We start from the raw sequence: 72,089 nt of genomic DNA on the forward strand, positions 1-72,089 counted from the left end.
TATAATGGCAAGACTTTTGGATGGCATCTCCTTGGGGATTTTTGAGCTTCATGTGTCCAAAAGCCAATATCTTTCCCAAGACTTGAGAAGTTTTCAGCCATTCTTTTGTTAAATATGTTTTCTGTGTCTTTCTCCACCTCTTCTCCCTCAGGAACTCCCACAATGTGATTATTATGCATTATATTTGTTCACTTAATGATGTCCCATAGGTCTTGCACATTTTCTTCTCCCCTTCCTCTTTGTTTATCTCTCCCCTCCTCCCACCCACCTCTTTTTGATGTTGGGTCTGGCTTAGGGGCATGCAGATGCTACAAGCTGGCTGGCTATGCAGTGGGCTCACTGGGGAACGGAGCAGAGCCATCACCAGGCTGGGCTGGGGTCATGTGGGTGCTGCAGCACAGCCAGTTGTATTTTGGCTTCCCTTTGAGAAAGCCTAATTTTTACTTGTAAGCTAGGCCACTAAGATGTTTGGAAACAAGGGTTTTGGCCTTTCTTCTGGGCGTATACTCTGAGCATTCAGAGTAGCGCTTTTTTAACAACCCATGTGAGCATGGTGGAATGAATGCGGAGTCCCAAGAACAGAGATAAATTGTGGCTACCAGATCCCAGGGCAATTACTGCAGGACTCTAGCTGTGGTTCCAGTTTCAAGATGGTATTAGCCACAGCAGCTTAGATCGGGGCGGGTGGGTGGTGTATATGGGCTCCCACTCTGGGGTGGTATAATCACATGAACTCCAGGCAACTCTTCAAACTGTTGATAGGTATTTTAGCCCTCAAGTGAGGGCTGCAAGAGTCTCCTCTCAGGTCAACTACAGTAACAATGTGGACCATTGGGGGTCTCTACCTTACCCTTTCCCTGTGGGGAGAATTCTATCTTGCCTTTGAACTTATTCAGGAGGGGGAGACTATATGAGAGAGGCAAGAAGACTCACTTCTTCTTTATGGTGCTTTGTTGGGTTTTCATGCTCCAAAGGAATCTTACCACTTTCCTGCTACTCTCCAGTGTACTTCCTCTGTCACTCCAGTTGAAATATTTTTTTAAATCATTGTTGTGGTCCCTTTTTGTAAGGGAGATAAGTGACAGACAATTCTCTTTAGCCATCTTGCTAATGTCGCTTCCCCACCTCTAAAAACCACCAAAGTGGGGATTACGTTTCAACATGAATTTTGGTAGGAACACATCTTTATTACATTTTACACATTTCTTTGTTCATTTTATACACACACACACACACACACATACACACACACATATATATATACATAGGTGTGTACATATTGTTGTACATATCAAGCCTCAAATAATATGCTTCATAGATGCTATAACAGTTTTTCAGAATAATTCTCACTCACTGCTGTATGTGTTCATGTAAGAAACTAAGTGGCCCTTGAGAAGTCTCTCCTTAGTGTAGCCGTCACCATAATATCACATCTCACTGTTTTCTAGGTCTCTTTTATGCTTCAATTTCAAAGAATATATACCTCTAGAAATGGAGAACTCTCCTGGCCTCCTTTTATACTTTCCTCATTCCTGCCTTTCACTGGAGTCTTAAGAATCATAAAATTGGGCATAAACACTTGGAGTAACATAAACCTAGAACTGTTTGGGAGCAATGTGCCCTCCCTTTCTGATTTGCACCCTGCTTCTCCTACCTTTGGTTTGGGGCACTGATGGATGTATCCTGATCACTTCTGTGAGAGGCCAAACTGTCCTTTCAGGAGCAAATAAGTCAAAGTGCTTAATATGACTGTGGAATCCACCATGTACATTAATTTGGTAGACCTCCATTCACTTCAGAAATGACTTCAGTTCTGGCTTTGCAGGCTCAGGATTGTGAACCACAATGCATAAACAGAATTGCACAAACATTTCTGCTCATCAAGAAAGCTCAAGTTTAACCCAAGTGCAAGTGCATGCCTAGCCTAGCCTATTCTGCCTTTTAAATATAATTCTTTAATTCTCACTTAGTGTACAACACTTCGGACTTAGAAAAAGCATATTTGAAGTTGATTTGGCTCTGAGTCTACTCATTGGTTTCTTCATTTTTCTTTCAAGTTTTTCACATTGATTTCAAAGTACCCTGTACAATATTCTTCACCTGGTGCACAAGATTAGGTTCATTTTATTTGTGATTAATGTACTTGATTATAAAAAGTAGGTCTTTGGGGACTATCGTATTTTTAGAATTTCTTTAACACCTCATAAACATAGTCAGTAATTCCAAAATACCATTTTAATTCCAGGAATATCATATCAAAATATTTAAAAGGTGAGAGATCAATGATTAAAAATCATTAACAAAAGATCTTCAAAAAAATAGATCTTCTATCATGGGCTTCAGTTAGCCAATTCCTGGACACAGAAAAAAAAATCCTCTATTTAATAAATTAAGGATTTAATAAAATCAATTGATGTACAAAGTAATGGTAAGGCTCTAAGAACAAAGTAAACCTTGGAATTCTACTTGCAGAATAAGCAAGACATAGAGTAGAAGAAATTATGTATTTAGCCACATAATTCATTTGTTTTTCTTCCAGCCATATGTTTTCCAAAAATTGAACGTTGATTTTAAAAAGCCATTTCAGAAAAAGTGAAAGCAGAGGGAATAAGGGAAAAGAAAACACAGAGAAAGAACAAGGAAGTATTTCTGTTTCTCTTCTAAGTTAGAAGAGAGCAAAGAGGAAAGCTGTGAAATTAGATAGGTGGAATTTCTAATGAGCACACAAGGTCACTGGAACTGGGCTCAAGGTCAAGCCACTGGGGGCAGTCAGCCTAGCTTTCCAGGAACCTCCCAACCCTGGCATTTTTTTTTCTTTATTTATTTTTGCTATTTCATCAACTCATCTTACTTCACTGGTTTTTCAAGTATTTTCAATAAGTGTCAGTGTTTTCTTTTCTTAAAACTATGAGTATCTTTTTAAAAGTCGATTACATTGTTTTATGTGGTATATTTGATTTCTGTGAACTCATTTCTTTGACAAATGAGTTTTTCAGTATCTTTTCTAGGAAAAAAAATACCCCTTAGTTTATTGGATGCTCTTTAATCTTCTTTTAAACCTATGTAAACATCTTTGCCTAGACACCTGGTATCCTGATATCTCTCCAAACATTAACTTTATATTTTCTTTTATGGAACATATGGTAATATTAAGGTAATAAGCTCAACATAATGCAGAATCACATCAAGAGCAGAGTCCTAAAATCTTGATTTGGAATCTTTTATTTCATGGAACTCTAACTTATGTTTTAGCAAAAGCAATTTTATTCTTGTAAATTCACAATATCAATATCAAAGTGCAAAACTGCTGTTATTAAATGCTGCTAATTAGATATGAATCTAGTTTAAATCATTGTTTAAAATTTAGGCTAAGGCTATTTTTTAAGCTTTTCTGTGTGGTTCTTGCATGAAGCAATAGCAATCTGAGGTAAGATGTGAAATTCTTGGTGGATGTATCAGCTCTAAAGAGAAATGCCATTAAGTCTCAGGGAAACCCACTCTAATGGCTAATGGAGATTTCCTATCAGTGAACATGATTCTTCCTCTTCAAGAGTCACTAGAAAAATGAACTACTTCTAATTGAAACTTCAGTCCTGGGGTTCATCTATGAATGTGACAACCATTGTTTCCATCACTTCTTTCTCTTTCTCATTTCAGCCCCTTGAAGAAGAGTCAATGGAAGTCAAAAAGAGCAGCAGCCCTTTCTGGAAAATGTTGCAGTACTTTGATCCTTCAAATACCTCATACTGTGTACAAGGCTGAAATTAGCCATTTTACTTCTCCAAATCATCGACAGTAATCTTGAGGCACCATAATTGATAGTATTCTTTTAATTTTTTTAATTGTTGATGGACCTTTATTTTATGTATTTGTATGTGGTGCTGAGGATCAAACCCAGTGCCTCACGCATGCTAGGCAAGTGCACTACCACTGAGCCACAACCCCAACCCCCATAACTGATATTATAATTGTGACAGATATTTGTTTTGGCTGGGCTAGATTATTCTCACACACATCTGACAGTCCATAAAACTTAATCTTTGCTATTTCCAAGAATTCATATCTTAAATAAACTTTAAACAATATGAAAAGAAATCAAATAGACAAGTAGTCAGCCTAAGAGAAACACTACACCCTTATTAGTTTTTTCTTTTTCTTTGCTGTTTTCTACCTTATTGGTAAAAGACATTTTTACTATGCTGTGCCTTTCCACTGGTTACCCTATGTTATCCTTGCAAATTCACAATATCAATATTAAAGTGCAAAACTGCTGTTACTGAATCCTACTAACTAGACACATATCTAGTTCATGTTCTCCCTGGGAACCTGGTTTCTTTATTTTGTGGGCTACTACACATATGTTCACTATTGACCAATGTTTGGATTTGATTTGACGTGGCAAAAATAATTGAAAGAATCACAGATAGCAAACAAAGATTATGGTCAGTGCATATCTGATATTAGATTAAAATTTTCTGTAGTCCTGAAGAAATTTCCTAAATCTATGTAATAGAATGGTAAAATTTTCCTTCTCAGTTTCCACCTTCTCACTCACTTGATAACTATCTCAGACACTCAAAAATCCAATCATGTAAAGCACTTTTTTGTAATATGAAAATTTAAAAATAAACATCTCTTAAGAACAAGCAAGCAAATATGGAAAACAAAGCAAAAATGTGTTTTTTCATCTAGTCTTCTCATTGACTTCTATGATCAATGTGAATGTTAAGAAATCAGTAAGCTATCTAGAGTTACAGTAGCAGAGACCAAGAATGCATAGTTGCACTGATAACATTTGGAATTTATATTATTTTATGGCTTTCTGCTATAGAACTTTCCTTATTAATTGAAATCTAAGGTGTAGGAGTATTCCGAAAAAAGTCATAAATTACAGCCAACAGAATTAAACTCTGTTCTGCTTCTTATCATCAACAGTGTTTCACAAAATGCTGTTAAGGAATTCTAGTGGAGTATGTCAAGCAAAAAGCATTTATCCTAGCTAATATATCTTTCAAGACATTAAACAGTTCTATTTTTTAATCCTGTTGTAGGTTTTGACATGCCCTCAAATAGATTTTGAATGAGTTTCTCAAATGTATTCGACCAAGGAAAACTTCATGTAAACAGTATCAGTTAACAGTTATTCATCAAAGAAAACTTTGTTTAAACAGTATCAATTAACAGTTATCCTTTTCTGTATTACAGTTTCAAGGAAGTCAGCATATGAATACAGGAATCCTGAAAGCACAAAATACTAAAATCAAAGAGAATATAATGCTGCCCCATAGACCTTCCAAGTGCACAAAAAAGTTTCCAAAGATTTAGAACTGAGAGATTCCTGTAAATTAATCTTCTCCTTCCTTCCCCAAGTGCCAAACTAATCAATTCTTTATGATTTATCTCTAGATAAGAAAGTAGTGCAGTTTGTAAAACTGAATTTGCAAACTTTTAGCATCATTTGTATGACACAGTCCACTAATTCCCAAAGTCATTCAACATTCCTAGGACACAAATGAAGTTCAGATGTCACCGGAGAGACTTGGCTGCCTTAGATTCTCTTGTCTTGCCTACTAACAATTTATCAGTGCAATTGACCTAAACATTTTTGTTTATTTTGTTTTGCTCTGGGTTTGTTTGCTTTTGCTTTGGACATTTTTTTTGGTTTGATTTTGTTAGGCTAACCTAATTTTCTACCACATTACTATTCAATAGTAAATTTATGAGGTGATGTATGCACAAAGTCTTTTAGAAACCTACAAGATATTTTTCTGTACCTCAGTTTTATTGTAAAACAGTGCTATTAGTAATAGTCTCAGGATCTTCTTTGGAAAATTAGAAATTTGCACCAATAAATAGAGTATACTCAAGAAATAAATTCCCACCCTCTCCCTTTACACACATATTCTCCTTTCCCAGCTACCCTCTTAGAGTTGGTATAAATGTACACAAGCATCAATTTAATGCCAAATGACATTATTGCTCAAAACCTTCTTGAAGCCAATTATCAAGTGAAAATGAATATTTTTAAATGTACATGTTATGGTTTAGATATTAGGAACACTCAAAAGCTCATGTGTGAGAAAACACAAGATGTTTTAAAGGTGAATGAGAGCCTTAACCTAATCAGTGTGTAATTCACTGATTAGCATTAACTGTGTGGTGACTATTGTCAGGCAGGTTATGACTGGAGGAGGTAGGTCATTGGGGCCTCTCTCTCTCTGTCTCTCTCTCTCTCTCTCTCTCTCTCTCTCTCTCTCTCTCTCTCTCTCTCTCTCCTGGTGCCAAGTACTCAGCTGCTTTTGTCCTCCACACATTTCCATCAAGATGTTCTGCCTCACCTCAGGCCTGGAACAATGGAGTTGACTGTCTATGGACTGAGACTTCTGAAACCATGAGGCAAAATAAACTTTTCTCCTCTAAAATTGTTCTTGTCAGGTCTTTTAGTCAAAAATGTCAAAAAAACTGAATAAAACAGTACATTCATTCTTATTGTTCATTTATTAAACATACTTATAATGCCAATTAAAGGTTGATAAGCATATTTCTGAAAAAAAAAAAACAAAAAATTGGCAGAGTATTTTGGAGATATATATTATATATAATAACATATATAATAATATATATAACATATATATAATATAGAATCCTTAATCACTTTTAAGTAACATCAGACAAATAGAATTTTTAATAATAATTCCAACATTCAACTCCATTAGGAAATTAGGGAATTCAAAAGGCACTTTATTTACTGTATTTAATTTTTCTCCAGGAGAGCAATATAGCTTGAGTTCTAGAAGGCTGGTCTTTTAATCTTCTCCCTGTGCATTTAAGCAAATAGCTTCTCCAACTATAGATTTTTTTTTCTATTTGAAAAGACATGGTAATACAATGGAATTGTCATACCACAGTAGAGATCAAATTAGACAACTGATAAGCTTCATCACAAATTGATGACAACGCATGTGGTCAATTCCATTTAGTCTCAGGGTACAAGAATAGCTATTGGTAAACACCTCTGATGATAAAAGGGGACTCAGGAATATCAGAGCACGGAATACAGTTTATAGGCTACCTAGAATCTCCAGAAAGGATCTACAAGAGACACGATAAAAAAAAATTAAAATAAAAAGAGTTTTGCTCATCATGCTAAGTAGTTTGGACCTGATCTTGGAGGCAGCATAATAAATATGATTTGAAATCAAGAAATTAAAATAGCCATAATTTCCACAAAGAAAATTTCAAATAATGTATAGGGTCAAAGTGGTACCCTTTGGAGAACAAAGCGGTAGGAAAAAAGCCCACAAAGGCTACTTGAGCTACAGTGGCTAATGTAATGAGGAGCAAACTTTAGAAGCTTAGATGTTGGGGCTCAACAACCATCTTCCACCTCTTAAACATCAGAATAAAAACTGATTTCTGTCTTTTTTTTTTTTTTGGATCATTAGGCAGTGGAGTTCTAATCACAGACTATATCTCAGATGGTGTCAATATTTTAAAAGTTAATGTCATTCTTACCTACTTGCAAAATTTTACTCATAATGCAAACAGGAATGTTGAATTTCAGGAGATGGTAATCGTCTATCATAAAGAATTACTGGTAGTGCTTATGAGAGATAAGTGATCTCCAAAAGCAATGTAATGTGATGACAGATTATCTTCCATTCTGAAAATTGGAGAAACTTTTTTTCTGTGACTACCGTCATTAAAATCCTCTCCCTGCTCTGCTCTGCTTCCCCTACCTCCACAATTCAGGAACCTGAAAAGATTCTAAAATACACGTAAAAGTGAATGATAGCAACATTAGACCTAATAGACTAAGCGGTTGGTGTGGCTTCACTGGTCAGAATGAACCACTCTCTTAATTCTGAATTGAATCACAACCCATCATGAATTCTTTTTGTAAAAGCAAGCTGGTCCACAATATATTTATATTTTAGTTGTACACAAGCCACACTGGGCTTAAATCAGTAAAAGACTAAACCACTCATCTCCACAGGAACAGAGAAGGGGCTGGCAGCAGTTCAGAAGACACGGGGACCAAAGCCATTTGATTCTACAGTTGGACTATATATTATTGCACAAAAGTACAGCCACCACACAAATTCTTGCCTCAGGACTCTGGTAAAAAGGGGTCTTCTTGGAAAACTCTTCCTGATCATTATGTTTCTAATTAGTGGATTAATAAGAGATTCTCATCTCTTATTAATCCACTAATTAATAAGATTAATAACATCTCCCATGTATGCCACGAGTCAGAAAGATTCAGAATCCATAGCTAGATCTTCTGGAGAATTCTACATCAAGAGAAATGTAATTATTTCATAAGTCTTCACCAAAAACATTACTAAAGGACAATTTTAATATCTACCTAAACTAAATTAAGAAAGCAAATAGATAAAAATTACTTCTAACTTTAGTTTCTATAATTCTCTGGATAATTTTGAGCTTTCTATTTTGCACACTATCCTGAATATCTGTGAGAAAATCACTAATTTATAAAATCAAACTCAAAATGGTGACAAATGTCTCAATTTTTAGAAAACTGTTTGATAGTTTCAATTCTTCTAATAGTTCAAGTTTTACAAATGAGTATATTGATGCTGAGATTTCAGAAAAATACATTTGAAGAAATGACTACATAGAACATTTTATCTGTGTTTGCATTTGGTGTCCTGTGTAAGACTCATGGTGACCAATGACATATTCTCTAGAAGACAGAAACATTCCTGGTGGGACTGTGCCTTGCAAAAGCACAACTTGGACTTGAGTTTCTATAGCTTTTATTCTCTTTCTTTTTCCTTTTAACTTTCTTTTCTTTTATCTTACTTTATAAATACCATTCATTTGGACTTGTATAAAAGACCTTGATTTTTAGTGCCTTTAGAATAGGATTTTGTGTCCAAGTATTTTAATTTTATTTTGGTCCATTTATTTTCAACTGTCATTTTAATTATTTCTACTAAAACCCATTAAAATAATTTACTTGTCCCAGAAGAAAAGAATGAACATTGTATTTTATTGGGAGAAGAAATACTCAGTACCCCTCTGAGAAGCCAGACTGATTAAAGATTCATTTTACTAGAGTAGGAAATTACTGTATCACCAACTGGAATCAGACAAGAGAGGAAAATAGCAGGATCAAAGAAAATTATTACCATTGGAAGTGTAGGGAGAAAAATGTAAAATTGATCCAAATAGGCCTTCAATTCTTTCTTGAAAAAAAAAAGAAAAGTTTGGTTAGAGTGACAAAATGTAAGTAATATTCCCAGAGATTGGTATGGTGATTTTGCCTGAATACATTTTGAGAAAAATCCTTTTGAAACTAGTAAGAGATTTGAGACCAACTAAATCTTGGTTCATTTATGTTGACTTTGTTTCTCCATAAGTTTAATTGTCCATACATATCACCCCATGTTCTTCTAACCCCTCTTTGCATACATTTTTCCACATCTAAATTATTTGAAGTCGGGGGAAAAATTAGGGTAGGAATGAAATGTCTAGTACTAAAATAATGGTCCTATTTTGAATTATTAAAATGCTTCATGGCTCTTTGTTTCATGTCATAACAAGTAACTGGTTAGCCTCGTTGATTAGACCTGTGGTTCCCAGAGTGTGTTCCTTAGACTAGCATTGCTTGGGACCTTTAGGGACTCTATTGCAAATGAAGATTCTCTAGTCACATCCCAGACCTACTGAATCAGTCACTGAAGTGAGGCTCAACACTTTGATGAAATAAATACTACATGTGAATGGGATGCATGCTCATGTTTGAGAACTAAGTTAATAGGATTGATAGATGTGTGGGCCAGTTGTTATAGATTTATCTCGACATCATTGTCTATACTTGTTACAGACTAAATTATGTCCCTCCAAAATTCATATCTTAAAGTCAAAATCTTCAGTTCCTCAGTATTTGTCTACTGACAAATTTGTCTTACTGAGTCTTTGCAGAAGTAGGAAAGGTTAAATAAGTTCACTAGAATGATCCCTAGTCCCATGTGACTGCTGCCTCATGAGAGCTGATGGAAGCGTAGACACACATGGAGGAAAGAGCATATGAAAACAAAGAAGAAAATGGCCATCTACAAGACAAGGAGACAGGCCTCAGAAGAAATCACCCCTAGCCCCAGATTTCTAGCCTCTGTAATTGTAAAAAAAAAAATTGTTTTAAATCACAGAGTCTGAGGCACTTAGTTATGGCATCGCTATCAATAAATTTTTAACTAACCCACTTAACTATCTACAGACTCTATGCTGTTGGTCACAACAGACATCTGGTAAGAAGAGAAACTAGTGTTACAGAAAATTATCTTCTTTACTAGAAAAACTTGTGATAGGTCTTTAGTGTCATTGTAAAATTACTAAAACAAGGGTTATTTTATTATTTTATGGTCTAAACTAGTGTTTCCCAATCTAAGTTAATAATAGAGGCCATGAAAGTCAATATATCAAAAAACCTGATGGAAATCCACCCCAGAAAAGACTTCAAGAATATAACTAAAACTGGGGAGGCAGTTATTGGCTACACATTTGGTGGGATGGGGGCTTAGACCTCGAGCTTACCTGACACAAAAACATAAATTCCATTAAAATTAGAAAATCTAAGGATAAAAAATAAAAAGGAGAGTATGTTTATAATCTTTGAGGCGGGAAATATTTCCAAATAAGAAATAAATCAATAATCCATAAAAGATCACTAAGTCTATTATGGTGAAAGACACCCTCAATGAAAAATAAAATAGCAACCTAGGAGAGAAGTATTTGTAACATATGTGAAAAGGGTTAATATTCTTAACATACAGAGTCAAATAAATAAGAAAAATATTAACAGATTAGTATGGACAAAGGTCAGGAACAGGAAATTCATAGAAAAGCAATGACTTAACAAATGTAAGAATATGTTTAACTTCATTATTGCAAAGGGAAATGAAAGTAACATAAAATATGGTTTGAATATTATTTCTTTTTGCTGATTAGATTTGTGAATGTAAAAGGCTGCCTTAATACATACTAGTAATCTCAGAAATTAAGCATTTTTTAAAAAAAGAGTATGGTGATTCACATTGCCCGTTTTAGCAGTGTGTATTCATAATGCAAACGAGTCTGTCTTAATCCAGTAAGTTCACAAACCACAATAATAGGATATAAAGAAATACACATTGAAATAGCATTAGATAAAAGGGAAATAAATGGAAATAAAAACAAGTCTCCATCAATAAGAAAAATCATTAGTTAACTTGTGGCACATTCATATTACATAATACTATCTAGATATTAAAAAGAATTTTCTGTATGTACATGGACTATCAAAACAAAAACATTGCCAAAAAAAACAGTACATATAGTATAATCTCACTTTTTAAGAAGTTAAATTATGTTAAGTGTCTACTGGTGTAGAACTGCTTTATTTAAAATGGAAAAGTTAACACTTCAACAGTAGGATGAATTTCAGTTTGGGGTTTTATAAGTCAAACACTGAGAATAATTCAAGTGAAATTAAACATGAAACACTAAGGGTTTTTCAAAGTGCAAATTTAAAATACACCTCGAATCCAAGATATAATTTCTTTAGATTTCAAGAATTTTGCCTCTGCTCTATTATAAATAGATCACTAACCAAAAGTGAAATTTTCATTATATTTTAAAACCTATCTAGATTGTTAACTGAAGATATCTGCCTGCAAATTTGAGACTTTTAATAAAAACATAATGACCTCCAAATTACTTTCTCATAATTACAAATCACATCTTTATCTTATCATGTTCAGTTAATACTTCTTCAGGGCAGAAATATAGCTCTGCCAGAAATTTTGTGCAATAAATCCCTGTAAGTAGCTTAGAACAAAACATTTGTTATATATGAACTTACATCTCAAGATTGCTAAGATTTAATTTTAGCCAAGTTTCTTATTTACTTCATGTACTGCTAGGTTTGAGTTCAAAATGAAGGGATTCTTCCCTTTGGAGAAAAAAAAAAAAAGGAGAAATGTACTTTGATCTTGTTTCAGTGCTATTACACTACTTTGAATATTCTGAAAGTTTTACAGAGTTCAGTTTCCTGAGTTATGTCAAGACAAACATATTCTATCAGGGAGAAATTAAAAGTGCAAAAGGCAAAATTACATTTACTTCATTCTCACTTATTAGAAAAGCAATCATTTCAGACATAGCTGCAACTGGGCAGTGTTTGTCTTGTTGTCTGCATTATTTTAAAAAGTGAGTTTTTCCCTTACTATTCTGTGTATCTGAAATAAAAAAATTATTCATTGTAAGTAGCACATATTCAACCCTATCTTTATAGATTACAACAGCATACTTCTCAGTATTTATAAAGAGTGAACACTAAATGTTTTATTACATTATGTTCCTAAATAAAAAAGTAATTTAAAAAAATATGGTTCGTGTTTAAATATCATAGGAAGGCAAGAACTAAAACATTATTTTTATTGAATGTTTAAATAATTACTGCTGTCTATCAACTATTTTCAGTCTTCCTCCTGGTGTATCAACCCAGCTGAAGTCTTGTTTTGGCCAGAAACATGTGAGTAAATGTGTATTTCTTTCGGGTGGATGCTTTAACAGACTGTGTATGATTCATCATGTTCTGTTGTTTCCCCTCTAGCATAAACAGCAACATATCATGGTGGATATTCAGTCACTTGAGTTCTTTGAAGTGATTATAGTGAACCCCCTTTCGAGTGGACAGGAAGCACAGATAACCTACAAACATTTCTGAGTTTGCATCACTAAGATTTGGGGGTCGCTTGCTATCCTAGACCTATGTAGGCTTATCCTAGACCTATATATACCTAGGCCACCAGATTTTAGAAACAATCCCATCTAAATTATGAAACTATGGTAAGACTCAGGTGAAAGAAACTTAGATGTTGCAGAGGAGTGGACAGAGAAGGAATAACAGACAGTAACACTGGAAACCAAGTCAAAACTCTTCCCATCTAATAGCAGGTAAAAATGGGCATTCAGGCTCAAAAGTTGAAAGTTGTATACGACCATCTTCAAAATAACCACTCTGGATATAGGTTCTCCACATTTATTATAAAGTCATTTAAGTTTCAAGCCAGTCAAAGCACTAAAATTACATGGGTTATATACCAATGCAAGCAACAACACATACACATCACGATTTAATCTCTTGTGCAAACCAGCAAATATGAAGAGCACAAAATACACTTATTCACATAACAAAGAAAAACACATTTCATCTACTATTAAAACATGTCAGTAATGAGTGGAAGTTCAACATTGTTTACTGGGTGGCAAAGTCTTCTGATACCCAGATGAGGGAGCAAGAAAATATACATGCCCAACCTTGATATTCTGACCCTAGACAGTTAATTAATTGGAGCAATGATGGTGCACAGGAAAAGCTAAAGCAGTTTTCACAAAGGGCTCACTCTGTATTTAATAAATGTTCTTATTAGGGTTGTAAATTCAAATTACGCATAAAACTAAAGTGAATTTGTCTTTTCCTAAGTCTTAAAATGAGCATACGATACTATTATATACCACAGATTTATCCCCCCCATATATATAGGTATGTCTGTGTGTGTGTGTGTGTGTGTGTGTGTGTGTGTGTGTGTGTACATTTAGGAATTTTCCACTTTAGTTATACAAATCATTATAAGCAACTTTCCATCTCTAGGAAAAAAAATTTTCAAAGGGCATGTTTTTATCACTTAATTGAAACCTTCAGTAAAACATTTGATGTTTTGGATACCAGGAGTCAGCATTCTCTTAGTATTTATAATCATAAAAACCCATATGCATTTTTTTTGGCTTAAACCACAAAAATTTATTTCTTACAGTTCCAGAGGCGGTCGTCCAATATTAGGATATGGCTGGGTTCTCTTGAGAGCTCTCCTTGTGGTTGAGGGAAATCTCTCTCATGACTCTTTCTATAAGGGCACTAATTTAAACAAATTCACAAAGACTCTAAAAAAGTCTGACAAGTTTAGCTTTTGCCTAGAATAATACAATTTTTCAGAAATCATAAGCTCAAACAGTATGTGAAGTTGCATGATTACTACTTTACCTAATGCAAAGGGAAATTATTTCAGTTACCCTGAAGGTCTCCTTACAAACTTTAAAACAGAGCTTACAACATTCAAATTAATGAACCTGTTGAAACTATTTGTACTATTTATTTCTGGAAATCAGAACAAATATACTTTCACTTGGAATATGAATGAAAGTTATTGGTGAATGCTACCCTCTATTATTTGTTATACAGCAAATTGCCAAACTATGTGCAAAATATATATCAAAAGAAACAAATTCTGAAATCAGCTCTGCCCACTCTTGTGTTTGTTTGCTTTCTTTAATTATGCTTTCCTTGGAAGAAAAGCCTAAATCATGCAAACACATATTCTTTTACTTATTTTTTTTCCAGTTTTGATGTCTGTATCATGTGTTTAACATCATCTCAAAATCAATTATATTGCCCTAAAACGATGCTCACATGATACAAGTAATCTTTCCAGATATGCAGAGTGACTCCATTGTCACTCCCCAAAGCACTGCATCCCACATGGTCATATCACAGATCTCAGTTCAGATGCATATGGCTAGGACCACATTGTGGCAATACAGCAACAATTTTTCCATTACATTTTAAAGACTCTGGGAGAAGAGGCCTGGAGATTCTGAACGTGTTTCTTCTCAGTGCCTTATCCCAGTTGAAATACATGCAAATATTTGCTGCAGGTTTTTTATCCAAGATGACAAGGGAAGGTAGGTAGAGATCTGGTCCCTTGTGCCTCAGTTCACAGGACACCAATATTCTTAAGTAGTTATAGAAAATAAATATCTGCTTTGAAAGTTTGTCTTGGCTTAAAGTGCTCTTGAAACACATTTATGCAATGTAATAGCAATCACAAATAGCTTCTTTTTAAACATGTGTTGTATATACAAACATACACACACACATATATAATGTATATATACATATACCATAATGACCAATATGTAACTGTCATTTTAAACTAAAATGTGCAAAAACTTTGCAATTCCATGTCCAATTTGCATTAAGAAATTTTTGTCTGTAATTCAACTTGACAAGTATTAATCTAGCATATATTATGTGCTCTACATATGAGAATAAATTTGCAAGATTAATCATTTACTGGTCTTAAAATAAGAATACCATGTGCCAGCGTGTTGTGATCTGCTTTAGATTTGCAGAAAAAAATATTGCCTTCAAATCTTCAATGAGGATACTTTCTTAATTTCTTTTAATTTACCCAGGACAATTTGCCAAAATCCACAAAGTTAACAATGACTTCCAATGGAAATTAACAATGAAAACCAGAAATTTATGAACATAATCATTTAAGTCTAGCTGAATTAAAAGAATTACCTAGAGTCTGAAAAGAGTTTCACAGAGAAAATTCATTTTTAAATGGACCCAATTTAATGAAAGAAAGAAGTTTTTTTTTTAGAAATACATTTCCCTACTATAAAGAAAAACTACTCCCTATTCTCTGATGGACCTAAGACATTCTGAATGGGTACTAAATTCTTTGGAATGAATTACAAAAACAAGGGGAAAAAGTTCTGATTTATTACTGGAAATTTTGGGGAGATTATTACCTTTGATTTCTGGTTAGCTATTAAAATGATGCCAAAATGCTTGGCTGATTTCCAATCTTCCCCTTCAACACTGTAGCACAGGCTTCAGAAGATGCTATCTTACACATTCAATGAACCTATTGTCAAAAGAGGATTTTCCATTGTTTGTGGTGAGTATTTTTGTGTACATACATGCATGTAAGGCAGAAAAACACTAGATGTAGATAATCTTTGAATATTATATGTTGACTGTGTTTCTTTTATTCTCTGAAACACAGCAAAGCACCTTTTTGCCCATGTTCTTTGCTCACATCATTGGGGTATAGGTTGTTTGCATTATTCATGGTAGAGCTTTTTAGGAACTGCTATCATGCAAGTTGCCTATATCTGTGCTAAGTTAAAGCCTCTGTATCTCTAAATATGAACATGTATCAACGTACTAAATTTTTCAAAGGAAACGATTATTTAAAAATTTTAAATCTATACTTGCCAAAAATCCTTCAAACAATTGACCTTCATAATAATAGATGAAAGTAATCATATTTGTCAAATATGATATGAATGGGCCCATTATAAATAAGCTCACGAGATCAGACAACCTATGAGCCAGAACTGACCTATACAGTAGGTTTTTGTTATAAGCCACAGTTGAATCCCAGGTGCCATGGTCATGCATATATTGATTGAGGCTACATAATGACTACTAAAACAGACCAGACAAAAATACAGGGGCCTTGTAGTTCAATGAGCTTTGTCTATGAAGAATAGCTACAAACAGTGATCCTAAAATAGCCAATCCACCGTGCAGGTAGTGTTAAGGTGTTCCCTAGTAAATAGGCCAAGTAAAAATACATTAGGCCTCAACACATTCATTTATTATAAAAGCATCAATCACACAGATAAGCTCAATTTTTTTTCTATTTGACTCCCATAAGCATTATTTCATTCTAACTCCAGTTGACAAAAACAAGTGAAAATATGCAATCATATACTACTTTGACAAATTTCAAAAGCTGAATCCAAAGAAAGTTATCACCAACTACCTGCTGAGGTCTGAACTTTCCAGTTAGGCTATGTATATTTATCTAATTAACTGATATATTGCCAAAAATTTTCTTAATCGCGTTCTAGTCCTACACTGACTTACTGTCCTACTAAACTCGGTGCTTGCTGATTTTTTTCTGCAACTGGTGACTCAGAAATAGCAGCAACCTTTAAGGAATTTTTAATAGAGCTAAGCTCCCAAATATGTAAGCTGATGACATGCACTCCACAGCAGCGTCTGGCAAGCTTGAAGAGATTCTTAAGGACAGCCTTCCGGAGAAGAATATATACCCAGGGATCTAAGATTTGATTCCATGTTGCCATTCGGAGAGCAAAGAGCGTTGTTTCACAGGTCTCCTGAGAATTATTTCCATTTATGCCAATGTTGGCCATTGTTACCTAGAATACAAGAAAAACAGAGAAATCGATTGATTGCAGGCATTTTTTTTCAGTCCTGTTATTTTTAACTTAACTAGCTGTGCTACATGACCTTCATTCCACTTCCATAAAGTGATGTTATGCTGCAAAATACGGACAAAAATAAATGATAGAATCACTGATACAGACATTTGAATCCTTTGAATTCAAATTGAATTCAAATTGACATCAGAACTACAAAACAGTAACTTCTAAAGTAAGTCAGATGTGCATGACTAGAATGACTCAGGGAGAACAGATGTTGACATCAGAAACCACCCTTCTTAGACTTCTGCAGATAATAATATCAAAGCCAGCACACATTTTGCATTTCAATAAAAACTAAATTATATTTAAGTACATAAATCATAGATAAGCTAACAGATTTTTTAAAAATGCACGCAGAACATTTGATATTAGTTTGTATATTAGTTTGATATTAGTTTGTACATAGTATATAATATTATTCTGTAATGCTACTTTTAGAGTTTTCAGCTTGGTAACTACAACGATAATAGCATCTTCTCTTTTCTGAATCTCTCATCCCTACCATAACTAGGCTAAAACATTCTCAAAAGTAAACAATGGAATTTTCTAAGGACTTTGTAGAAATGAGCTTATCTCTATACTACTATCTTGTGACTTAATCATAACAATTCATATTTTGGTCTCCTATGTCCATTTCCTGATTACTGTGATTATAAAGAGAGCATTTTGTAGAAACGGTTCTATAAATGGTCCCAGCTACTATTAGAATGAAGCAAATCACTGAGTCCAGCTTTGACAGCCAAACAGTTGCAGAACAAACAAATAAGAGGACTTCAAAAAAAACTCAGCTATAAAAAATAATAAAAAAATAAACAGGAGATAAAACTGAAATTAAATGATACTGGGTCATCATGCCACAAAGACTCAAACATGATATCAAAAAAACCTAAAAATCCCAAATGAAAAGAAAATCAAGACCAATGTCAAAAAGAAGCATCTTTATTTGTAAGGCTGAGATCAATGCTTAAAGAATAAATATCACTTATCAAAACTTCCATGGCCTGTATGACATAGTGCAAACTCTTCAGCTGACGCTGTGATGGTAAATCTGTAAGTTTACCTCTATAATCTTATCTCCCCTGCAAATATCCTATGTTCCAACCACTGGCCAATATCTCGCTTTCAGAGATGCACCATGTTCTTTGAGCAATGGCTTATGTAACACCCTTTATTTTGAACTCCTATCCCCCTTTCTCTGCCAAACTTTCTCTGACAAACTCCTGTCTCTAAACCCCATATAAAATTCATGCATTTTTCCCAATCTTCACCAAGATGAATGAGCAGTTGCTCCCTCCTCTGTACTCCCACTGCAATTTGTCCAGTTATACACTTTAAAACAATGCATAATAATTATGCATTTACCTGTATGTCTATGATCATCTTTTGTTTTTCTTCATATTTCTAATATTCAGTACAAGGATGATACCTAAAATGTACCCAGTAAATATTGGTCAAATTTACTAATGTTATTTTTTATTCTTTGCATTTATTTTTGAAGCATAATGACTCATCATCAGAGAAACCTCTGACCATCTGTCACAAGGGTCTAATATTTTGAAGCATTAAGTGTTTCTAAAAGTTTTAATGTATTACTGAAGGATTCTAGTGTGGTTTGTTGGCACTTAAAAGAAGCAAGATATTGCTGTCCATGCAGATCACTTGGGCAATAGTCTTTTCCCAGGAAATAATGCATCAAAATGCAGACCTAAATATTCAGTAGCTAAATAAAATTAAAAGAGTATTTTCTGCACAACAGTACCTGGATCAAATATAGACTCTCCTATCATTGTTGTATCATTGTTCCCTTAAATTATGCCTTGGGATTTTAAAAGTATACCTACCTATATGGGATCAATTACTCTAAGAATAAAATAACACCAAGACTTGACTGGCATTTGGACTCAAATATTTTCACTTTATATTGTTTTGTTCACTCAACAAATACTTATTGATTATCTGCTATGTGCCAGACAGTGTGCAAGGAATTGAAGATAAAAATGGTAAACAAAGCAGAAACTGTAGAATTTATAATCTGTTTGCTAAAATTGGGTGGGGAGAGTATAAGGATGAATGAATAAATATTTCTCTTGACTCACAAGTATTAAATGTATGCATTTTATATTAATGAATAGGTATGTTCCTGGGTATCTACTCTGTGTATATGGGAGCAAATATACTCAGAACAATTGTGTGGAACAGTTGCTTTAGAGATGCGCAAATTTAAAGCATCTCAGTTATATGGCATGCACTTCTCTGATTTTTCCTTTCTTCTCTGAAAATACTCCTATGTTCACCAACTATGAAAAGACACTGAATTTCTGAAGGAAACCAGAGCCTAGTCTTTTTTCCAGAATACCAGCACAGTGCCCAAGCACTCATAATCACTCTGTCCCTCCTTGACTACCAGCCCCAGTCATGAAGAAGGGTTGCCCCAAAGCCTTGGGAGAAGGAATTATTGTTTAGCTACCCACAAAGCTGTAGGTGAAATATTTCTGTAAAATAGATGTCATTAGTATTTTATTTATAATAGTATCATTGGTAATTCTGGATAACCTAAGTCTGAAAAAAACAGATAAACTATGATAATTTTACATTATGAAAATTTATGTAGGTACTTCTGTTTGTGATTCAGTTTTAACTTTTAAAATATTTTTAATATTTTATTTTAATTTAGTTGGACACAATATCTTTATTTTATTTTTATGTGGTGCTGAGGATCAAACCCAGAACCCCACACATGCTAGGCGAGTGCTCTACTGCTGAGCCACAACCCCAGCCCCTCAGCTTTAACTTTTTTAAAAAGAAAATCACCCAGTTGCATTAATTGTGTAATCTCAATTTTGAAAAAAACAACTGTTGTTTTTTGCATGGGAAATAGATTGGAGTATATACATTAATGTTTTCATTGGTTAACCCTAGGCAGTAGAAACACAGAGGATTTTTATTTTCTCCTTTGGTTTGTGTTTAGTTTAATATTTTGGATAGACCATACATTGTTTTTACAAGTTATGCTTTTTCCCCCAAGTAATTTGTGGAAATACACTATTTTACCAGAAATTTTATGGATTATATATGCATATTCATGCACATATGAGTGATGTGGTACTGAAGGCGCCAAAGAATCGCCTGGAAAACGTAACTCTGGTAAAACTGGCAGGAGAGATGTGAGAGGTGAGGTCAGGCTGAGGAATGTCTGCACGCTGGGCCAACATAGTCATTTTCCCTGGACCTGGATGACAGTTACTTCACATGCCTGGGAAGCATTCTTCTCTGACTGGCCCACCCAATCTTGCATTCCAGACAGTGTATCCAGACTCTCATCAGTACTTAGCCTTTCATCTAGTTCCCAAGAGAACCAGAGGACATAGAACTAGAGGAATATATATTATTTTTTAAAATATCTTCTATGGATTTTGGAAAGTTACAATTATTCATCTTTATCAATGATTACAATTCTGAGAAAATGGATAGGGCCAAGTGTTTGCATAGTCTATAAGAAAACAATTAATTCATCTGATACCTCTAACACACTCAATACTAAGACAAGAGAGAAACAATGAAGTGAAAAATGTATAGGAAGGAGAGTTTAGGTGCATTGTCAAATTTCAAGGAATAAAACATAATAAAATCAAATATCTATCTACTTGGGCCACATAATACAATTATATCATCTGTTAAGTTCAAAATTAATCAATCGGACAGACCACTTTACTCAGATAACAGAGCCCATGTAAACTAAAATTTTACTCTGGAAGCTATTTCACATCTGGGTCTGTGGACTAGATTCAGGAAAGCAATGGTGAATTCAATAATGGTGCTTCTGTTCCTTTGAGTATTCATAAAAGTATATCAATCTAGAAGCAGGTAGTTTTTGAGTGTCTGCTATGTCCAGATCTTTTGCAAGATGCTAGTGATGTAGAGACTAATACTTACATAAGTTCTACCTAATAAATTATATATTTTTTAGTTATATAGTTTTTATTTGTTTTACCTAACACTAAAATATAATCTTGTTAAAAGCATGCCTTTTAGACTGACCAACTCTTTGCTGATTCCTAGCATCTGTCATACAGTAGGGCAGTCAATATCTACTAAATGAATTGAATGAATGAAGTCTCTGAGAAGACACCAATAAGAAAGCAGCAGCTACAAAAGCCTTCAAAAACAACAACAAAATAAACAAACAAAAAACCCACTACTCTTATGAGTTCCATATACCAACTTTAACCATGCCTAAATTACATGAATTTCTACATTGCTGATTATAGAAGTGTTTTAGCTTTTTGAGTGCTTTGACTTAAAGACCCAACCAGCACACTTGTAGAGGAGGAATAGTTTTTTTGAGGGCTCACAATTTCAGAGGTCTTAATTCATAGGAGGCTGGCTCCATTCCTTGAGGATTGAGGTGAAGCTGAACCTCATGTCAGGACAGTATGCAGAAGGAAGCAGCTCACATCAGGAAGCAGAGAGAGAGTGAGACTCCAGCTCCAGATACAAAATATTTACCCCATAGCCAAGCCCCAAATTAACCACTTCCTCCAGTCACACCCCACCTGCCTCTAGTTACCACTCAGTTAATCCAATCGGGATTAATTCACTGATTGGGCCAAGACTCTCATAATCCAATCATCTTTCCTATGGAACTTCTTGCATTGTCTCACATGTGAGCTTTTGGGGGACACTTCATATCCAAACCATAACAAGAAGATATAATATTTTAGTCCTTTCCCACTTATTGAATATCCATTATATTAAGACAATAGTTTGCAAATGGTGAATGATTCAGAAATAAATCAGAGAGAAATATTTCAAGAGGAAAAAAAGGACAAAGTTATATAATATTTCTTGTGTCAAAAATCTAGAATAGCTGTGAAATTTTGTCCATCCCCAAAGTACACATCAGTACTGAAAAATTCACACATTTATAAAAATTCATTTTTTCTGCTTAACTTATAGAGAATTAAATGATGGTTCAAATAATAGTGCATTTCCATCTAAAGCCTTTAAGAGTTGCTAAGAAATGGGAAAACAGGACACATTGTAGTGAAACTACTCCCCTTGCAATGAGATAATCCAAAATCATAGCACTTTATGATACCTTCCCTCCTTCACATCAGTTGAGGAAATTATGTGTAGACTGAACAGCAGGAAAAATTTTACCCAAGTGCATCTTCAAGGAAGAGGAAAAAGTGAAGAAAAGTTCATATAAGTACTTTATATATTTTAACCCATTTCATCCTCACAAAATCCCCAGGGTTTGTTACTATTTCTCTGATATGGTCCATAAAAAACAAATTGCAGAGCTGGAAATTTGAACAAATTTACACTGCTGGAAAATGGCAGAGGTAAAATTCAAACCCAAGTCCGTCTGGCTTCAAAGCCTCTTATCTTCTGCTACATCATTCCCATTAATGAGACCAGTGGTAACATGTTATATTTAATGAACAAGAAATGATTAAAAAAAAATAACAACTAACATTAACTGACCCATGTTGCATAGTGCTTACTATATTTAGATGTATTCCCTCATTTAATCCTGCTACTAACTATGAAAGAAGTAATATCCCTACTTGAAGCTATTTCAGCCAATACATGAAGAGGTTAACTCATGAAGGTCATCCGACTGAAATGTGGTAGAGTCAGGATTTGAATAGTGGAAGTGGGTGGATATAGATTCATGTATTGGCCTCCTTGGCACTAGTAAATCTCATTTTGAACTCTACATTTCTATTTCTTTCTATGTCCAGTTGTATTTCTAGCTGATTCTATCATTATCTTACTCAGTGTTTCCATTAATACACATTCACTAGTATCTTTTTTAATCAAGAATCAATTCTAATAAATATTTTGTTCCAGATCTCTTGTTGCCATAACAACAGACATAATTGACAAGTAAATCAGATGAGTTGAGTACCATATAACTGAGGTGTCAGTCAGAAGTATAGATGCCCAAACGATGAAAGGGCAGACAAGAGCTAGCTGTCCTAAAATGAAAAGGTAATTTTTAAAAATATGAACTAACAGGTTTAAATTGATAAAATACAACAACATTCTGCATCTTTTTTTTCTTCTTCTTCATATTTACTCCATGATGAATGGCATGATTTTCACTTTAGTAGTCTCCTGCCTTTCATCCTTTAGACTGGTCTTTAGATGTCTATTTCGATCTAAATAGATTGTTTTTTTAATTATTTTTAATCCAAATTTATGCAGTATTCTAATTTATCCTTATTTCATCATTTCTCTTCTTTAGTAATGATGAATTTTTTTAAATCAATAAGAAAAAGTTTAAGTCCACAAGAAGAAAACATGTACATGAAAATATTTATGTTTATAGGTATAACCTGACTTGTTAAAAAAGGGATTTGAGGCATTTTATTTTATGATTTTAATAATGCTATAAATTCTGTCTCTTTTCAGCTATGATTGTCTTAATTAAACCTACAGTTATAATAAAACAATATTGTTTATATTCTAAATATTGGCAATGATAGATGCCTTCCTTTTAATCAAGAAATGTTTGTCTAAAATATCAAAACCAAAATAATTATTAGCATCTCAACTGTGAATTGAAGAGAAAACAATTAATTGGAAGTCATAGTATCGAAAGTGCATGGTTTCAGGAGCAAAAGACTACTTTATGTGACTATTTGCAACATTCTCTTTATAGTAAAAGTAGATTAAACCAGTAAGCATTTCAGTAAGCCTTCTATCCTGAAACACATGTTTTTCCAAAGAGAAATTTCCAACTGGCCCAGTTGGTTTATTATTACAACAGTTTGGAAAGATTTCCCAAAGCATTTTCTAAGCTCTACTACAATAATTCATTATTTAATGGGAACTTTTAATGAAATGGGTGTTCCTTTAAAAATAAAAGATATCCATAAATTTTAGAGAAAATCATCCTTTTAAAAAAAGCCAACCTAAACCTGCTCAGTGGCACAGCAGATGGAATCCAAGCACTGGGGAGGCAAGGCAGGAGGATCACCTGAGCTCAGGAATTCAAGACTAGTCTGGGTATTACAGTAAGCCTCTACCTCAGGGGAAAAAAAAGGAGAAAGAAAGAAAGAAAACAGGTAACCTAAGGCTACAGACCAAATGCAAAGGATTCCAGAAACTTCATGGCTGAGTCATAGTATCTTTCTAGATGAATAAGATAACAGAATGTGGCGCTAGGAAGGGCTGGGCCAGGATTATATCCAATGCCTATTTAAAGGATGATACAGGTATTGTTCAAAGTGAAAATAACATGAATTTCTGGTCAATTAAAAAAATAGCCCATACTAATTATTTAGGCAATTAATTCAAATAATTCCATTTTATCATGGTACTTAAGTCAATCTGTTTGGTCACAAGATAAAACAATCTGAGTTTTGTTTTCATTTGTAAGTTTTTATTTTTGCATTTGTTTTTTATTTTTCAGATTAATTTTTTCTGGAGCTATAAGTAACATTTTAAACTTTTACTCAGGCTACCTAAGTAGCAAACTGAAATTCATCTTCCTTAGTTATAAATTAATATATATCCTACTTCTCTCTAGAATAACAACCTACATACTTAAATCCTTGATCAGATTGTCCCTCTCCCATATAATTTTCAGCATTTTGAAGACACATCCTATCTCATGGCCAACTCCAAATCCACTTCCTATTTGAAACAATTTATTGCAATAACTAAAGACCACATGATTCTCCTCTCATTGCCTTATTATTATTCATTCTTCAGCTGTTTGAGATTCATATCCTATGGTTGCATTATATCATTAACTCCATCAAGAAAAAAGATTTTGTCTTGTGGATACTGGAAACAAAGTGCACATACTCTATATTTGATTTATAATTGGCACTGTATAAATACCAAAGAAAAAGAAAGAAAAAAATGCCAAAGGAACAATGAATGAATGGGAAGACATTTTAGGTCTATGGAAGCCACAAATCATGACTCTTTTCTTGTTTTGTTTTGTTTTGTTTTGTTCTTGGCCAAATCACTTATTTATTTTTTTTGTTTTGTTTCATTTTTCCAAATCACTTTAATTTACAACTTTTAATGTATTCTATGAAGTTCATAATTTCTTAAAATTCTCACCTTGCTCTTTAAAGAGTTGAGTCTACACTTTCAGTCTTCATTATCAGGAGGGATACCTAATTCCTCATCTGTCCACTGGTAAGGATCTGGACATATAAAATGACCTGGTGCAGTCCACTGCCTCCACCTGCCCATGCACAGCAGCAGTGTCAGAGCCATGCTCCTTGCGTCCTGACAGCTCTTCCAGCCACCCGTCCTGCTTGCATCCCCATCCATGACTTTTGACACTGTTCTGGGCATGTAGTGGGTATCTAGACATTATTTGGCATAAACCTCTGAAACACACAAAACTGTTCCACCTTGATTCAATGGTTCATCATTATTACAAAAAAAATAGTAACCAACATTCACCAAGTTCCTGATGTTATCAGTTAAAATACAAGAAGAGATAAATCTAAGGAATTATAGGATTTTTTTTCCAAAGGGGTCTTTTGTCCCTTTTTTTTTAATAACAGGCTATGTTATAGAAATGGTAAGTTGGCACCTTAAAAACTTAGCATAAGCATGTCACTTTTTAGTATGATTTTATGGATACAATCACAGTGACATTTTTATATCTCAATAATCATTACTTCACTGAGAACTCAGGAAGGCTGTCACTTACTAATGTATTTGCATAATGATGATAATAAAAAATTACAGTAAATCTTTTTATTAGCTGACGTTATAGTCAAGACAAAGAAGTCATCAATCATTGTCTAAAAAAAATCAATTTTACTACTATGTGGAAACTTGCTGTATTAATGCCATGTAAGCTTTTAAATGAAGCTCCCATGACTTTTTAAAAATTACGAGTCCAGGGCTGGGGATGTGGCTCAAGTGGTAGCACGCTTGCCTGGCGTGCGTGTGGCCCGGGTTCGATCCTCAGCACCACATACCAACAAAGATGTTGTATCCGCCGAGAACTAAAAAATAAATATTAAAAAATATCTCTCTCTCTCTCTCTCTCTCTCTCTCTCTCTCTCTCTCTCTCTCCTCTCTCACTCTCTCTTTAAAAAAAAATTACGAGTCCAATTTTTAAATAAATAGGAATTTCACAAAACACTATACAGTTATTAGATTGGTGTTCTCTCTAGATAATAAATATTGTATGCCAAATTTCTGTCTAACCATCTTTTATGAAGCATTTTGTCTTACCTAAAATTTCATAGTTCCTAACATGGATTAGATCTCCTGCTGCCTTGCCTAAAGTCTGTGGTTTGTGGAAAAGTATTGTTAGTCCAAAGGTATCATACATGTTTTTTACATTCTCCTTTCCCCAAAAAACCTCAGTCTCCAACTTAGATTTTTTATTTCTGACCACTTTCCCAGGAAATTTGAATTAGACCATTTCTTCTCATTGTTTCATTGTCTTCAGATGCTGACTACCTGGGACTCATTCTCTGAAGATATTTCTCTATAATTTATAAAAAGTGTTTTAAGAAATAAGTAACATTTCCAGGGGAAAGGGAAGAGGATGTGCAAATTAATTTAATCTTTCTGTAAGTTTAACAAAATACATCACAAGGTTTAAAGGTTAATTCCCCTTGAGCTATCAATTCCATGTCCATGAGTTTATTTACAGATTAAATAGTGTGCAAAACTTCAAAGGATGTTTATTTTAGTGTTGTTTACAAAATGAGAAATAGAAGCAACTTCCAACAATCAGAAATTTGTAAAAACAGTGATGCATGCCAATGATCCCAGCAGCTTGGGAGGGTGAGGCAGAAGGATCATGAGTTCAAAGTCAGCCTCTGCAAATACAAGGTGATAAGCAACCCAGTGAGCCCCTGTCTCTAAATAAAATACAAAATAGGGCTGGGGATGTGGCTTAATGGTCTAGTGCTCCTGAGTTCAATCCCGGTACTCCCCTCCAAAAATACAGTATACCTACCTACATAATAGAATAATACGTAGCCATTAGCATATCAAGATGATTAAGATAAAAATTTTACAATGGAGTTAAGACAATAAAGATTACAAGACAAAGATATTTCAGTAATTATTATAATAGCTAAAATGTACTGCATAATTACTACCTATTTTCTGCAGCTAAGTATCACTAATATTCCCATTTCAATGATAAGGAAAAAGAGACAAAAGGAAGATAATTAACTTGCCCAAGGTCAATAAGTTAGCAACGATAATCTGGCTCCCAATGTCAGATACAGTCCTTCTAATAAATGTCTATGTGTGTGTGTTAACTTTCAATCATTGTGACAATATACCTGAAATAGTCAAGTTATAAGAAAGAAAGGTTTATTTGGGCTCGTGGTTGCAGAGATTTCAGTCCAGGGTCATTGGCCCCATAGCTCTTGGACCTCTGATGGCACTGAACATAATGGAAGTGCACAGAAGGGGAAACTGCTCACCTAGTGACAGCCAGGAAGCAAAGAGAGAAAGGAGGGGCTGGGGTCCCCACATCCCCTTCCAGCTTCCTGACCTAGCTTCCTTTCCACTAAGTCCACCTGTCAAAGGTACCAGCACCTCCCAATAGCACCACACCCTGGTGACCAAGCCTGCAACACATGGGCCTTTAGGGGGCATTAAGATTCTGACCATAGCATATACTTTGAGAAAAGTGTAATAGAATATAGAGAAAAAACAAACAGTACTTAACAGAGGTTGGGAATGCAGTTGTAGTAGAGAGAATTTCCAAAATATCCCAACCTAATCCTCTGAACCTGTGAATAGGATAAGACTCCCATGATTGTTACGCTACCTGGCACTGTAGAGAGTGACATTATCAAGGTGGGCTAAGTCTAATCATGTGAGCACAATTAAAAGCAGAGAACTTTCTCCAGCTGGTCACACAAGACCAGAGAGATTCCTGGTATGACAAGGATTCAGTGCATACTTTCTGGTTGATCCACAGGGGAGCCACATGGGAAGGAATGCAGACTGCCCGGGGAGCAGACTGTAGCCCCCAGCTGACCGCAAGTCAGGAAATGGGGACCTCAGACTCACAGCCACAAGATAAGGCACTGGGTTTTGCCAAAGGCCTGAATGAGCTTTCAAAAGAATCCCCCCCCCCCCAAGACCTTAATGTAAGATCCCAATTCAGCTCTTACCTTAATTGTGAGGCCCTTGTCAATCCAGACAGCTGGCCTACAGAACTGTGAGAGAACAAAATGGGTGCTGCTTCATGCTGCTGAATTTGTGGAAATTTGTTGCAAAGCAATTAAGTATCAATATAGTACTTATGAGGGGCTTAAAATGAGGGAACTTAGTGAAATTTATATATCAAAAATCTACAACAGTCGTTGCACTTAATAGATGAATTTTAAAACCTGGAACATGACAAGTATGCCACAACTACTACGACTACTTAACATAGTGCTATAATTTCCTGCCAATGCTATAGAGGAAAAAAGATGAGACATAAAAATTAGGGAAAAAAAGAACTTGAGTTACTTAGAAAAATGATGAGTCATTAAATATTTACAATCAGTGAAAGTTTGGCAAGTTGCTGAATAGTCTGACTATAATAGTCAGCTTTATGTCACTACGATAAAATACCTGAGGAAGCGACTTTATTAAAAGGAAAGGTTTATATAGTTCACAGATTTGAAGAGTGAAAATCCAAACAGCATAGTGCAGACTTAGCAGCCACCCCTTCTCTCATTACCTCAGACACATGGTAGCTGGCAATAGCAACTGCACATGTGGGAGCAAACAAGTGATTACATCTCCAACCAGAAGCACAGAGAGAGGGTGGGGCCAAAACCAGACTTTTATAATAATCCTCTTAAGGAAGCCAAGGAGTCCTAAGAGAACTACCTTCCAAGGGGTTACCCCCAATGACCTAAGACTCCTATTAACTTCCCATCAAAAGGTCCCATCACCTCCCAACAGCACCATCCTGAAAATCCAGCTTCCAAAGGATTAGAGGGCACTCAACATCAAAACCACGATTTCCAATTTAAAGAATCAAAAACACTTCTCTATGCCCAAAATGCCAACAATATACCACTTTATAGAGATATTTATATTCCTCTATAGGAATATTTGTATATCTATAGGATATATATCTATAGGATCTATATATATATATATATATATATATATATATATATGTATATATAAGATATTTAATTTTCCTCTGTAGCATAAAGAATATACAATTATACATAGACATTTATCTATGTATATTGTCACCTATATAACAATAGAATATAAAAATACCATTCAAAATATCATACACAAGTGGCTGGGGTTTTGGTTCAACGGTAGAGCACTCATCTTGCACATGCAAGGCCCTGGGTTCAATCCTCAACACCACATAAAAGTAAATAAATAAAAAAGCATGATGCTAGCCTGAGGCTTTTCTAGAAGTTTATTTAATCAAGAAATTAACATAATACTTAAAATTTTTAAATAAATTAGATTTTAAATTATGTATTTTTCAAATTTTACATAGTGGACATATATTAAAATAATATATCATATCCATGGTCATATTTAAATAATTTGGAACATTGGCACCAATCAATCAGAATGGCACAGGCAGGCCATCAGTTTGGTCAAACAGAGATATACAAGAGGCTTGAATCTCATAGTTGTAAGTTGATTATTATGTTTCTCTCCTTGAAATAGCTCAGAAGGACAAACATTAGCCTTCCATTTTCTCCATGGATGGTTTCTCTCAATGAATTATTTCTCCTACACTCAGGGAAGAGAAGAGCACAGTTAAATCATGAAGGTATGACGACTCACTTAAGAGATTGCAGACAGAAAAGATAGTTGGCATAGAAGGGAGACGACGGTGCCTACAAAGCTGGAGAATGGAAATAAAGAGAGGGCGACTAGACAACATGGACAGAACCTGAACAGTAGGACGCCCATCCTACCCTGCCTGCCTGAGGGCACAGGGTAAAAAGTGTACCTCAGATTGCTTCTACCTGTATAAACTCAGATTTGACCAAAGAAAGTGAATGCTGGAAGATCTTGTCACTGCCTGCCTTCAAAGTATGGAAAGACAGGGCTAAAAATCCCTCATGGAACTTGATTCTCACACCCCAAGAATTAAGGAAAAGATAACAATGACAGCACATCAGAGTGGTACATAATTAAACATGAGCAAAGCTTAACACAACACATCTTTTTATTTTATGAACACATTCAAGATAGGCAATGTAGATACATCCAATGTAGATACATCTGTACATCCTTTATGATCAATTAATTCCAAATTGAAGGCAATCATCACCAAATTTCACTAACCATTCACTAATATCATTAGGAAAGGTCTAAGTAATCCTTGCAATAGGTCTGAAATGACCACCAAAAACTGTCTTACTGTCCTCAGGAGCTTGTCAGCAAATGCCCCAAAATTTCTTGCTTGCATGATTGCAAAACTACAGCTACAATTCCAATACTTTCCAGTATATTAATTCTGTTATTTTTTCCATAAAACTATCAAGTTTTATGGTATTATTTGCAATACCAGAAAGCCAAGCCCTTCCTCTGTAGTTACATGGAAGAATTGCATTCTTGAGAGGTCTTGAATAATACCACAAAAATGATCTCACCTAAAAGAATAGGATTTCCCAGAAATAACAAGAGAAGTGAGGTTTTACATTCAGGTAAATTATTTAATAAGAAAGGGTTGAACTAACTTTTAAGTTTCTCTGGTTGGGTTAACCAGTGACAGCTATGAGATTCAAAACCCCTCTAACCATGAACTGAAAAAATTCAGAATCGCAAAAGGTAATGATAGTGTCTGTTTGGCTTCTTAGAGAAGAACTGACCTTATTAAACACAGTCATATTAAGAAGCACATCATGAAAAGAAAGGAGGTGGCATAAACCTGTTCTGGTATTTACTACAAGTTTATGGAAAAGAAATAAGTGTGAGGAAAAGATGAGGTAATTGAACACAAGGAAGAAAAGAAAAAAAGCTTATAAGTCAATAATTGAATCAAAAGACAAGAATTGCATTTCTGAAGAGAATCCAGTGTCATAATTGGTAGGTAAGAACTCACTCCACTAAACTCAAAGACCACCAGAGACCACAATGAACCCAGATTCACAGCTTTGGTCAAGAACTTGGCATAGACCACATAAGATGAAGTTTCACAGCAAAGATGCCCCTTTGGAAGATCATGGGCACTTATCCACAGATTCTTTTGTAACAGAGCTAGTTCTGTCCATACCTCCCCAGATAAATTACAAATTCCATTGAGGCTAGGACCCATTTTAGTCATATTAATATATCTAAGTATCATATATGCAAATTCCCATCACAGCTATTCAATGCATATTTTTAAGTTAAAACTGAGTTTTATTAGAGGGACGAATGGAATCATGGTAAGAACAATAATAATCATCTACAGCACCTTCTATTGGATCTTTCCACATCTTTTGTGAAAACTCATGTTACCTGATTATATGTTATATGTTAATGTCATCATCAGTTATTACATATATTTTACAGAAGTTAAGAGTAAAGTTCACATAGATCTTTAATAATTTGCCCAAAGACATGTGGCTTGTATGTTCAGGCTCAGGTGGTGAGAAATTTTTGCATAATACAATAGAAACTCACCTAATTAGAAGCAGTGGTTAAAGTATAGACTAAAGACATTGGCCTTCTACTCTCATAGAGATGGTTTTAGTATAGTCATCTTGTGGAATCACCACTGATGAAGATGTTCAGCGACATGAACAACATAAATCAGACATCTTTGTATACACTAGGTGCTGCATAAATATTTGGTAGGTAAATGAAAAACCAAAGATTTCCAAGTCAAGGAAGGAATACTGATTCTTTCTTCCTAGTAACAGAAGCTAGAGAATAGTTAAGTACCTTGCTCAGAAAGCACAACTTCCTCTCAAATAAGAATTTTCTGAGGTTAATTGTGGTGGAACCATCTTTCTTTATCTCGGTGGAAAGATTCACTTCTGCCTGGGACTTAAATTGTAAAATATTTGAAGGAAGGCCTTGTAGAAAAATTCTGCAAAATAAATAATGTGTCTTATTCGTGGTTTACACAGTATAAGTGGCAGAACTGTGGCATTAAAATCTAAAGTGAAAACCCAGAGGGCTTTGTTTGTTTGTTGTTGTTATTGTTTCTGGTGCCAGGGATCCAACCAGGGCCTCACACATGCTAGACAAGGGCTCTACCACTGAGTTGTATATGACCCCCTGACCCTGACACACACAATGTTTTTCATTCCACAGTCCAGCTTTGACCAAATCCCATACAAGGGTTATCTAACCTCCCAGTTCATGGTCCATCTAAAGCTGATTTCTCTAAGGTCAAAAAACAGAGTACTGTCCAGAACTAAAACATAGAGTTACCTAATTTTTTGTGTACTGAGGCTATACAAAATCAAAATAACAATAATAAAGAGTAATAGAGCCAAATCGCTTCTTCTCAAACAAAAGAAAAATACAAATCAATAACTACATACTCTCAAGTGAATGTTCATAAACATGATCTTTTCTAACCAAAAGAGAAGCTACGCTGAGATTATGAACTAAGTAAAATAATATGTTTCCTTTCATATTTTGCCACAAAGTCTAATTGTATTTTAAGCCTTAAGGGAAATTATTTTGAAAATGTTCCTTTTTTATTCACAAGCTAATCTTTATTTAATAGTGATGTGTTACTTGCCTTACTTCCCAATAGAAGTGCTAGAAAAGTAATTTCTTTATTACTCATGCATTAAATGAAATTTCCAGCAAAACCTTTCTGCCCTATCCGCTTTGTTATAATTCACTCTCTACTCAATAAAGTGATATTTTAAAATCATGAGTCAGATCATATCCATCCTCATTAAGAAACTCTCCAAAGGCTTCCAACAAAATTTTAATCCAAATTCACCATCGCTTGCAAGGTCCTATACAGCGTGACCCCTACCTTCCTCTGTATCTTCAAATCCTCCCACCTTCACCTGTGCTCTTCCTGCTCCAGTTCATGAGCTTTGCTTTGTCCCTTGTTACAAAAAGTTCACTCCTCCCCTTGGGTTTTTGTGCTGGCTCTTCCCTCTGCCCAACCACCTTGCTCCAATATTGTCCCATGGCTGCCCTTTTTTTTGGACAATGCAGAGGTAAGCTCACCATGAGACTGTCCCTGAACATCCAGTCTGAAAGAGCCCCATCCCCACCCTCAATAGCAACACTTACAGCTCTTCAAAATCCTGTTATTATATTCAGTTACTTATTATCTATCCTCTCCAAACTGCCCCTAGCCCTCTACAACTCCCATCTGCAGAAGAATGGAACCCCTATGAGAGACAGGATATTGCCTTCTTGTGAAGCACCACAATCCCAGCACCTAGAACACTGTCTGACACATGGAATGCACTAAGAAAATTTGTATTGAACAAATAAATGGCTTTTTCTAAACATGTTACCTTTATGTGTGTGTTTTAGTTATTTTCTAAATTCAGTTCTCACTATGGTCTTATCTTTGGCTCAAGGACTTTGATATCTTCCAGCCACAAATATGCCTGGGTACAATTGCAAACTGTAGTGTTCTGATAGCAAGAACATCAGATTTTGCAAGACACTTGGGATAATAAAAAAGCTGCTCAGTAAGAAAAGTCTGCTGTAATCCAAATTTTGAAACTGACTACTCTTGGCACCCTCTGGTTTTAATCAACGCCTGACTGATCCCCTCAAAACCCTTAGCAATGGGGCTGGGGATGTGGCTCAAGTGGTAGCGTGCTCACCTAGCATTCATGAGGCACTGGGTTATTTCTCAGCACCACGTAAAAATAAAAATAAAATTAAAAATTAAAAAATAAAGATACAAAAAAAAAGCCAACTTAGCAATGATTTCTCTCCTCTATATGGGGTTTTAACCTGTCAGTGACAGAAAAGAAAAGTAAAAACTCTTCTTCTCAAAGGATTTTTTTAAGAAAGTGGAGAAAAGGGTACACTCATACATTCTTGGCAGGACTGCAAATTGGTGCAACCATTCTGGAAAGGAGTATTGAGATTCCTCAAAAAAAAAAAAAAAAAAAAGAAAGAAAGAAAGAAAAAAAGAAATCCACTGAAGGGCACTGGGGTCTGTGGGAAATAATTAGGAGCCTTCTTTGTGGACTTTAGGCCTGGAGATGAACCTATATGAAGAGCAGATTAACATGGGGTCACAACTTGAAGTACAGGTGATTGATTGCATATTACTAACTAGTGCCTTTATAGTTAAAATCAGAGCACTCATATGCAAAAGTTAGGTTACTAAACACTTTTTTCATCCAAAATTAGTTAAAGAAAATCCAGTCTTTCATAAATAAAATGCCATAATTGGATGGCTTAACATGAAGTGTGGTCAAACATAAATGTGGCTGATGGCTAAAAATTACCTCTTCAGGATGAATATGTCCTGTAGCACATCCTACTGGTAAATCTATATTTTTCAATTAGAGGAATTACGATTCTGAAATTATTAATCTGTCTTTATTTAAATTTGTAATACTGTCCATGAAACCTGCTCTAATTATTTTATCTTGCATTTTTCTGTCCTTCTGTGGATGGAATATAGCATCTAATTCTATTCGTGGAGTTTGTGTTGTTTGTTTTGTGACTGTCTCATCTTGCGAGTGAATAGGGAGCTCCTCAGTGACAGAGCCAGTGTCATGTGTTTCTACTCTGTTTCTTGTGGGGCCTGGTACGCTGCTTGGAAAGGCCCAAGGAAAATGCAGCTCATCCTTTAGAGTCCTTTAGTCACAAATGAAATTAGTGAACAAAACAGCAAGTCTTATGGCTGTGATTATTCAATGCTCATGTCACAAAGGGATTTTATTCTTAAAATTTTATTGTCTGATTTAAAAAGGTATAAAAATTTTTAAATATAAACATAAAACTGTAATCATGATGATCATTTTAAATTTAAGGTTCTTCCTTAGTTTTGTGTTGTAGTCTTAGAAATAATAATTAATTAATTATTTAATAATTAGATTAATTAACTTAATTAATTAGAAATAATAGTTAATTTAAGAAACCCACCTATATGTCTACCACTGAGTGGCAAACAGGAGGACTCAGTGTGCTGTACAGATTCTAATCCAGTGCATCTGCATGATGTTTTTCCTTGTGTATGCCCTCAGACATGGAAACCATTTCTGACTATGTGTGTTCAGAAGGTTCACCCAAAGGACATAGTCATGTAACACTTGTTTGCATTTAGTATCTAATCAGCTACTCAGCATTATTAGCCATATATTACATCTGAGCTTTTAGATAAAGTTAAAATGTCCTCATATGTAAGCCAAGTTTCTTCAGACATGCAGAAACTGCAAAAATATCAAGTTGACTGTGATTTGTGAAGATAATAAATAGTATTATTTTTGTACTCTCTTGTGATGCTGATAGAGGAAGGAGAAAACTTCACCCTTTTGGCTGAAACATAGGGAGAGTTTTTTGACCTTCAGGTGGGGGTTAGAGGATAACAAAGAAATTCCTCAGGACTGCTTGGGTTCTGTGGCCTTGTCGGGATCTGAAAGCACAGAACACCATTCAGAAATCACCATGAAGCATGATTTATAATGGACTGCTGCTTGTCTCTTTATACTGTTGAGCAGATAAATAATCTCTCAGTTGGAACTGATTGATTTGAACTTGAGTTTTGGCAAGCAAGTAAAACAAACCAAGAAGTCAAGAGAAAGGTGGTATATTTAACTAACACTAAGGTATGTTTATATATGAATGTCAATTCATATCCAAGAGAGGCATTTGACACAAGGGTGTTGATATAGGTAAAACAAGTTATTCAGTATCTTTACAGCCACACATTCAGTGGCTTCTTAAATTGACCATGTGGAAATCCACATCAGTCTAAAACTACCTAAATAATCAGACTGGCTTTTGTATTATGATCATGTGACTTATGCAGACAAATTTGAAGTTGGCAATCAGGAGAAGGTCAATGGCACACAGTAGAAATTATTCTGAGACAGACTGCTGTCACTTACACCATCCAGGGATATTTTGAGCAAGCTGGCCTCGACATCCTTCATCCATACATCAGTCTGATATGAGTTCAGAGAGAAGCAAGAAAAGGCAGAGATTTCCTCTAAATGCCATGCAGTTAGAACTGTTCAGTATTTTTTTTCTTGACTGGCAGCAGCAATCCTTTATATTTTCATGAAATAAGAAAGAGTCTGCCTTAGCTGTCTTTGGACTTTCATTGGAGGAAAGAAGCACCACATGTTCTTTAATAGCTTCAAAACCTGGAAGACTGCAGACAATTTAAAATTATTTGGGATGTCATCTACTGTTCTGATTCAGATATAGCATAAGGGAAAAATATGGAAATTATCAGTCATGACATAATCATTATAGAATTATATAAAGATTGAAATGTACTCGAATCTAATTCTGTTCACTGCAAATGAATCCAAGCATGATGGAGATGTCATTTGTTGTCTTATGCTACAGATTGGAAATAAGCTTGACAGTAGGAAATGAGGAGTAACAAGACATTCACATTGTTCATTCTTTCTATGTGTAATTCTAAATCAGCTTTTCCAAAAAAGTCCATTTCTAATTTAAGCAGACCCAGAAGATATGCTAGATTGGAGGGAAATTCTCAGACATTTCTTCCTAGTGCTCGGATCTTGAGCAACTCCAAACCAAAACTAGGGTAGGATTGGAAGAGGGACAAACCAGTAATAGGGGTTGGGACCACTGTGGGTCAACATCCAATTCCTGGGACTAGGCAGAATCAACCTGCTTTCTAAAGTGGAAATTCATCCATGGTCTTTCAGCCACTGACCCTCTTTATTCAACTTCACACTTTCTAAATAGTAAACTTAAGCAACTGTCAGGATACAGACAACAGAACGCAAATAGAAAAATTACACTACACATCAAGTGTTTTTTCTTTCTTTCTTTTTTGTCAGAATTCTGGAGGAAACCAAGAGGTACTGAGAGTCTAAGAGAAAAGGAAAGAAAATCTCTATTGGTTCTGTTCTGATCTGATGATTGTTTAATTCATTTAGGAAGAATGGAATTAATCTTTACTGAAAATACCAAAACATCTTACCAGTACAAATGTGAAAGTCAACTCAATAAAAAGAATTGATGATATCATTCATTCCAGTATCTTACAGGCTGAAATGAAAATGATTAAATACTAAATTAATTTTAAAGTCAATTTTTATAGTTTGGATTGAATATTATCAGAGAGATGTTTTAAAGTAACAATGACCTTTTGGTTTAAGAAGATGATTGAACTTCACATTGTGCTATGGGTTCCTGCCCAAATTCCCATTGCAATGACCAAATAAGAAGCACCATATATGTTGCCAATTTTGTCAAAGAAAGGAAAGAGTTATGAAGGGATCAAAAATAGAGAATAGGGGAATATGTGAACCCATAAAGTTCTCTGAAATGTAGAGTGGAAGTTGGCATACTCTGTGGGGGACAGTGACTCATTTCCATGCTGCACTTGGCGCAATAAAAGGAAACATAGCTACTCCCCACCAGAGCGAGGGCCATGATGAATCAGAGGGAGGGCAATGCACCAGGTAACTCTGAACTGCAGTAACACTTACAGCAAAACCATGAACTTTCCATCCACACACAAGAGGAAAACAACTCTCACTCAATTGCAAAATGCAAAAATTGCAATAAAAACAATACCAGATTTCTCTAGATAAATGTTGTAGAACTTTTGTAGAAAAGAATAAAAAAGACAGATGTGATGCATGGAAAGATAAGTCTTATGAATAACAAATCAAGGAACTCTGATATTCCTGTAAAAAGCATTTCATAAGAAAATAATAAAGTAGGCAGAAGCACAAACAGAAAAAAATGAAGAAAGAAAATTGCTCTGAGGTTAAAAATCAAAATTGAGTCAGTTTAAAAGAGTACCCTGAGTATAAGCAAAAAGTTTCAAGAATATTCCCACAGTAAAATAAATTTCAAGAATAATCCTACCAGCAACTTTTAAGAAAGGAAAAGAATTAGAATGATTTCAAGCTTCATTATAGAGCTACATGAGCTAAACAAAGTAGAATAATGTTGACAGTCTTTAATAAAAAACTATTTGATGTAACAATTCAATAATCAGCAAAACTATTAACCAAGGGAAATACATTTTCAAACATAATTTTTAAAGCCAGTCTTATTCTTCACATTAAAAGTCTCTCTTTATATCCAGCAGATCTAGAAATCAACCAAAATCATAAACATTAGAATGGGGGAAATAAAATCAAAAGGAAATTACAGAAATAACAAAGCCAGTAGAACAAAATGTCAATCAAATTCCACAGAATGGTTCAATGTTTATAGCATGGTTAAGAAACCATCCAATGTTTAACAAATTTTATTAAATTCTTATTACGTGACAGAAACTACTCTGCATATGCAAAAATTAGCAAGAAGAACACAGCTATATCATCATGGAACTTCTGAAAATGCTGGAAATATGTGTAGAAAATAGAAAAAAATAACAATATGAATCTAAATACAAGTAGGATGTTCCATTATAGTATTGCCAAAAAAGTTCCTCTGGAACCAACCTCCATTCAAATAACAACTGTAAGTTCTGGGAATGAAAAGAAAAACGCCATCACTCCATGAAGACATTGGAGAGCAACAAAAAAACAGTCAAGTTCTGGAAGAGATATGATATATAGGAAAAAGATAAGTTTCCCATTCTACAGCTTCTAGCACACCCCTGTCTGTGCCATGCAAAGTAACTAAAAATCCTGATACAAAACCCACAGTATTTGCAGCCTGAAGAACCAGATGACAGAGTTCTGGAAATAAGAGAAGAACAAAGGGAAAACCCCAATGTTATATATAAAATATCACCAAATCTTGGGCTGACCCTTGAACCACACATGTAAAGGGCAGACTCCCATGCAACATATGTAAAAATGAAAGAATTTAACTGAAACTTGAGCTGCTGTCCAAATAAAGTTTACAATTTAAGATTGGTCAAATTAATTTCCTGTTAAACAGAAAATACTCTTCAGAGAAATATAACAGAATACAGTCATTCTTACAATGTCTGAGATATAATTCAATAATATTCAACAAAGAAATAGGAAAACAGGAGTTACTCTCAAAAGAAAATAGAATCAACAGAGATTGACTAAAAAATAACAAAGAATTACCAAGAAATGTAAAAGAAGCTATTATACTTTACTATAATACAATCATATTTTTTCAGACGTATAAATTAAGTGGTAAATTTTTGTTTTGAGAATTTACCTATAATTAAAAGATTTTTTATAAATAAAATTTAAAACTTAAATGAAAAAATAGCCAGACTAAAAATAAACCTAAAACTCTTATCAAGAAAAACATGCTGAAGTGATGGCAAATCATCATATATCAGCTATGTTTACATTACTTAAATTTTTCTAGTACATAAAAAAGAATAATTTTCTGAGGAATCTCCATACTGCTTAGAAAGCTTTAAATGGAACCACCATTTGACCCAGCCAACCCACTCCTCAGTCTATACTCAAAGGATTTAAAATCAGCATACTATGGTAACGCAGACACATCAATGTTCATAGTAGCTCAATTCACAATAGCTAAACTGTGGAAGCAACCTAGATGCCCTTCAATAAATGAATGGATAAGGAAACTGTGGTAAACATACACAATGGCATATTACTCAGCATTATAAGAGAATAAAATCATGGCATTTACAGGTAAATGGATGGAGTTGGAGAATATCACGTTAAGCGAAGTAAGCCAATCTCCCAAAAAACAAAGCCTGAATGTTCTCTCTGATAAGTGGATGCTGATCAATAATGGGGAGAGGGGAAGCATGGGAAATATGGAGGAACTTTGATTGGGCAAAGGAAAGAGAGGGAAGGGAGGGTTCATGTGGGTAGGAAGGATGGTGGAATGAGATGGACATCATTACCGTAGGTACATGTATGACTGCACATATGGTGCAATGCTACATCATGTACAACCAGAGAAATGAAAAGTTGTGCTGCAATTGTGTACAATGAATCAAAATTCATTATGCTGTCATATATACCTAATTAAAATAAATTAATTGTTTTAAAACAGAATAGTTTTTCCTTTAACTTTTAAAATGGGTATAAATGTAGTGTTGAAAGTAGAAGATTAAATTTAAAAAAGAAAATTAGAAATGAATAATACTTTTAAACACAAAAATGACTCTCAAAAAACCACAAATGTGTGTGTGTGGGGATATATGTATGTATGTATGTATGTATATGTGTATGTGTGTATATATATATATATATATATATATATATATATATATATGGAGCTGGGATTGTGGCTCAGTGGTAGAGCACTCACCTGGCACATGTGAGGTACTGGGTTCAATCCTCAGCACCACATAAAATTTTTTTTAAATGATAAAAATGGTATTGTGTCCATCTACAAATATATATATATATATATATATATATATATATATATGGCTAACAACTGCATGAAAAGATACTCAACATCATTAGTAAGGATATGTAAATCAAAGCTACAAGTAGTTACTATATGACATCCACTAGAACAGTTATTAAAAAAATAAATGAAAATAACAAGTGTTGGCAAAAATCTGGAGTAATCAGGACTCTCATTCATTCCTGCCAGAAATGTAATACGGTGTTGCCCCTGTGGAAAACAGTTTAGAAGTTCCTTTAAAAAGTAATAAACATAGAATTATTACATGACCCAGAAATTCTACTCCTAGCTACATACCCAAAAGAACTGAAAAGTGGTGCTCAAACAAAACTTTGTACTCAATAGTCAAAGGGTGGAAACAACCTAAATGTCCATGAACTAACAAATGGTTTTTTAAAATGTGATAAATTAATATCATTTAATCACAAAAAGGAATGACGTACTGATACATGATACAACATAAACTTTGAAAATATTAAGCTAAGTGAAGAAGCCAGACATGAAAGATTCCAACTATATGAAATATCCAGAATAGGCAAATCGAGATAGAGACGAGGTTAGTAGTTTCAAGGAATTTCAAGGAGTGAAGAATGAGAAATGATTGTTCCATAGATACAGGGTTCCTTTTTGGTAAGAGAAACGTTCTGTACCAGATAGTAGTGATGGTTGCATAGCATTGTGAGTGTCCTAAACGTTACTGAATTGTACCTAAATATAGCAAAATTTATGCTATGTGAATTTTGTCACAATAAAAAATGTAATAAGATTAGTGTTTTCTTACTTTTATAATATATAAAAACAATAAGATTTTATATACAATAAAATCAAAACTTTAAAACTGAAGAAATTTACCAATTTTTATTCAACCCATGACTTTGATGGTAAGATAGAACATGATTGATAAAAGGAATAATAAATTTAGCACAAGTCTTAATAAAATGTGAAGAGGATGAGAATTGTACAAAAAGATATATAAATAAAAAGATATAAAGATATAAAAATAGGATGGGACAAAGAGTCCATAAAGATCTAAGCAGGTATAAGAATTCCATATGTAATAAGCATTGGAGTTTAAAACAGTTGCAGGAAGATCCTTTAATAAATAATTTGAGTGCAACTGGCTAACTATTCAAAATGATAAATAGATTAGATACTTGCAAATTAAACCATGACCAATAAACCATAAATAAAAATGAAGGCAAAGTACCAGAGGAACAAAAGAAATGAATACTGATACATAATCTTATTCTGGAAAAAAAAGAAAACACATTTCTTAAACCTTAGACAAAAGGCAGTACCCACAAAATAAATTATTGGATGATTTCCTACTTATAAACAAAAGCACTAAAGTGAAAGGCAATTGCTTTTACAAGTGATTTTATAATTATTTTACTACATCAGAAAGATCTGTTCTTTGCTGTCTAGTGTTCTTGTAAATCACGTAGGAAAATATAAATTCCCACACATTCACAAAAGAAAGGAGACAATGCTCAATTAACATAAAAGAAAATGTTTAATCACTTTTTATCAAAGAATTAAAATAATACATTTTCCTTATTAGAATGGTAATAGTGGTCCAGATAGTGGGGTTTGGAGGATTTGTTTTTATTTAATTGGCAGTTTGCTATGTATTTTACAATTCAACTTTTTATAAGTATTGTTGCTTAAGGCCATAAATATTATGAACAGCTAACTCACAGTGATTGTTATTCTAGTATCTAGAAGAGTGCCTGATGCACAGTAGGTGCCCAATGTGTGTCAGTTCAGTTAATAATTACTTGTGAATGACCAATTTAGAAGTGACAGCTTCCTTCTGTAACACTCATTATTCATTCACTTGTAATTTTAAAACTGGAAAAATTATTAACTGGCAGTGTTATCATTTAATAGTAAGAGAAACAATAATGATGATAGTGTAATAACTGAAGAATGTGGTGCTTAGTATAAGTCAGACACTATTTTAATATACTAATCTATTTAATCCTTACACCAAATGTATACAGTAGATGCTATTACCGTACCTATTTTTCATATGAGGAAGTATAAGCACATTGTAGTGCCATTCATATGTCCATGAAGTGAAAGAAACAGGAATGGAGCCTGGACTCCCAGCCACTACACTCTGTTGTCTCTCAAGAGCTAATTCTTCAGCTTTTATTTCACATAGTTATGAGCTCTTTGAAAACAGAGCTTTATCTTTCACTGTGTGGTACCACTCACAACTCCATGTATAGTGCTTTAACACTAATGGTCTCAACAATTTTTGCTAATTTTGGTTTGATTCTAATCACTTGAAAATTAAGACCTTATAAGTTATAGAATTACAATTATAAATCAATTAAATGTTTTAATAGAACAAGATTCAAAAGATTAGCAGCCCACATCTTTACTGCTGATGAGATAATGAAATCAGGAGTAATGATCAAGTGGAAGGGTCCAAGAAAGTTGTCTGAAACTATGAGCTTCTTCCCTTTCTTCCTAACTACAACCAGCCCTTCTTAACGGAGGAGAAAATAGAAAACAAATGAACTAAAAGCAAATGATTATTTTTAATCAAGATGGTAGGCAGCAATAATAGAATTGGATTGAGTGTTTTTAGATTTTGTTGTGCATTTACTATGTGCCAATCATTTTGTAAAGAGATTTTAGGGGGATCAAACCATTTAATACGATAGTACCCTGAGTAAGTAACTATCATTAGACTCAGTTCACAGATGTCCAAAATTAGCTTAAAGTAATCCCAGGGTCACCGCTAAGATGCAATAAAGCTGTGAGATTCAAGTTCTCAGCCTGTACTCAGCTAACATTATTCTCAAGGGAAGGCTTGATTTGGGACAGTGCACAAAAAGCTAAAATAATTGCTTTTATATAAACCAATTGTCTCTGTCTCCTTCACCATCCCACCACAACCACACTCTGGGTCAGCATTCCACAGTCTGAATTTTATTTGGGGATTCAAGAGCTGAGGAGTGAGGAAAACCACATCCCTGTCTGCATAAACCACAACTGTATCCATTCCTCTGTGGCGTTAACACCCTTACACCCAGGAGTGGGAGACAGAATGACAAGTTTACACAAACTTTGAAAGGTATATTTACAAAGACCAAAGACAAATTTCTCCTATTGGATGAAGTCCTCCCTCAATACACATAAATATCATTGATGTATCAGGTCAAATTGATTGGTGTGGCTATAAGAACCTCTCCCAACATATATAAATTGAATAAATTTTATATACTTCCTATAAGTATCAGTCTGAACAAATATTATTAAGACTGGCAACCCTCAGAGATTTGGAAAGCATCAACATCTTAAAATTGTTTTTTAAATGTGCTGGGTCTTACTATAAAGCCCCATTCACATTACTCTAGAAGATTTTATACCCATGAGGGTATAAACCGAATCCACATGTTTCTGATTTGCTTACTCTTAAATCATTCAACTAATGTTTTGTAAGTGCCATCTCCATCTTCATGACATCTTTGGGTATTTTTATTAGTCTTTCTCCTTAAAAACAGGAAGTCATGTTTTGCCAAGAATAAATGACCTTAAAATAACAAAGCATCTCAGACCACCATGCTCATTTTAAGCAACAGATTTTCATGTCATTTCTCAACCTGGCCGCATCTTTTTCCAATTGATTGACCTTCAATGGGTCAATTTTACACCACATATTTCCATGGAGGAAGATGATATTCTCTTCAAATGAGTTCAGTTTCAATATGCATAGCTCAATATATTTATCTAATCAAACCTCAAGCCTATGTGTAATATACCTTATACCTAGATAAGGCATGGACAAATGAACTTCTAAATCATTGTCCTAAGGTGGACTCTTCAGGAAATAGACCGAGATAGAGCTCAGCATGCAGGAATCTTTCTGGAGGGTGGGAGACAGTGAGGGTAGTAGAATTGAACAGAAGCAGAGGTGCCCAGCAGGTGCAAGAAACCCTCCGCAGATGCCCCAGCAAGCTCTGAGATGAATAGCTCTTCAGAAATGTTCCAAATGAGGTGAGGGGCACCTCGTATCTTCACAGTCACCTGTCACCATTCACACACAGAATGACCACAGAGACAGGGATAAAACCTTGAGCAAGGCAGCCACCATTAACTGAAGGAAATTTTTCCAACTAACACTCCCCTAAAAGGGGAATCTGGGTGGGGTACCACAAGATCCGCTAAAAAGATCTCCCACATTTTTCTGGGAATTAATCATTAGTGAACATCAAACCTACCTCATCTTCTAGTCTCCTTAACATTAGAAATGGAGCTATATATATCATTCAATCAGCTGCTAAAGACATGACGTTCGCAAGGCCATTTTTCAGACCAATTTCAACATTGAGTGCAGAGATTTCATTTTATAACAATGAACATGCAACATCTGGAAGTCTTTATTCAAAATAATTTACTCCTCTTGTCCCAAGACATGACTCCCTCAAAGATGAAACACCAATAAAAAATAAATATATCATGAAAAAAATTGTGTAGCTGTAGAGAAAAAGTCAGTGCTAAAGACGATGGGGCAAAATTAATCTAAATTTCTATTGCCTAATATTTTCCTTTGCCTCAATACTTTGCATTTAATACTTGGTTTATTAGTTTACTCATTCAACAAACACTGATTAATGACTCACTATCTTTAGAAACTAAAACACAACATAGAATCTTGCCACCAAGTACACTGAGACCAAGAGAGAAAATGACACATCAACAAATTATAGTAATGTCATAAAAGTAAAATACCAAAACTAATTCACTAGTTTGTGAAATTTCTCTAGATGCTCATAAAAGTCCTAAATTCTAGCTCCAGATTTAAACTTCCTAGTGCAGGCGATTCTCCTGGATGGACTCTACCTCCTGTTGACACCCTTAGGGAACGTCCAAACAGAGACTTTCCCAAGCCTGGTCACAAATTAGAAGCATTAAAAATATTCCTGGGGCCTACTAATCAAATCCCGATCTCAGCCATGAAGTGAATTCAAAGTAGAAACAAGTGTAGTCACCGAACAAAACCTCCTTCCCATGAAATTCATTTAGCAAATATTTATGGATACCATGTATGTGCGTGGCATTGCTCTAGGAACTAGAGATGTAGCAATCAACAAGGTCTCCCTCTTCAAGGAGCTTGCGTGCCAGGGAAAAAGTCAAACCCCCAGATGAACCAAGAGATCTGTACTATGTGATCAGAGACTGACAAGTGATATGAGGGAAATAAAGCAAAGGTAAGGGAGAGAGGAGAAGAGAAAACTTCCTTTCTAAAATAGCCTAAGGAGAGGAGGAAATATCTGAGTTACCAGAAAAGAGAAAGAGAGAAGCCACAGGAATGCCAGGAAGAGAAGGTTTCAAGCAAGAGACCACCAAGACTGGGGTGGGGGGACTCCCACATCTCCCAGAACCACTCCTCTGCTAGCTACTATCATTGTCTTCATGCCCCTTACTCCATGCCCACCCCAAAGTGAGAATAAACCAACACGATCCCATTTATAAAAGAGCCCATTTTGTTTTAATTGGGGTACAATACATTAGAAACCCTCTTAAGTGGTGTAAATCAGATCCAATATTGATTAGCTAAATAATTTTTTAACTTGGAAAATAATTTAACAATTGTGTATAGACACATATAAAATGTACACTTTATGTATATGCATAAGTACATACAATATGTATACATACTAGTTATATGTATACTAGTTTTATATATATATATATACACACACACACACACACACACACACACATATACACATTTATACACATACATATTTATACATTTTGCATCTTTTCTTTTTACTTAAAACATAGGGATGGACATCCATCCACAACCTTTTTGGTGTTAAGTGCACAACACACACACACACAGATTCCCATTATGTTATTTTTAAATATAATGATAAGAGTCATCTTTCAAAGAGAACAATCTTCATTTAACAGGCAAATGTCCTACAATGTCACATTGCTCCCATCATTTGCCATTAGGGCTCTAAGAACAGGTCATTATGATGCCAGTACTTTAATTTCAGTCAAAGTTCAATTAACAATTCAGTTCTTTGATCTGTTTTTGATAATCACCCTCACAACCAAATGATGGTTAACTACACTGACTAGAAAATATTAGCATAAAGTAACCACCTTCCAAAAACCAAAGTCAAAATCTACATGTGCAAGGGAACATTTGGGTAAAGTAAACTACAAAAGAAATCATTTTGCTCTTTATAGACTTTATAGTTTTCCCCTATTCAAAATGATCCTGTATCCCTTAAGAGATGATAAAACGAACAACTGGCCTTCTAATAAAAGATAGCTGAAGTTTAACAGTTCACAGGTCTACAGTTGCTGATTTAGGAAACATTAAAAATGATCATTGGTTTCAGTATTTGCTTAACTCCTACCTACAAAACTCAGAATCCATATTCTGGTCAATCATTTCCAATCTCTTGACATTAATACAACTTGAGTTACGTCAATCAGTCAACAAGTATTTAATGTTCTGCTAAATTGTTGAAATACACATAGCAATAATAATAAATCGTTTTTAGTGTTATGTGTTCTAGAAACATAGTATTTAAAAGAACCATTACATGTATAAAGACAGAAACAAAGAATATTAAGAAAATGTTCCTTGAAGGTGCTGGTAAATATTCCCCCATAAAACAGAAACATCAAAAGAATGTCTTTAAAATGCGGTTGTGGCTCAGTGGTAGAGCACTTGCCTAGCACATGTGAGGTATTGGGTTCCATTCTCAGCACCACATAAAAATAAATAAATAAATAAAGGTATTGTGTCCATCTACAGCTAAAAGAAATACTTTTTTTTTAAAAAAAAAGAACATCTTTAAGATCATTTACCAAGAAAAAAATAATTTGCCTGTGAACCACACAAGATAATTTTAAAATTGCTTTTGACTCTCAAAAAGTTTGAAGTTAATTTGTTTCTACCTGGCACTATAAGTTAAACGGCTATTGTAGTTTCTTGCATTTTTCAGTTAGGACTGTAATTAAATGAATTTATATGTGTTAAGCATGTTTACAATTATGAAACCCAGACATTGTAAATTTTTAAAAGTCAATAATAAGTTATGTTTTAAGAAAATGCAATGTTTATACAACATTTCTAAACCTCAATTCCTTTAGGAGGAAGAAAACCACATTTTCCCCATTGGGGGAAAAAAACAATACATTGTTTCTAATTTCCTGAGTTTGGGGTTTTAATTCATATTTTGAGTATATTTTCAAGTGGAAATAATTTCATCTTCATGAAATTTTTCTGAAATGTTTGTAGAGAGTTTATAGGACAGTGGAACTATTCTGTATGGTACTACAATGGTGGACAGATGTCATTAGACATTTGTCAAAATCCACAGAGTGTACAACACAGAGAACTTTAAGATAAACAACAGACTTTAGATAATAATAACGTTATCAGCATTAGCTTATCAGTTTGTTTTAAGTGTGCCCCACCAATGCACAATGTTAAAAATAAGGGTCACTGCATGCAGAGAGGGGGGCTATAGGTTAACAGTGTACCCACTCATTTTTCTACAAACCAAAACTACTCAAAAATATTAAAGCCTATTATAAAAAGAATTCAAATAAACATCACAATCATTTTACCCTTGTACTGGTTACATAAAATTCAATCTGTAAAACTAATATTCAATATAAGTCTAAGCAATTTTAGAAATTATGCCACTATTAACTTTTTTTTAACTTTTGATACACTATATCCTGTCAAGCACAGACACAAATATCTGCACCTTTCTCACTTCCTCCTCTTAGTATATGCAACTTTATTTCAGAGTGAGGCTTGAATATGACAGTGAACACAGGTAAAATAATGCATTCAGATGTCCATTCAAGTCACAAATCCAATCACTCAAACTGATCAAACATAGAGAAAAGGCACATGCTGCAAAGTAGCTCATTGGCCGGAAAGTTGTCACCTATTAGAGTAATCTATGAGAATCTAAAAGCTTGGTTTTTACACGTGCTTTAAATAGTAAGAAGCATTTAAAACACAAAGTGGGCATGATGGGTGACTTCATCATTAACACCTGTGCAAATCCCCCTAGACATTTGAGGAAAAAGAAAAATGCTTCAACTGAGATATCAGTGGTGGGTAATCTGGCATTTTCAAGCCTCAGTTTCTCCCAAGGGTCACATTTACACCTCCCTGATGACCTTTACTGAATCCCTAAGGCACTTGTGTTCAGATCACCAAACTTACAAATTTCTTATTCAGAAATTACCATGAAGATCTGTCTTCATGAAAGGAGCAAAGAATGCAAAGGATCCTTGAGACAATTCAAAATACCAAACCATTAAGGAGTACCTATGGTATACCTATTACACATCTACAACAGAAATAATTTCACACTTAAAAGCATTTTAGAAGTATTGACAGTGGTGTCATAGATGTATCAATAACTCAGACAGCAGAGCTCAGAAAATTGTTTCATAAAAATGAAATTGTTTCCATTAGAAAATACACCCAAAATATAAATTAAATCATAATGTCTATTCCAACAATGAAGGAAACCAAAATATCAGGAAAGGAAATTAGAGAAAAGAATAAATTCAACATATTCAAGGCAAGAGAATAAAATTTTACTTTCTTAAGTCGATCACTCCTATTTCTCAAAGTCAAAAGCCAGAACTAAACAGAATTTTTAAGATGCTCAGAACAAATAATACAAAACAAATGAAACTTCCATTATCCAGATTGTCTCATTTAATGCACTACCTCATTGCTTTAAGGTTTCCTCCAAAGCTATGACTGTTTTGAAAGTTTCTGTAATATTTTTGAACACTTCCTTTCTGTCTTCATATTCCCTTCACAACCCAAAAATCAATTTTAATTCACTCAGACTCCCTTATTATTTTTAAAAGATACTTTATTTCAAGATTTAATTTAGAAAATGAAGAAGAATCATTCCCCTAATGAAATTCTGTTAGTCAAGCAGCATAAATTAAGATCCCCAAAAGGACCACTGACGTGGTTCCAAATGTTGTTAAAACTGATCTTTGTTATTCAATTCAAACAACTATGCTATAAACATGGATCAATCAAACAACTGTACCATAAGCATAAATTGCTAATCCCTAACTTCAGTCTCACCTCTCCTTTTGCCTCACTTACACCTTTTTCTAACCTGTATTATTGTCTCTGGATGCCAGCCCACTTCTTAATTTTTGCAGAGGAAGTAATGAAAATAATCTTTGCTGTCACTTGCTCCCTACAGAAAGATTTTTTTTTCTTTCATGGCATGCTGTCACTCTTTCCATCATAAAGTCAAATGTTGGGAGGAGTTAAATTTATATTATTTTTCATAAATGTTGTTTTGGTTTTCTTTTTCTTCTATCTAGAATGTCACATGAATGATTTGTGTTTGTTTCTAATCCCTAACATTAGCCTTCATTTCCAAATTAAAATACCAAGCTATCATTCATATATATATATATATATATATATATATATATATATACACACACACACAGATATAAATTTATATCTGCTGGCTATTTAAAAAAAAAAGAAAGAAAATAAAGAAAAAGGGAAGAGTCTCTGGTCCTCCTGTCAATCATACTTTTCCCAGGCTATTAACATTGTTCCCAGGATTAGTGCACTAATGATTTCTACACTTCAATTATCCACACAGTTCACCTGAATAATTAACCATCTGAAATCACCATATTTTACAAGTTGAGACCTAGTCATTACATGTGTAAAAGAATTCAGTAGCTACTAGGCTTTGTGTGCAAATTAAAAGCCTGGATTACTTTCTGTCAAAACTTACTGGATTCTGATCCAATGTTGTATTATAGTTGGTCATTTTTTTAGAAAGTAATCATATTTTAGTATGTTAAAAATACATTATTTATGGGGGATGGGGTTGTGGTTCAGTGGTAGAGTGCTCACCTAGCATGCATGAAGCACTGAGTTGGATTCTCAGCACCACATAAATGTAAAATAAAGATATTGTGTCCACTTAAAACTAAAAAATAAGTACTAAAAATATGCATTACTTCTGTAAAACTACTTTACTTTTACTATACTGCATTTAAACAGGCAACACCGTGGTTAGAATTGTTTAGCAACACATTTCTTTCAAGTCAAAGCCTATGAAAATAGAACCAAGTAGGTAATGCATAGCTTAATTCTAAGCCAGAGCTTGAGTACTAAAATCAGTTTTGAGTACAAGGAAATGCTGGCATTTCAAAGATTGAAGTTCCAGACTAGCAACTTTAATAAAGACAACAAACTTTATATCAAACATGGAAAACACAAACTTTCAAAACTTGAGGGTCTTACCAGAAATGGACTCCAGCAAATGCAGGAGACACACATTATAGCCAGGAGCTGGATGACCATTTCAAAATGATGAGACCTGCCTTGTCTGTGCTGTTGACTTCTCAATTTAACTCTTAAAAGTGTAATTCCTGTAATGGCATTGCACAAGAAGGAAACACCAAGGGCCAAGAGCCCCAGAAAAGAAAAAAGCAGAAGATAAAATCTATCTTCCCAGTCTTCGATGTGTTCAGTATTGTAGAAACACCAAGTCCTTGATGCTTGAATTTTATAGTCTCGATGCCCAAGAATAGGCAGCAAAGCTATAAAAACAGCAAACAAGCACACGCCGCTCAACATCATTTTCACATGTTTGGATGTAATTTTTGTAGAATGAAATATTGGTTTGGTGACTCCGATACACCTCTCAATCGCCATCACACTGCCTAGAAAAAGTGGGCACAAACCAGAGAATACCATGGAGATACCAAAAACACTGCAAAGAACATTTGATTGATCAAAGCGGATCCAGTCTTTATCAGATGCATACACAAATACTGCTATAGTTCCATTGATGAGATGACCAAAGAAGTCTGTGATTACCAGGCCACTGGCCAAAAGCAGAAATGATGCCTTGGACTTCTGTCTAAACCTCTGATATGCCTTCATGAGAATGGCAATGGCAAGGCTGTTTGACAAGATTCCCACTGTCATGAAGATTATTGAAAAAAACACTGAAAGCCGGTTTTCTGTCTGGCAGGTTGTATTTGAAAGGAGCCCAGCTGCAGGAGACACTAGTTGTTTGGAATTGTTCATGGACATTTTTGTGGAGATAACAGCTGGCTCCTCAAGTCATCTCTCTCTCAAAACTGTGCTGGTTGGCAGTCCAGACATCTGTAGCATAAGAGAGAGAGAGAGAGAGAGAGAGAGAGAGATTATAAATACCAAATTGCTGATCATCTGACCCTTAAAACCAAAGTACCCCAGCACCCTGTGGTGGGATTGGATTTGTCTGGCCTATCATAAGCAAGATTGCATCATACTGAAAGTAGCATCCATCTGTTTCTTTTTTCTTTTCAAGATTAAAAAAAAAAAAAAAGCCAAAATTGAGAGCTCTTGGTTAAATATCCTCCTGAGGCTTCACTAACACCTTAAAATTTTAAAGGTGTGCAAAATACTAACAAGAGTAGATTTAAAGCCAATAATTTTTTTAAAGCATAACAATCTATTTAAATCATTTTTAAATTCCTGCTCCTTTCTCTGAAGGACTTTGTCCCCAAACTGCAGATTATCACCCAGGTGAACCACCTTGTTTGTCAGGCAGACATATCAATCTTCTCTAAAGTTTGGGAGGGGGACCAACAAGCTCATGTTAAATGGAGCGCATAACACCAAACTGCACACACATGGACTCTTGGAAGTCTGAACGGTGAATCTCTGGGAAGGTTTTTCTGATCTAGTTACCACCTGTGCAGAAATCCTGGTTCCTGATGATGAAAGGGAAGGTCCGTGTTTGGTCTAGGCACAGCTGCCTAACTGCTGTTAAGTTACAGCTTCAGAGGAGCAACATCCAATGAGAATTATTTCTTTGTTGCTCTTCCCCAAGGGGTTGAGTCCTGAGTCACAGACACTAGATACACACTACCACAACCACCCTGCCTGGAGTTGATTCCATCGGCGTTTCCCAAGTTGCTTTCCGGGAGGCTGGGAATTAGGAGGCCAGCCTTTCCTGGGACCGAAACAGCCCCAGTGGAGCCGGTTGGGCTGCCCGGAGGGCGGCTGCCTCCTCTAGATCTTACTCACAGTTCTACTTTCCCCGGTCTCTAACCCCGCAGCCCCCAGGCTTTTGCTTGCAACATCTTCCCTAAACCTACCAAGTTGCTGAAACTTTCTGCAGTTGCTCAAACGCCAGAAGATTGTTTTCCCTTCTACCCTGGGGGGCGCCAAAGGCTTACCAAACTTCTGAGCCAGCCCGGGTGAGGATAAGAACTGTCGCCCGCAAGGAACCACAGGGAGAGAAGGGGATCTTCCCTTTGCCCTATTTCCCTCCTCTGAGACCCTTTCTACCTGGTCCCCATCCGCCCAGCTCACAATCGGACCGGTCAGTCCGAATACCCTTCTTTCTTAGTCCCCTCAGTTTGGGGAATCTGGTCCAAACTTGTTGCCAAGAGCAGTCTAAGGCGCCTTCCAGCGCAGCCGGCTGCATCTATCTCCCGGCGTCTTAGGGAGAGGGTGGGTTAAACCCAGGGCGGATGCGTGGGAAAGATGGTTACCTCGGTATTGTGGGCGGCCAGCAGGGCTATCGCGGGAGCCCCAGAGCGCTTAGCTCGGTGTGCCATGGTGAGTTCGGCCTCTCTCAGCCGCCGCCGCAGGTTCCAGGAGCACAGCGAGGCGCTCCGGCTCCAGCACCCGCTTGAGTCCCGCCGCTTGTACCCTCTGCGCGGTCAATCCTCTCACCGGAGATTTGCTGGGCTGCGCTCAGCCCCTCTGATCCCGCAGCACCTAGCGACGCTTGAAGCCAGGGCAGGATGGAAGGCGCGGGTGACCTCCGCCCCTTCTTCTCTCTCTTCTCCGCCCCCTTTTCCACCGAAGAGGGACAGGGAGAGACTAGGGCAGCGCGCTCAGATGCTAAGGCCACCCCATCAGCAGGAGAGCTGACCTCTCAGCCGCTGGACTAGCTACAGAAAGTTTTATTTTAAACTCATTTTCAAAATAAAGGGGCCATTTTTGAGGATTCAAGAGAAGAATCTGGAGAGCTGAGGGAAGTCTAGAGGTCTGTCGGGCTGTCAGATGCAGCTTGCAGAGGAACTCCTTCCAAATGCAGCCCGAAAAGGTTAAAGAGGGCGGTTAGAAAGAGACTGCGTGTTTGCGGGAGAATATTGTATTAGATCTCCCCGGGGCAGTGAAAAACAGGTATTCCAGTCACGTGTTGTAAATGAAGACACAGCCCTAGAGTGTACCCTGTCAGAGTACTGGACGTTTTTCCTGCTGTCTAAGGAATGAAAAGGGAAAATAGGTGAGTGACCTTCAGTGATTATTAAAACCCACTGGTGAGAGAATTCCTAGTGATACGTATACCCGCCCCCCCCCCAAAAAAAAAAGATGTGCATCTAACAAATTTTGTGGAGGTCAGTTTATAATAAATATTCCTATTTCATTAACAATGATTATTTCTTTTGATTATATTACATTGTCTATATCTATTAACTGTCTCATTTTTTTCCAGCTCAATGCTTAGGTGAATCTATGAGACTTTTGTTCTTTTTACTTTAGTAAAATGTCGCCACCACCTATGTGAAAAACTGGTGCCACATGGGAATAAATGCCATTGCTCTATTCTGGAATCAGAAGGAGCCTCTGAATTCCTGGAAATTGGAAAGGATCATAAAATGCAAAAGTGAGGTCAAATAAGTTAGCCATTAACTGTAGGAAAAAATGGCTGCAGTTTTCCCCTGTGGTAGATATTGAGATTTTTTAAATTGATATAATCATAACTTGTAAAATAAACTGTTACTTAGACATGGCCAAAGAAGTGAATGTTTTGGTTAATTAAATATTCTGGTTAGTAGAGAAATATTATACCCAGATGGCCAGCACCCAAAGAACAACTGGGTAATAAGCCACACTGAAAATGTGAGCGACACAGAATACAGCTCTTTCCTTTAATAACATTTCATCACATTTCATTGCAATTATTGTTTTGCTTATGTCTCTTCCACTGAAATGAATTCCTACAGGGGTCTCATTCATCTGTCTATCCTCACCTAGGATAAGGTGTGATCACTCAACAAATGTTGTTTAAATTAATAAATCCTACCAGTAAGCATTTCTGGGATTGTAGTCCTGCATTTTGAAACTCTCAAGCTTTCACTGGAGCACCCAATAACAGCTGCTCTAGCTACTGCATTAAAAAAGAAAAAAAAATCTTATTAACTCAATGGCAAATCATAACATTAAGCCAGGTGCAGTGGTGCACACCTGTAATCCCAGTGGCTCAGGAGGCTGAGGCAGGAAGATCATGAGTTCAAAGCCAACCTCAGCATAGCAAGGCAATAAGCAACTCAGGGAGACCTTGACTCTAAATAAAATAGAAAATAGGGAAGGGAAAATAGGCTCAGTGGTTGAGTGCTCCTGAGTTCAATCCTTATTACAAAAAAAAAAAATCATAACATGAATTATATATTTAAAATAATATTACTTTCTTTTTCAAAGTACTGCATAAATCACATTATATTTTAAAATCTACTTTGCATATGTTATTGGAATTCCTATTTTAGAATCCACTCTCTAATCATGACATATTTCATCTGAGTATTAACAAAAGATCCTAAGCACCTACATGTCTTCTCCTTAAGACAGAAGGCATTACTATTAGTAGAGCAAGTTCCTAATCTGTAAGGAAGAATAAACAATTAACTACCTTCAAAGAAATACAGAGAGAGAGAGATAGAGAGACAGACAGACAGACAGACAGACAGAGGTGTGTGTCTGTGTGTGTGTCTGGGCTTATGCAACCCAAATCTGATCCTCTAGTCATTGTCCCCAAAGATGGGACCTTGAGAACTGGTGAATCATCATCACATGAGGACAAATAACAAACCAAAAATCCATGGGAGGAGAGGCTCCTGAAAAGCAGTATAGTTTTATTACTATTTCTGAGAAATGGCACTCTATTAAAACTAATCATTTCTGTATCCATTCAACAAGTTCACTGAGAACTTAGCTTTGTGTCAGAACTATTTCCTAGGCAGCAGAGATAACTTCTGTGTGAACAGAGACCACAGCCCCTGCCCTGGCTTCTAGGCTAAGAGAACACATTTACTTTTGTGGCATGCATGCTTAAAACCTTGATATAATTTTAGGTATCCAGGATTACCTTTGCACTAAATGGAGGCAAAGCTGATGCCAGCCTTTGTACAAGGTGATAATTTATGACAGGTGTGTGCTTGGCAATCGTGGTTCATGGTTAAATGTAGGACACTTTGCTCAGAAGTCGTGCATGCTATAAGTCAGAGAATAGAGATTCCGTGACATTGAAGTTGAAATAAAACTCCATAAAAAGCCAGGGGAGTGCTGGAAATTGGTTTTTGTAGTTTTAATAAAACTGTCTAGAAAAGCTTTATTGGAATTTGCCATCAAGATTAATAGTGGAAACATGCCCAGTTTAGTAGTAATGAAAATAACAACTTTTGTCTTTTTATTTTTGTTTGTAACTATTTGATACATAAATATTTGTTTGTGTAACACATTTGCAAGTAGTTAATTATAAAAAATAAAATGAACCTATGACCCTAATACTCAATTAAGTAAGAGCTATATTGTTTCCTAGAGCTGCTGTAGAAAAGTACCACAAACTGGGTAGCTGAAAGAAAAGAAACTTATTGTCTTACAAATTTGGAAGCTAGAAGTCCAAAAACAAGATGTCAGCAAGGTTGGTTCCTTTTGAGAGCCATGGGGGAGAATCTGCTTTAGGCCATTTGCTTATTTCTGGTGATTAACTGGCAACCTGGGTCTTCCTTGCTTCTAGATGATGCATCACCCCAATTTCAACCTTCATTTTCACGTGCTATTCTCTCTGTAGAACAATTTTCATATGTCCATGTTCTTTGTAAAGACCTCAGTCCGTTTGGATTAGGAGCCCATCCTACTCCAATATTGCCTGATCTTAACTAATTACATCTGCAATGATCCTATTTACACAGAAGGCAACATTCTGAGATACTGGGGGTTAGAACTTCAACATATCTTTTTTGAAGAAGACAGTTTAACCCATAACAAAGACTATGATAGAATATTGATAATGTTATATCAAACTATATGATTCTCCCTCTTTTCCACTTCTCTGTGTCCCTCCCCTAGCTAACCACTGTCCCAAATTTTTGTCATCATTCTCTTGTGGTTTTAGGTAGTTTAATCACATAAAGAGATGAGCAAATGTATTATTTAATTTTCCTTGTTTTGTAATGTAACCTTCTGCAACTTGCTTTTTCAGGCAAGACTTTTTTAAAGTTATGCATATTGATATATGCAGTAACAAATTATCCTTATATAAAGTTATGTAACACCTCAACATTTGGATATTCAAATTTTTGAAATATTATCTTTCCATAGCCATTGGGTTTATTTTCTCCAATTTTATGAAATATCCTACTATGAATAGCCTTGCACACATCACCTTGAATAGGACTTTCTCTTGGATATGTACCTAACGTGAAATTACTGAGTCATGAGGCATGAGAATGTCTATTTGAGTTCGCCTTCATCCACATTCATGAAAAGCTTTGCTTTTGTCTAGCTTTTAATTTTAACCAGATGGTTGCAAAATAACATCCCATTGTGGACTTAAACTACATTTCCCTTTGTATTCATGTTTCTTCTCCTATTAGATGTCTGTTCATCTCTTTTGTCTAATTTTTATTGGGTTTTATTATTATTTTTTATTTATTTATTTTTTTATTGGTTGTTCACAACATTACAAAGCTCTTGACATATCATATTTCATACATTAGATTCAAGTGGGTTATGAACCCCCAATTTTACCCCAAATGCAGATTGCAGAATCACATCGGTTACACACCCACAATTTTACATAATGCCCTATTAGTAATTGTTGTATTCTGCTACCTTTCCTATCCCCTACTATCCCCCCTCCCCTCCCCTCCCATCTTCTCTCTCTACCCCATCTACTGTAATTCATTTCTCTCCTTGTTTATTTTCCCATTCCCCTCACAGCCTCTTATATGTAATTTTGTATAGCAATGAGGGTCTCCCTTCATTTCCATGCAATTTCCCTTTTCTCTCCCTTTCCCTCCCATCTCATGTCTCTGTTTAATGTTAATCTTTTCTTCCTACTCTTCCTCCCTGCTCTGTTCATAGTTGCTCTCATTATATCAAAGAAGACATTTGGTATTTGTTCTTTAGGGATTGGCTAGCTTCACTAAGCATAATCTGCTCTAGTGCCATCCATTTCCCTGCAAATTCTATGATTTTGTCGTTTTTTATTGCTGCATAGTACTCCATTGTGTATAGATGCCACATTTTTTTTTATCCATTCATCTATTGAAGGGCATCTGGGTTGGTTCCACAGTCTAGCTATTGTGAATTGTGCTGCTATGAACATCGATGTGGCAGTATCCCTGTAGCATGCTCTTTTAAGGTCTTCAGGGAATAGTCTGAGAAGGGCAATAGCAGGGTCAAATGGTGGTTCCATTCCCAGCTTTCCCAGGAATCTCCAAACTGCTTTCCAAATTGGCCGCACCAATTTGCAGTCCCGCCAGCAATGTACAAGAGTACCCTTTTCCCCATATCCTCACCAGCACTTGTTATTGTTTGACTTCAGAATGGCTGCCAATCTTACTGGAGTGAGATGGGATCTTAGGGTGGTTTTGATTTGCATTTCTCTGACTGCTACAGATGGTGAGCATTTTTTCATGTACTTGTTGCTTGATTGTATATCCTCCTCTGAGAAGTGTCTGTTCAGGTCCTTGGCCCATTTGTTGATTGGGTTATTTGTTATCTTATTGTCTAATTTGGGTTTTATTATTATTGATTATTCTTTGTTCTATATACTAACCTTCTAAAAGTTACATGTTTTGCAAATGTCTTTGTCTAAATCAGTTTGCCTTTTTGTTTTCTTTTGCTTTTTTTAACAAGTCAATTTTAATGCAACCAATTTGGATATTTTAAATAACATCTCTTGTATTTTAGCCTTTTTAGTGCTGCATTTTGAAAACGCTTCCATACCCTAAAGTATAAAGATGTTCTACTACATATTTTCTAAATATTTTATCATTTTTTTCCATTTACATTTAATCCTTAAACCTTCAAAAAATGTTTTTTGAATATGCTGTGAGGTTTTTTTCCTCCAAATGGATAACTAATTTTTGTGGTGCTATTATAAAATAATCCCTCTATTATGGTTTTAATTTTGTCCTCAAACATGTATATGTCAAACTGCTAATACCCAGTACCTCAGTAGCAAAGACAGAATCCTTAGAGGTAATCAAGTTAAAATGAGGTTGTTATGTGGGTCCTAATCCAAAATTGGTATCCTTACAAAAAGAAGATATTTGGAGGCAGATTGTGCAAAAAGGGAAAACAAAAAGTGAACAAGAATGTGGCCATCTAGAAACCAAGAGAGGTCTGGAACACATCCTTCTCTCACAGTCCACAGAAGGAACTAAACTGCCAACCCCTTAATTTCAGACTTCTAGAATCTGGACTGTAAGACTATAAATTTCTGTTGTTGAATCCACCCTTCTAGGATACTTTATTATTACAGCCCTGGCAAACTTACATACCCTGCCTTCCCCACTAATCTAGAACACATAACTTTCATATGTAAATTCCCATATGTACATGGAAAATCACCATTTGTTGACTGTATACCCAACAATAAAACTACACTATATGCTTTAAATATTTAATCCTCTATAAAATTGTATGAAGTCCAAGTGGACATCATCCCTTACTCAAATTGTAGCAACAACCCCTCCCCCCAAAAGTGTCCAATCTACTTGACTCCAATTTGATGTTCTTATGCAGTCCAATCATTCTTTACTTTAGCAGGCACTAAAGTAGATTGAACCCATTCATACTCAAGCTCTTCCACTTATAACCAGTTCTGTAACCTTAGAAAATTATACCAAGCCTCTTTATGCCTTGATTTCCTGATTTTATCAATACAAAAATAGTAATAATAATGATAATATCCACTACATAAACTAGTTATGAGAATTCATTGAATTAAATAGTTTGAAGATTATTCAGAGCTCCATATGTGGCAGAAAATATCGTATATTTTTAAAATGCAAGTGTGATTACATTGGCCCTCAAATTACTGCTCTGAAATGGCTTCCTGTTTCTCATTATTTCCCCCAGGTAGATTCTTAGGAGCTTCAGTTCATAATACATATAGATGCAGATATAGATATTTAACATTAGTTAAATTTGGTGGATGCTGGTAAACAAATTTTTAAACACAATTTACTGTAGGAAATTAGCAGATACTAATGTACATTATGAATCTTCTGGAAAGGATAAGATGTTCATTGGGTCTCCCTGAACTGTAGTCCCTAGGAAAATATCATTTGGGAAGGTCTTTTGCCATCCTTAGGATAAACTCTGATCCATTTAATGCGGCCTCAGGGTCCTTCCTAATCTGTCCCAGCTACTTCCTTCCAAGGCTTAACCTTCATCCCTTACCCTTAGACTCAGTCTTAGCTGACGTCCTCAGCTCCTGAAATATGCATGTCTTCATACACATGGTGCCCTCTGTCTTCAGCAATCTTCCTACAACCCAGCAGGCATCCACTGACTCCTGTTTAGTCTACAGGGCTCAGCACCCACAAGTTAGCACCCACAAGTACCCTGTGCTGAACTACATGTCTGCTGTTATCATTGTATTTCCAGCACTTTCACATACTATGGTAGATGTTCAACAATTAATGAATAAATAAACGAAGTACATGTATTACCAATGTGGAACCCCAAGCACAAAGAAGTAACTCAGCTAGGTAGAATGGCAAGCACATGTGACAAAGCCAAGTCTGTCTGACCACAAAACCCCCACTCTTACCAAGTCTTCACACTGCCTCTGGGTTTAATTAAACATGAAGTACTGTCCTTTAGGTACAAGGTTGTTGCTGCTAACTCTACCACCAGAAGGACAGATGTCCATATTGTTTTGCTTTCAGTGCAGAAGGTTTTGCAATAACCCATCAACACTGTTTCACAATATTCCAGACCAGCAGTGGCACTTTTTTTGTTAACTCTTCTTTCTTCTGGAAGAAAGAAAAGAAAGGTTGGGAGGCAGCTTAATAGAAAGAACATACTTAGTGTTCTCCTATTCTGTGCCCAACACTGTGACAGGCTCTTTTAATGTGCACATGAATGGCACCAAGTAATTATGTTTATGCTCATTATAGAGAAAAGAAGTGAGAAAATTGAAGCTCAGAAAGCATATTTGATTTGCCCAAGATCACACAGCTATGGGGAAAGAGTGATAGGGCACAAACTGTGACGTTCTCGGCTCTTTCTGATTCATTCTGGGAACAAGAGGACAGAGCTGACCCTCTTCAACCTCTTACCTATTCCTATCTCCCCTTCTTCACCCCTTCCATAGCCCTAGATACCCTATTTCCATTCTACAAATTGATTTAACTCCTAAGGGGAACAAGGTGTTACACAAAAGATATTGAAGACGAAGAGATGATTAAGTCCCACTTTTTGCCAGTTGTCATTAACCCTTTCCACTTCTTACTTCTTTTTTATTTTACCTTCATCCTTGACCATACTTCTGTTTGCTCCTTTAGAATTTTATATCACTTCAATATTTGGCAGAGATACCTAGATCCAGCTAAGACACAAATCACAAATTGAATCGACCCAGTTAGCTTTTTTTTTTTTAATGGTCTTCAGGAGGTGAGACATAGGAGAGTGTTTGGCAAAGGTGAAAGTAACAAGAGTTTGTTATATGGAAAGGAGTGGATCAGATGTAGCATCACAGAAATGCCTGCAGGCACAGATACCCCAAAAGCGGTGTGCCAAAAATGGAACAGTGCTAGGGAACAGACTGCCTCTTTTACTCTTTGTGTTCATGTTTACATATTAAAAGATATAAAGTTTACATCTATTGAACACTGAATATTTGTCAAGTACCATGATAAATACTTGCATGTATTATTCAATTAGCTCTCACAAGAACTTGATGAGAAAAGGAAAAACCATAATCCTTATTGTGCACATGGGGCATCTGAGACACAGAAAATTCTATGGGCTAAGTCACAGAATCATGGAGAAGGAACTCAGTCCTAGGTCTGCTCAGTTCCCGAGCCTCTGACCTTAAAACTTGACCCATGCTGGCCCATGTCACTGAAGATAAGAAGCAGCCAAGGCTCCCCTGCACATTCTATCTGGATACAGAGGGTTGTTCAAGTACAAGCAGCTGTCAGGACATGCCCTTTTGTGGCTGAGTGATTATTAGGGGTCATCTTGACTCCCTGGCTGCATGCAATCAAGACTTGACTGAAATTTTCACGTGAATTTCACTTTAGTAAAACTTCAAGATGCCAGCATCTAAATCTAAAGCAAATCTGAAACTAGCATGAAAAATGACAAGCCCATCCCTGAAAAAGCACAGAAAATCACCCCTTTAAAAACGATTAAAAAATGGTCTTGGATTGCAATTCAAGTAAAGAAAACTGAAGAGGGAAATAATGATCCGGTTACTGTTCCTCTAGCACAGCAAGGAGAAAAAAACTGATTTCTCTGAAAGATGGATCCATCACAGCCATGGGAGCAATGAAATCAAAAGAGCTGAACTTGACAGTAGAATTGGCTTCTTGGATATTCACCCACTGGGTCTTCAGATCAGAAAGACTCCACATGTAGGGTAAGTGCTCTGCAGCCACCATCTTGACATTCTTAATAACTTCATCTCTGAATTTGTGTTTCATAAGTGAAGTCCAATGGTGCCTTAGAATGAACCAGGGGCTTGCAACCTCCATCTCGTGTATAGCATTGCCTCCCTAGAGCAGGTTCTCAGCCACCCATTCCCCATCCCAAACACCACCTCTCAGGCTCCCATTTCTACCCCACCTGGAGATTGCTTCCACCCTTCACCAGGAAAGGAGCTTTCCCTCAGGCTTGTATAGTGTTGGGCTCAGGCACAGACACTGTAGTATCTCAAGATAAGCATGCCAGTTGCCATTCCCACTCTAGATGAGACATGGAGTTTTGGGGAAAAGCTCTCATCCTCCTTCACATGAGTACTGACACAGAGTTTTAAAGATATTTAGGATCTACCCATCTACCATGGGTTAGGGTATTGGATGCATGGAACTGGGAAACACCTGGCTTGACCCATCCCTTGCCTACATCCAGCTCCATGCCTGAATACAGCACATAGGTCCCCTGGATGTTGAGGAGAGAAACTCAGCAACTATCAGGCCCAACAAAGCACAATGCACCCCAAATCACTGAGCAGGATCCCTGGCTATCTGGAGGATCTGCACTGGCCCAGGAGTATCCTAGACCCAAGTGCTCCCTCAGCCAGCTCTATGCCTAGAGGGGTCCTCTATTCTTCCTTCTCACCCTCCTGATTCTGTCCTGAGAATGTTCTCTTCTGACTAGTTAGAGGAACCCTCAGAGGACAAGCCACAGAATGCAAATTGCATAATTTTGGTGATTCTGCAACCAAATGAAATGTTCTATTTGCATTTACATTGGCATTGCACAACATAAAGATGAATAATAAAAGCCATGATAATAATTTAACACTTTAATTTCATTTTCTTAGAATGTAAGTAAAGAGCAAATAAAAAAAATCACCATAACTAGTCAAGAGAGAGACCACTAAAAATATTTTAGTACCCTTGACAGCACTTTATCCTGATTTTTTGTTTTTGTTTTTGTTTTTCTGCATTTGTCTTTCACCTTTTACACACTGAATGCAGCAAGCAAATGGGTCTTAAACATTTACATATCCCTTATCATTGTGTGTGGGCTATCACATATGATCAATAATCAAGAGGTTGTATCCTCTATATATTTGGTCTCCCATTAATTAGCACAATTATTTTGTTGGTGCTCATTAATGTGTGTTAAATAACTATTTATCATTGTGCTTCTTCCTTATGTCAGTGATTGTATCTCTCTAAACAATATGAAGTGGAGCATAAAAATTATATACTGTGTTAGTCATCTTTCCATCACTGTGAAAATATACCTGAGATAAACAACTTATAAGGAGGAAAAGTTTATTTGGGCTCATGGTTTCAGGGTTTCGGTCCATGGTCAGTTGCTTCTGTTGTTTTAGGGCCTGTGATGAGGCAGAACAACATGGTTAGAGTGCGTGGGCTATAATTTATGTCTGAAATGTCCCCAAAAGGCTGATGTGTTAAAGGCTGGGTATCTAGCCTGTGGTGCTATTGGAAGGTGGTGGTACCATTAGTAGGTGCAGAGCCTAGTGGAAGAAAGTTAGGTCACCAGGAATGTACCCTCAAAGGGAATACTGGAACCCCAGACAGTTCCTTTTTCTTTCTTTGCTTCCCACCTGCCATGAAGTGTGCACCTTTGTTCTACCTATGGATTGAGACTTCAAAAACCATGAACCAAAACAAATCTTTCCTCCATATAAGTTGATTATTGTAGGTATTTGTCGACATGATGGAAAGCCTCTGATAGCACGGCAGAGGAGATGGCTCACCTCGTGGTAGTTAGATGGCAAAGAGAGGCAGGCTTCCAGTGTCCACTTGAAGGGCACACTCCTGATGAACCAGTTTCCTTTCACCAAGCCTACCTCCTAAAGGTCCCACCACAGGCTGGGGACCAAGCCTTCAACGCATAGGTGACATTTAAAATCCAAACTATAGCATAGACAGAATAAATAAAAACCAAAGAGAGTTACTTTTGAATTATCCAAAGCAGGAGGCAGAAATTTAAAAATTGAACGAAAAGTCATTTCAAGCTTGAATTTTGCAACTAATTACTTGCATCCTCCCTCCCCTTGCTTCATATCTAAGTATAATTGAAGCATCACACTTTATTTTCTAAAAGTCAGTGATTACTTATTCTAATATGAATGCCATTGTTTTTTCTATTGTGAATTTTTTTTAAAAAAATCAAATTGAAAACCAAAAAAGTAGTGCATTATTATTAGTGTTTTAAATGTTAAAAAGAAAAATCTTCAGTTTCTGAGTGTGCTTTCTTTGACCATAAGAAGACATTACCTTGTGAAAATGTCATTCAGGGCCATTACTAACCAGAGGGGGCAAAACTGCTGTCCAAACAAAGTTTACTTTGTCAGACACATGGAGAAGTTTGTTCTTTCATATAGTTAAATCTTTATTCTCAATAGGATAATCTTTAGACAGAGATGTCTCCACTTCTAGAATGCCTCCCCTGCACATCTGATACAGTCTGCATATCTGTCACAGTTGATGCCTTAAACACAATTAAGTGAGGATAAAACTTTATCTTAAAATATGTAGATTTTCCTGACAATCTCTCTTCCTTTAAACAAGGTTAGTGATCCAGCAGATCAATGTATTTGTCATCATTGACAGCCCTTTTCTCCCCGACCCACCAATACCTCAATATGAAAATTATGTCATTAATTAGATGATTATCTTAGACAAGTAACTTGACCACTATGAGTTTTACATGTCTCACCTATGCTCTAGAGATCAACAGGGAAAATAGAGAAAAAGAGGATAAGTGGATAGGCTAGAATGGTCTTTAAGCTCCTCTATTAATCAGGGCTCTTCAAAGAAACAGAATCAACAGGATGGCGGGAGGGTGGGGGGCAACTGGGAGACGTAGTATAAAGAATTGCCTCACATATCTATGGAGAATGGCAATTCCAGTAGGCTGGAGTCCTAGAAGAGCCAATAGTGCAATGCTAGTCCAATGGCCAGCAAGTAGAGACCAAGGCAATGTTCCACTTTCTATCTGAGGAAAATATCTTCTGGAGAACTCCTTCTTGCTGGTGGAAACCAAAATAAACCTTTCCTCTTTTTAAGTTGATTATTTTAGGTATTTTTTTATACTAATGGAAACCTAACTAACATTTCTAGAATCAGTTGGACTTTGGGAACTTAGTTTGAACAAATTTACATGGTAGAAAGAATGACTGACTATTAGTTATGTATAATAATAACATTATTGTTTTAAGCAATACAAAATCCTCCTAAAATAGAAGGGCTTAAAATCCTTCAGTAATTTCCAATTAGTCATCAAGTAAAAAATTCAGTCTCTGTATTCAAACAACCAAGATCTCTTCGGTTTTATCCTGTCTTATATTGATTCCCTTCACTTGACCTATACTTTAACTCATTTTCCAAATACACCCCACACTTTCTCACCTTAGAACCCATGCTCCAACTAATTTTTCTTCCCAAAATGTCCTTACCTCAATTAGATTCATGTAAATCCTGCCCATATTTTAAAAACCCCATTCAACCATTATGTCCTCCATCAGACCATCCATCCATAGATGTCCCTTGTTTCAAACTGAAATTTTCTTTCTCTGAAGTCTAAAACAAGTAATTTTTTCTTCTGAATTATTACTCTATCATGAATTATGATGTATGTGTTCTTATCTCATTATCCCTATTTATTATTAATTACTTGACGGTGTGAATATCAATCAAATGTCTTAATGAATGCATACATGCATCTTTGTAAGTAGATATGCAATGGAATTTTTGAAAATCAAACAAATTCAGTAGAATGTTAGACCCAAGTATTTCTACTGCAATGATAATTTCTACATAATGCAATACAGAAGTGAAATGGTACATAAAATTAATAAAGAGATCCATTGTGCCAGTAGGTGGTCTTTGAACTTGAAATACATCTGTTTTTCCCTGCATCTTTATCTGTTGGCCCTGGGTGGAAAATTTTAGAACTGCCAACCTTCATAGTAACATAAACAATTCCTTTAAAAACTAAAAGTAGAACTACTATGTGATCTGACAATCCTGCTACGAGGTATATATCTAAATAAAATAAAATAATCACATCAAAGAGTTACCTGTGCTCTCATGTTATGGTGGCAATATTCACAATAACCAAGATATAGGATCAACCAAGGAGTCTATTAGTGGATGAGTGGATAATGAAAAATTGTACATATATACAACAAAATATTATTCAGTCATAAAGAAGAATAAAATTCATCATTTGCAGTCACATGGATAGAATGGGAACCTCATTTGTTAAGTGTAATAAGTCAGACACAGAAAGATAACATGTGGAAACAAAAAAGGCAATATCATAAAAGAACAAACTAGAACAGTGTCAATAGAGACTGAGAAGAGTAGGGGAGATAAATAAGTTAGACAAGGGACATCAAAACATAGAAAGGAAGAATTGGTTCTGGTTTTCTATAGCACAGTAGGGTAAATATTGATTACAACAATCTATGATACATTGTAAAATAACTAGAAGAGTACAAAAGTTTTCAACACAGTTGGGCATGACAGTGCATGCCTGTAGCCTCAGTGACTAAGGAGGCTGAAGCAGGAGGATGGCAAGTTCAAGGTCAGCCTCATAAATTTAGTCCCTAAACAATTTATTGAGACCCCATCTCAATATAAAAAGCTAAAAGGGTTGAGGATATAGCTCAGTGCTGAATTATCTTGGGTTCCATCCCTAATACAAAAAAAAAAATTACAACACACAAAAAAATGCTTGATGTTTGAGAAGATGAAAATTTCTATTATCCTCATTGGATCATTGTGATTTGTGTACCCGTACCAAATTATGGCCTGTACTCCATATAAATGTATAAATACTATGTCTCAACAAAATAAATACATAAATACTGAAAAATAATAAATCTTACCTCTACGTGAGTGCATGTACATGTTTGGGTGGGGAGTATATTTCTCCAGAGAACCTTAAGAAGAAACCCCCAACCCTATTACTTAGCCTGCTAAATTAAATTCATCCTTCTATACCATGAAGATGGTCAGGGAACCAGCTAAATGGAATAGCATTTCACACAGAGCACCAGTCACACAACGAATAAGAAACCATATGAGAAGCCCACTTATATACAGTGGGTAAATGTAGTGGGAGTAGAAAAAGACTCAGCTTACCAGAGAAGCAGGTGCCTAGAATTCATCCTGGACCCCCATCCACAAAGCCTGCTGCAATTCCGTTGCCAGTGGTCCAAGGCACTGATACACCTCCATCTAGTATCAGAACAGACCAGGAATATGCAAAAACTAGCCAGGGAAGCAAGAATCATCACTCCCAGATAATTCATACATCAATCCATCAATTTATTCAGCAAGTAAGTATTTATTTGTTTAGATTGAACAAAATTTTGGATGCCTGTTTCTAGAGTTTGCCACATATTATATAGCCCAGATTTAAGTGAGCAACAGATCTTTGATAGAACTAGCATAGTAAACATAGTCCAAATATAACATAGGAGGAAGAAAGCAAAATTGAACTTATAATCGCATCACATCTGCAGGTGATTTTAGAATTTAACCATATCCAGGGTGAGGAATGGAAAACATATTGGGTAAACCTTGCTGCTGTTAAGGGTACTTGGAATATGAAATGGACCACTAGGCCAGGACCATATTGGCAGTCACTGTGTGGTTGTGACTTCCGCTTTTCCAGGGTATCTGCTCGAGGTAACCATGCCAGGTTTTTGCGCTACAGGCCTGCAGTTGACCCAGCCAGTTAAAATTTAGTCACTATTTTTTATACCCCTGCCTCACACATAGAATCTGCCACAATTTAAATACATCAGATTCAGACATAACACCAAGTAATCTACATGCTAAAAAAGGAAAACATTAAGAAATTATATCATGAAAATATGAGAGTAAGAGTTTAAAATGATCAATCAAAATTATAAAATAATGGGGCTGGGGCTGTAGCTCAGTGGCAGAGTACTTGCCTCACATGTGTGAGGCACTGGGTTCCATCCTCAGCACCACATAAAAATAAATAAATAAATAGACATATCTATGTCTACTACATTTTTATGTCTACTACAACTAAAAAACAATATTATAAAACAGAAGGAGAAGGTGATGTCAGATGAACTTTATGTAGTTTCCAACAGATTTCTTATATACTTACACTCAAATGCGAAGGGAACGTCATATCCGTTTGCTCTCTGAAATATAACCAGCAGGGAGAAATAAGCTGTGGTGTAGTACCTGGCACAGCAGGGTGAGTACAGAAAAAAACAATTTACTGTATATTTCCAGAGGGAAAACATTAAATGTCCCCAACACAAAGAATTGCTAAATATTTGCAATGATAAAAATTATTTCATTAATACACACTGTGTACATGTATTAAAATACCACAGTGTACCCCCATAAACATGTATAATTATTAGGTGTCAATTAAAAATAAAAAATTTCAAAACCCCAAAAACCTGGCATGGCTACCTCAGAGGTAAATAATAATTTCAACCAACCAATCAATCACATAGTGTGTTAGATAATGTAAGTGCTGTGGAATATTAAGAGAAACAAGTGCAAGGTAAGAGGTGTGGAGAGTGCCTGGCCTAGTCGTATTGAGAGGGACGGAGGCAACTTTCATTCACATGCATAATCAATCTGTTGATTAAGTTCATTCTTCCAAATAATTTGGTGTTTTAAAAACCAATATAGGAGATGTCTCTGTGTATAGTTATCGCTCAGCTCAACTGTGTTCATAATTTTTTTCAATTGAAAGCTATTTTGCTGAATCAACCAGATATTTGCTATTGTCTAGGAAATAACTTCTAGTAACTCTTTAAAATCATTTCTTCTTCCCAATAGTAAACTTTATCATGGCCTTTACTGGCCTACATGATCATCCTGCACTTGCCTCTCTCTTTTATTTCTCTCCTTTTCATCTGGTGGTAGGGGTGATGCTTTCTGAAGCACACAAACCAGACTGCTTTAGGATGTTTATGCTGTTGCTCTCTCCACCTAGAATAGTTTCCCACAGATACCCACTTAGCTAACTCTTTAACCAACTTCATGTCTATGCTCAAATCTCACTTTCTCAATGAGGTCTATTCTGACCCGCCTAGATAAAATGTAAACTGTTGACTCTATCCCTCTCAATACGACTAGGCCAGGCACTCTCCACACCTCTTACCTGGCACTTGTTTCTCTTAATATTCCATAGCACCTACATTATCTAACACACTATGTGACTGATTGGTTGGTTGAAATTATTATTTACCTCTGTTGCCTCAACTAGAATGAAGGCTCTATGAATGTTTTGGTTTGTCATAACAAATTACCACAAACTTGGTGGTTAAAAAAAAATGATCAATGTGATCTCTTACCATTCTGAAGGTCAATAGTTCAAAATTGGCTTTACTGGGCAAAATTCAAGGTGCTGGCAAGAAGGTTATGAATGGAGTATTATATAGATCTGGGTTTAAAAACTCGTGCCACTATTTAACCTCAGTTTTCTCATCTATCAACAGAAATAAAACTTACCTTATAATGTTGTTGTAAAGAACATATTATGTGATGCATATGAAGCAACTGAACACAGCAATACATACTTTGTACAGAGTAAGTGATGCACAGTCTTGCATCATGGGGGATAGGGGATGTCAGTGCCCTGGACTGGGAGAGTTGTGGTGATAGGTGTGGTGATGTGTCCCTTTCCGATTGTGATGAGAACATCTGATTCTGCTCTACTGCAGCATAAACTACACATTCAAAACAATCATACAGCTCTGTCACTAGCAACAGTTTTCTTGAAAAGAATTCATTAAAATTAATGAATAAAGTCAGCTACAATTAATTAAATCAGTTCTGTTGTAGTGACTCATTTGGTCTCCTCACTGAGCAAAGCCATTGTCTTATTCACCCCATTAACAGTGATGTAGTGCAGCCTGAATACCAGGAGCACAGTAAGCTGGCCTGTTTTGCTGCATTGCCTTGATCTCTCACCCTGGAATTAAAGTGGCAATTAGATCTCATTAAATGAGAGCAGACTCTTTATTTCTCTCACTCCAGATACTTAGTAATGGTTCTCGTGAAGTGTTTTTTGTACACTTTGAAAGCCCTTGACATTCTCTATTTTCGTGAGTAAACTTTACTTTGTCATCAGCATACTTAGACCTTCAGAAGTAATCAACACTCCTGAGAACCTAACTCTGAGTCCAGGCACTGATTCCAGGACTTTACATCTCCCCACTCACTGATCCATTTTACTCCCAGGACACAGTATGCGACAAGTACTCTTAGTATCCCAATATTGCAGATGAGGAAACTGAGGTGCCAAAGCATAAGAAATTCAACCAAGGTCTCCAAATTACCAAGTGGTGGGTTGAGAGCAAACTCAGGCAGAAAGGACCCAGAGCCAGCATTCTTAACCAAATCCTGCTGACTAATTCCCCAGCAAAGATACTAGAGGAAACTGAAACTTATTATTATTGGAATTTCACTAACAAAAGTGAAATGGACAAAAGGGAAAGGAAATACGTAAATATGAATCTTTCCTCACTGAAGAATTTGTACATTCCATTTCACCAGAAAAGTTGACTCTTTCCTCTGTGTTCATCCCAAATCTTTAATTATTTGTACTTGCATCAAATATTTATATAACACCCATCAGCTAGATATTGTGCTAGACATGAAAAGTGATCTTCCTCTCTCATACTGAGAAATCCGTGAGTTAGGATCTCACTTGGCATTTACCTATGCCTTCACCTCACACAGCAGCAGCTGAACTCACAGGTCTAAATAAACTAGGGTGGGATCAAAGTTGAAATAATATACCAGGAATATTAAAAATAAAAGAATCTAGCATGTTGTTGCATGTGATTATCTATTACATGATATATGATACTCTATGTATTGACCCTCTATGTATACATTTTCTCATATTATAATTTTGTGTCTTGTGTATATATAAAAACCTATAACATATATTTATAAACTTATATATTTTGCATACTTTATAAAATTTCTCATATTAACAATGTCATTAAATATTCTATAAACTTTCTTCATTTATTTTTAAACCAGCATGTTGCCATGCAAAATGGGTAATTATCTAGTGTTTCAATCTTTTGTAAATTTATATATATATATATATATATATATATATATATATATATATGCCCAGACAAGTCAAATGGGAATACTGATTCATGATTTATGGAGGTAACTGCAACAACTGAATTACTTATGATGTGACCTGGCATAGACAAACGAGCAGCCTGAACCTTAAATTCCTATCTCCCTCCCACACTCAAATACCTCCACTGTTCAAGCAGAGCCATCATCTGGAAAATTACATGATCTTTCCGAGTTGATTTCCTTAGCTGCAGTTTGGGGGAGGATAAAGTGCTATCTCTAGTGCTGCTGTTTTCCAGCATGTGTCAGAATGGGAAGTCACTTCCACTTCCATTGGTAAATAGCTCCTACTGAAAGACCACCTCCCTTCTTCGCACAGGCATGAATACATAGGCACATGCCAGTATGAGTGCACACACACAGTCTTCTCTAGGTTCTATTCACCTGCTTGGCTGCAGTTAAAATGCTAAAACCTTGAAACAAAAAGCTCTGGCAAGAATCCCTTTCAATGGACCACAGCCCATACCCTTCAGGTTTTGAAATGTCTTGAATTTTACTTCTGCCTAACTCATGGGATTGTTGTGAGGAATAAATTAATTTTACACTTATTATAGTAGATGTTTAATAGGTGTGTGTTGTTACTTTGATCAAAATAAGAGTTAATATACAGCAATAACCACATACAGCATTTAAATTCATTTCCCCTAACACTTCCTTAA

General features: G+C 35.7%; 1 protein-coding gene across 2 annotated transcripts; it reads right to left on the reverse strand.

Moving 5' to 3' along the window:
- Positions 1 to 15,116: 15,116 nt before the first annotated feature.
- On the reverse strand, positions 15,117 to 53,343 carry PTGFR (prostaglandin F receptor). 2 transcript variants are annotated; one of them, XM_081305226.1, is made up of 3 exons: positions 53,077 to 53,343; positions 50,828 to 51,697; positions 15,117 to 17,031 (listed from the first exon to the last, which is right to left on the reverse strand). In XM_081305226.1, the coding sequence occupies exons 2-3, from the start codon at positions 51,623 to 51,625 to the stop codon at positions 16,732 to 16,734; spliced, it is 1,098 nt and encodes a 365-aa protein (XP_081161352.1). In that variant the 5' UTR covers positions 51,626 to 51,697; positions 53,077 to 53,343; the 3' UTR covers positions 15,117 to 16,731. The 2 variants fall into 2 exon arrangements, with proteins under 2 accessions (XP_081161352.1, XP_081161353.1); XM_081305227.1 differs by lacking the exon at positions 53,077 to 53,343 and adding an exon at positions 52,271 to 52,458.
- Between the last annotated feature and the right edge of the window lie 18,746 nt (positions 53,344 to 72,089).

The sequence above is a fragment of the Spermophilus citellus genome (genome assembly GCF_964194105.1).
Source record: "Spermophilus citellus genome assembly, chromosome: 9".
In the NCBI taxonomy this organism is placed as follows: domain Eukaryota; kingdom Metazoa; phylum Chordata; class Mammalia; order Rodentia; family Sciuridae; genus Spermophilus; species Spermophilus citellus.

Bases quoted from the DNA above. Each gene is read 5' to 3' on its own strand.
- PTGFR (XM_081305226.1), bottom strand. From the start codon at position 51,625: ATGTCCATGAACAATTCCAAACAACTAGTGTCTCCTGCAGCTGGGCTC. The intron at 17,032-50,827 runs GTAAGACCCTCA...CTTGTATTCTAG, and splicing joins TTTGCTGGAGTCCATTTCTG to GTAACAATGGCCAACATTGG.